A 72,089-nucleotide genomic window follows, 5' to 3' on the forward strand; every position below is an offset into this window, starting at 1 on the left:
AAATACGGGTAACTACTATGAAGGGATAGAATATGACTTTAAAAATGAAAAATAAAAATGTTTTTTTTTAAAAAAGGGATTGATAAGATGTTGGTTGAAAAAGGGAAAAAGAAAAATTCAAAAAAAAAGAAAAAAGGAAAAAAGAAAAAAAGACAGTTAAAAAAAATAATTAACTTTGAAAGACTAAAGAATCATGGTAAAAAAGCCATGAATTCTATGTGCAGTATTCCCCTAGCGCTGGAGTTCTGCCGTTCTCATTGATCGGTAAACTTGGTCTTGGCTGGCTGTTCTCGCTGATCTTCTGGGGGAGGGGCCTGTTGCCGTGGTTCCCAAATGTCTTTGCCGGAGGCAAAATTGCCCCGCCCTTGCCGGTCCGGGCTAAGTAATCTGCTCGGGTTTGCTCTCCGGAGCTTTTGTTCCCTGCAAGCTTTCCATACAGCTTTGGAGGCGGAGAGTGAAAATGGCGGCCTCCCAGTCTCCGCCCCGACGGAGCCGAGAACTCGGGGTCCCGCTCCTCAGCGAGCCCCCAGAGAAAAGCCGTCAGTCACTCCCGTCTCCCCGGTCTCCGGCCACACTCCGGGCTCACCCGGCCTGTGACCAGGCCTTTCTATCCGGCACCCGACCCCGGGGGGAGTCTCCAAACCCAGCAGATCCCCGTGGTGCGCTCCCGCACCTCTCCTCCCGGGGGAAGAAGGTGAGTCTCCCCGGATCTGCCGCTTGTTGGGTCCCTGCTGGAGGAGTAGTGGCCCGACTCTGCCGAGGATCACGGTTTATGACAACCCCGAGCTGAGAGCCCGCGCCTGGGCTCCGTCTCTGCAGCCGGCTTCCCTGCTCCGATACCTGGGAGCTCTGCCGCACTCAGGCACCCCCGGTCTTTCTGTGACCCCGAGGGTCCTGAGACCACACTGTCCCGCGAGGGTTCCACCCCCCACTTCGCCACCAGAGTGACGTCCCTCAGCAGAGCAGACTTCTAAAAGTTCCGATTTTGTGCTCCGTGGCTCTATCACTTGCCAGAAGCGGCCGACGGAGGCCCCTCCCCCGCCGTCTATCCTCCCGAATATCGCCTCGGATTCACTTCTCCGCACGTCCTACCTTCCAGAAAGTGGTCGCTTTTCTGTTCAGAGAGTTGTTGCTATTCTTTTCTTCGATCTCCTGTTGAGTTTGTAGGTGTTCAGAATGGTTTGATCCCTATCCAGCTGAATTCCTGAGAGGAGACGAAATCCAGGTCTCCTACTCCTCCGCCATCTTGCTCCGCCCCCTCAAAATACAATTTAAAAGAAAAGCCATGAATACCCATCTGCTTACCCCTAATTACCTACACATTTAATGTGATTTTTTAAAATATTCATGGGTATGTGTTTGCATGTGTTTGTGCAGAAATTAGAGAAAGTCAGTGCTGACCAAAGAGAAGCACATATTTAGAAGGAAGTAATGAGAAAGCGGTGCATTTACTCTATTATTTCCATTTAGACTCCTGTGAAAATCTTCCCATAGTAACTCTCCGGTTCTCTGGGTGCTCTTTCAAACAGCAAACAATATTCTTTATGGTTTGAGTCTATGTTTGATGAGCATTATGTTGTGTGTCTAATGGAGGCAGGAGGGCAATAAAATCTATAACTAGAAAACATATATATATCTTTTATATAAAATCTAAGATCAGAAAATGTATATTTATAGTCTGAGCAAAGTGCTTTCTTTGGGGAAAAGACTCCCAATGCACACACACATATATGTACAAGTTATCACAAAAGAAAATTAAGATAGACATTCCGGAACTCATCATTGTGATAATCTTACCTTCTATTTTCCAACGTCTTTGCCTTGTCAAATCTAAACAGAAAATATATGTTTTCGGAAGAAATAATTTGTGGAAAAATGGCCGCGCTAGGAAAGGATACGATATAACTTACTTGGTTATGATACCAGTCATAGCAATACTATAAACAAATTAATAATCTTAGAGATTCAATGACACAAAGGGAAAATATATGAAGATAAACTGTAAGCCAATAATTTCACAGCAGAGAATCCTTAGGAAATAAAAATCACTATTAAATTAAAATTATAAATTTTATGAAATTATCAGTTGAATTTTTCCTCTTAGGTAAAAGACTTAGTTTCTTTTTTCTCTTTATTTTAATCCCATATCTAAACTACAACTACACGGGAAAACTACACTGGCAGCTCCTTCTTCCCTCCCACCCTTGTGTCTTTGCACACATTGCTGTTTATCTGGAATCCTATAGGACCGTGATGTGGCTGCCTGGTCTTTGTCATTTGGCTCAATGACATCTCCTCAGAGACAGGCATTTCCTACTTCCTCTGCCGAAGTCATGGAGGCCAATTCTTGACCGTCCGTGCTGAAACAGAATACCACCATCACTAGCGCTTTGCTCTGATTCACTGTCTTCTCTGTGCTCGCTAAAAATTTTTTTAAAGTATTCATTTGTTATCTGTCTGCATCCAATCTCATGTAACCACTATGACAGTCCAGATTCTGTCTGTCTTTTGGGCACAACACAATGCTGATCCTCATTAACTACTTGTTGAAAAGTTCCGTCTAAGATATTCTGTAGCCTCTAAAGGTCTATCTATCATGCCTGCTTGCGGTTGTCTACCCTGTATACAAAAATAAAAAAGCAGAGAAATAACGGAATCAATAGCTTTGAAACCCTCAGTTTCTACGGATTGCAGATGATGCTAAGGTCATGAAGTGATTTTTGAACACAGGTCAGATCCAAGTCACTGCCAGGGATTGATGGCCAAAAGATGAAGCCAAAGATGTAACTGTAAAATTCTTTGATTAGATATCAAGTAGATCAAAGGTGGTGCTTTGGGAGGCTATTGAGTTAGACAAAAGGTTCTCTAAAATATAAAGTGAGTGATCCTCAGAGCCATTCAGCAAACAATAGGGCCTGGATATCATCCCACAGCCTTCCCAACAGAAGCCCGATGTAAAGAACAGAGTATTTTGGAGAGATTAATGGGTCTGCACTTGTTTAATAGAGCAAAGCCCGGTAAGAATCACAGTAAACTCAACAAGTTTTAAAGAAAATCACATACATACAAACTGACAGTTGGGCTTAAAAGAGACAGAGACATTACAAAATGGATCCCCAAATTTCTTCCAGCAGGCAGGAGGCTCAGTAAACCCCGCAGACTCAAGCATGTGCTAACCTTCATGGAGAGAGAGGGGTGGCTCAAAGAATAGGGAAAGAGCCTGGAGAGTAGAACGGAGAGCTGTGGAGGGTTGTCTCTGGGCAGGCGCGGCCTCAAATCCTAGTCAAGGAAACTCTAAGAACTCTCATGGACCCGTGCCATCTGCACGCCCCTCATGCTCCCTGGTTGAGCTGGAGCGCCTATGGGGATTATTCCATGCCTGTCTCATCATTTTATGATGGACGTGGGAGGACGTGGGAGGACATGGGTCTTCAGTCTCCTATGCCTTCAGATTGAAGGAAACTCTACTCAAGAAGCTGTACCCAAAAAGCCCCATATGCAGCTGCACTGATGTCAGGGACAAGATTCTGGGCTCCAGCAGACGCTGGGAAGGGATGAGGTTTTCAGGGACTGGTGATGCCATTAGCGAGGCGTGAAGAGTTGGGGGCCAGGGAGCAGGCAGTGGTGGCTGGCTGCTGACGGGGCTCCCCAGGGTCATGACTTCTTGGCGTTCACACCTGGTGTAGCTCCCTCCCATGGCGCAACAGGGTTGGCCTGTGAGATCAACAGCGTGAGCCTAAGATGAGGTTAGCCTTTGGGGGAACATGGGGTTTGGGATATGAAAATTTAGAAACTGAAATAATTTTACTTTGGTAGCTGTATGCTCTCATTACTGAATCTCTCTCTATGTTTCTGACTGGGCTTTAATAAAGAGCTTCTGATTCTCTCCATACCACTTTCTTTCACATTCTATTTTCAAAATATATTTTTTAGCTACTACAGGAATCGATTATGCATCTAATCTTTCTACACGTATGTATATATGGGTGTGCTTATAGGTTCATAGATTAATACCAAAGCTTCCAAATACACAGTTTAAATTATTCAAAAGGTAAATAATTCATTTTTGGACTATTTTAATCCCTCTTTTCCTATGAAAAGACCCAATGGTCCATATTAATTTCCATACTAATCTATGCTCACACACACTATATTTAATAATCCTTGATTTGTATAGATTTGTTGTATTGTCCTCCTGGTTTTGTGTTTTTAAACTACTTGACTATTAAGTTACTTAACTTAGTTGTGACCCCCTCTAGAATTTCCATATAAGTGCACTGGTTGGCATGAGCATATATATGACAATAATGAGTTCTTACTGCCTTCCAAAGGAGGTAGTTGCATTTAAATTCTCTGCAATATCTGCTACCAATACATTTGCCCAGTGAAGTTTTACATCAAATAAAAGTCTAAATTTTATTTTGCATTTTTATATCAGTTCCTGAATGTGCAGTTATTATGTTGGATTTAGGAGCACAGACCATCATAATCTGTGCTAGAGAGAGAAGATAATTGTTTGTGGTGTCTTAGAGTTCCTCTTGGGAGTAGATTAAAATCCTTGAAGACAGGACTCTTCTTATATCAATTTTCTTTATCCTCTGCAGTTTGGCACATTCAATACATATTTAATGAATTGAGTTAAATCCTCCTATAGTCACAAAAGAAGCAGATTTCTATTTCTTCTGAATCCTTCTAGAACAGCAAAGAAGTTTGCAATATGAAAAGGTAAGAAACAAGCAAGAAGTGATTTCTTGTACTCCAGCATCGGACTCCTTCTCTCCAACACAACACTGTCAGAATTCTCACAGTCACGACGTCTAGCCTTGTGTTTGTGACATCAGGACCTGTGGCTAGGGAAGGGGTCGGAGGAAGGAAAGTCACAGGTAGCAATGCCAGAAGGATACATGAACATCCCTTAAAACCGCGTTTCTTCTACATTTTCCATTTCACAAAAATATTGTCAGGGCTGTCCTTTAATTTAATGGATATATCTGTTGTATATCCTCAGAAGGCCTAACTAATCCAATTAAGACTTTTTTTTCTGTTTCAATACCTTTATACTTGCTTTCTCTTTGGTAATAAAGGAGAAAGACAGAGACACTTGACGTGATCTATCATATGCCTAAATGCTGAGGATGGTCATAAGCCTTCTCCCTAAATAACATCCTTATTAGCAAGGCGTCTCTCCAGAGCTTCCCTGAGTTTTCTAGCTTGCTTCTTACCTCTCCTTGGAGTAATAACCCATTTAAGAAGAACATCATCAAAGAAAAAGTCAAAGTGAGCATTGGAAACCTACTCTAGCTGTAGGATTTGTATCCCAATTTCCTCCAGCATTCACAGTCCCAGGGAAGGAAGATAATCCTTCAACCTAAAGCTCACGATTACCACTGTCATGGCCACTAAGTTAGGATGTGCATTGGGATTGTAAAGAACTTGCCAGTAACCTTCTCCTTCTCACTACTTTTTAAATAATCACAGAGAATTTAGGGGGAGGGTACAATGCTCTTATTCCTTATTCTGATCTGTAATGTGAGTATGACTACTTGCCACTTGGTAGATATTGTCCAAACCCAGTTTGGATGCCAAGCATTTTTACTTTCACATACTTAAAAAAAACAAAAAACAAAAAACAAAAACTAGAGTGCTTGCTTGTTCCGATTATCCTGCACCGTTATAGGTAGCAGGAGGCCTTTCTCTTTTACCACAACGTGGGCAGATTGGAGACCAGCAGAAGGGCAGAAGGGCTTAAGTAAAATAAATAACAAAGCCACCTGCCTAACGGCAAAACCAAAACTGGGAGTCAAGTCCCTGTACTCAGGATTAGTGGCTACAAAATATGCTTTCTCTGAAGCAGCTCAAGGAGATACTAAAATTCACCTCTGTTGTCCTTCCGCTAAAAGGAATAGAGTTCTTGCTGTAATTTTACCCTCGTTACAACAGATGCTATATGAACTCGTGTGGAGTTGAACGACATGTGTCCTGCCATCCATGGAGGCAGGAGAGATGGAAGAGGCGGGGAGAGGCACAAGTTCAAGAGCGTGGGGAAAGGAGAAGCATACACGCTCTGATGTCATTGAAAGAACGGAAAACCTAAGGCTCCTGCACAGGCTAAGGCTGTGGCACATCGGAGCCGATTTGTAAGAAATATTTAGAACAGGCGACTTGCAGTACAAAGCATGACCTTTGTTTTCTTTCCTGCCTCAAACTTGTCAAAACCTTTGACCAATTTTCCTGTGAACATGAATGACTGCTACAATATTTGCTGAATTCACATATTTCTTAAAGCAGCAATACGATGCTGCAGTATATTTTGAATATTAAGTGCATGATTGCTTATATTCACGTAATTTCTGAGGAACCTACACCAACAGGGTCAGGGTACCCATATACGATGCATCTCTAAGGCTAAAAAGCGAAATGCTGTTCATGCCTGTATAAACAGCCAGAAAAACTGCATTGTGTTTTCGCAGAAACCTCTGCTTCTAGAGATTATCATTGCATGAGAACCTCTGCTTTTATGAAGGAAAAAAAATAACTCACTCTGTGTTAGAACGTCTGTGTTTTGTGAAAGAAAAACTTGCTTCTGTACTAAAATAACAAGTCCCTAATTAAATCTTTAAAATTAGCATGTGGATCAGGGAGGAACTTTCCGTTATCTCCTAAGTGTTTTGTTATTTAAGAAGTTAGCTTCTGGGGCATCTGGGTGGCTTAGTAGTTAAGCGTCTGCCTTCGGCTCAGGTCATGATCCCAGGGTCCTGGGACTGAGCCCAGCATCGGGCTCCCCACTTGGCAGGAAGACTGTTCTCCCTCTCCCACTCCCTCCGCTTGTGTTCCCTCTCTCACTATGTCTCTCTCTGTCAAGTAAATAAAAAATCTTAAAAAAAAAAAGTCAGCCTCCGATGGGTGCTAGGACCTTCCAGCAATGGATGAGAAAGGGGGTGCGTCTATACGGGGGGAAGATCTCCCAGAGGCGCTGGGATTGTCCTCGAGGAGCTTGCAAACCGTGAGTCTCCTCTTAGGCTGTCCACAGGTAGATCCTCACCTGCTCCCTCGCTTATTCTCAGGAGGAGACTTTTCCAACCTCTCTACGCGGCTCATGGTAGCCCGTTCCTGCCCTTTGTCCTTCAGTGCGCCACACTGCCGGCCCCTCAGCTCTGGGACCTACTATCTCTCTCCTCCCCATTACCCGGGAAGCTGCTGAGATTTGTGTTTTCCCCTAGAGGAATTGTTTTTTAATTTCTAAGTTCTGGAGATCTGGAGTCAGTTTCTTTACTGCTTTAGTGGCATGTTCTGATCTGCTCCCCAGGACCTGATGGATTAAACCGATGGATCTGTGCTCTAGCTCACGTTCCCAGAATCAGACAAATTAAACAGACTGGACTACTGAAATTATTTCAGAAGATAAACAGCTACAGAATGGAGATAAACTATGGAAAGCCAGGAACGTGAGTAAGTGAATTTCCTAGAAAATATTTACATCAGATGGTAACCAGTCTCGCTGTTATAAATGAATTCCAGAGACACTCGGAGCAGCTTTATGAAGTTTTGCCACAATAACCAACAGCAGCCAACCCGCACAGTGAACACAGAATGCTCAAGCACTGTGTGCACCTTCTTACATTAAGCCCGTTTCTGCTTCTACTGAAACTCTGTCTGTGGCGAGACACGGCTTAGAATATGGAGGCACTCTGCAGAGGAGGAAAACTTTTCCTTCTTGTCTTCCAGGTTCTTTGTCTGGTCTAATAATTAAATTGTCATAAGACAGATTACCAGAAGAAAAACCAATTTAATTTCATACGTCTGGGCGCCCAAAGATAGGAGTCTCAGAGAAGGGACAGAAATGGGCAGATTTTATGCCTTTTTGACAGAGAAACAGTAAACTTGGGACAAAGGGGTTTGGGCTGGGCTGGGTAATTTGTGGAGAAGCAGCAAGGTTCGTTTACATGGCTTTATGCCTCTGGACACAACGGTGTCTCTCTGTCTCCTGGTGCAGGGGGAGGACCTTCCACCAGGGAGACTTATTTCCTCTTTTGGGGGGACAGAGGAGGGTCTGAGTGTCCTTCCTGCGCCTGCTGTTTTGGGGTGTGGCATATTTTGCTCCCGTTCAACACTAATCTGGAAGGCATGGGAAAAATTTGCTTTGGAAAACTTGATAATACTTCCCTTGTGAATTACTGTCTTTATGGTTTTCAGATTATAAGCCTGTGTTTTATTCAGTCCCAGAGCAAGATAAGACTCGAATTGCTGCTGGAACTGTGTCTTGTGTAACCCATGTGTGTGCACTCTCCCACAGGACTCTGGAACCTTACGCACAGAGGAGCTCTGAGCCATCAGACCCCTGAGCTCAAAACCCAGCCCCTCTACTCACTGGCCATGTGACACGGTGTTACTCCAACCCTCTGAGGCTTAGCTGACTCATCGGTTAAATGTACACACATTGACTTACCACATCACCTATTTGAAAAGGCTAGAACACTTCCTGAGTCATAACAAATCATTATTATAAAGACAACATTTATCAGCATGTAACTTTAAAGAAGATGATACGAATCCATGTCATCATCAATACTGAAACACCAGAATTAAAGTATCATGAAGTAAACTTTGCACCAAAATCAACTGCAAAATTTGTCCTATAATTACTTTTTGCATTTTTGACTCAGAGGATAAACAAATGCCCTGTTCTTGAGTTAGACATACATATTTGTTTATGCAGTTAATTGAAAGCTTTCACTCAGACCTAGAACTGAACCTTGGGTGTACCCCTTCAGCTGTGTTTTCAGACAAGTTGCTCAACCTCTCTATCTGCCAGTTTCCTCATCTCTCAAATATGAAGATACTTACCTCAGAGTAAGCAGGTAAGTGTTTTCTGAGAGAATCCACACTCTCCAGCACTCAGCACACATAGCAGGTGCTCAGCAAATCTTAGTTCTGCACATGATTAATGTATTAAACTTCCAAGCTGACTATGATCTCTAAAAATGCGTATCTTCGTACTTATTGCATTTGGCCCAGTGTCGTGAATGTATTAGGCATTTGTACGTATTTCTTAAGTACTCTTTTCCTCCTGTCCATGCCCATAAATTTCTGCCACTTCAATTAACATAGCATCATGCTGGAAAACAACTGAAAGTTTGTTTTTACGCATTACTGGATTTACAAAGCGCTGAGCTGACACTTCCTTGCTCTCCAGATGCTAATGCACACCTGCTCCCTGCATTCCTCTGGAGTCTCTCTGCAACCCGTCTCTACACATGCCTTGCAACACCCTCCCCAAGCCCAGCCCCAGCCATGGACAACACATTTTAAACCTCCAAATATGCCTGAAATTCACTCTATGGGTGCTTCCATTTTACGGAGACTCTGGCCTCAGCTAATTCGATGGAACATACAGGATGATAAACCAGTTCCTACGAAATAACCAGCTTGCTTTGTATTTTCTTACAAGTGAATCTTTTTAAAGGATAAAGCTTTTATCTACAACAAATAAAATCATAATTGCAGAAATTAAAACACTATGACCAGATTATTGATTCTTTCCCCAGGTACTAATAAATAAATTAGTTGGGGGTATAGGAAAGGCCATTGTCATATCTATTTTTCATTTGTATGTATTCTTTCTAAACTGTTGGAATTTAGTAATTTTAGTATCAGTGGAAGATTTAAGGCTATTATAAAATATTTTTCCTATTTCTAGTTTCCTCTCTTATTGATAACTCAGTTAAAGCAAGTTGGTAGCACACGCTATGATATTTCTCTATTTATCAAACATTTAAAAAATGTGTTTTGGATAAAGCGAAGGTGTATTTCACTAACATCACATAAAGTACAATTGCCTGCTATGCATCAACCTCAGGCAAATGCATTGGCTTCTGGGTAGTTGATCTGGTTTATGTTCCTTTCATTCTATGGTATTTTTTTAATTATTTTTAAAAAATATTTTATTTATTTATTTATCAGAGAGAAAGAGAGAGAGAGCACAAGCAGGGGGAGCAGCAGAGGGAGAGGGAGAAAGCAGGCTCTCCGCTGAGCAGGGAGCCCGATGTGGGACTCGATCCCAGGACCCTGGGATCATGACCTGAGCTGAAGACAGACGCTTAACCAACTGAGCCACCCAGGCGTTCCGGTATTTTTTGAATTATTATAATATGTCTTAAGCTGGGAATAAGAAGACTTCTTCTTACACTTTGTTGTTGTTGCTTATTTCTTTAGTTTGCTTGATGGTTTTTAAGGTGAGCTTGAGATATCTGGTGGTGTAATGTTTGCAAGTCAAGTTCTAGAAATAAACAGCATGAAGTTCAAACCCAGAGCCGAGTTCCTTGGCCACTCTCAGCAACAGTTTTCTCACTTGTAAAGCTGGAATAAAGTGGAGAGCCACTTTTTAGGGCTTTCATAAGAATTAACGAGATAAGGCGTGGGCACCCTTTATAACACAGCCTGACCTCGCCTGTGCCAATTCATACCAACTATTATCACTAGGATCGTTCTCCTTTATACCAAGACCATTTTCTGACAATCAGGTTATTATTAATAATTTCCTCCAGGTAAAAATACATTCAAAACTTAAGAACTCCTTTTTAAAATTTAGTGTTCATACCCAATCTAATGCACCTGGGGGGCAGAGGTGACGGCTGACTGAGGATGGGTGTAGAAACCACTAATGCTGTAAGTGTGTGAGAATGTGGACCATGATAGGACATCACTCATGAAAACTGTGGAATAGACGTCAAAATTATATTTATTATGCAATAAAGTAAAATTCAGCATTGTTTTTATAGAGGAGAGATGGAAACCCTCACCGTAGCTACTTAACTCTGGAAAATTTTACAAATTGAGCATGTCATCGCCTTGGTATGAGTTCCTTCCCATCAGCTACTGTGCAGATGTGTGTGATGGGGAGGAAAGAGTGAGCAGGATGATTAGTTCTGGGGTATGGAAGAGTATCCAGGGGTGTCGTCTTGCAAAGAAAAGAGCCAGGTGATGCCACCAAGCAACAGAAGGGCTGGGAGACATTGAACATCCACATGTGACCATCTAATGATTAACATGTAGCGTGTAGGTCCATACAACTGAGGTAGAAATTCTGATCTTCCACAAGATGACCTTGGGTAAGACATTCAGCTTTTCTGTTAAATGATCATTTAAATGGTAAGTAATCATAGAATGGTGATAATTAAACTAATTAATGGTGGCATTTTATTTAATAGGAGGGCATTTAGTCAAAATATTAACCTACTTTTGTTAGCTAGCAACTCACGGTTTTGCCTGACGCTGACCCTGTCCCTAAGGTTAGGTTTTGTAAGAAACTCTTATTCATCAGAAGCATATCTGAACGTTATCAAGGAAAACCTACAGAAATGCAATATGTGTACATGGGGACGTGTGCATCGAGCCCAGGCAGGGGGCACCTGTGCTTTTTGTACATATGAGTCTATTCTTGGCACGTTGCTGCACTTTTTTTCAAAATTTTCAAGGGGGGGCTTTTCTATAATTACAGTCACACTGACAGTCATGTCCACCTACTAGATAGGTGTGAAATTGAGTGCATTTCACTTAAAACTGAGAAGGCTTATAGTGTCCACCTGGTACGGAGGAAAAATCACTGACTTTGTGACCAGGCAGATCCTGTTTGCATTTTGGCTCCAGCACTTACTAGTTTTGTGATGTGGGCAATTTATATCCTTTCTGAGCCTGTTTTTCATCTACAATGTGGAATAATAATTTTTGCTTTGCAGGAGTGTTATGAGGGTTAAGTATAAATTACTTTCTGGTTCATAATGTAGGTACATAGTACTCAATGAATAATAGTCAATATTATGAATCTGATTTTAACAGTAAGCCATAGGAAAAAGTAATGTCACACGGATTCTTATAATCCATCAAAACAGGTTGTAAAAATGACTTACGGAAACATCTACCATGGCAATGACTAACATTTTGAAAAGCTTTATTTTTCCTTTGAGAACCACAGCCCAACAGAATGACTCTGCTTTCTATCCTTCTTGCCAGGAAGGATAATATCTGTGATGCATTGACTAACTCTAATGAAAGTTTTTATTCTTAAGACACCAACTTATTTCCCAACACAGAACATAAGGTCTTTGTGCTCATGTCAGCATCAGAGACACATTTCTGGGAAAGAAATAGAGAAACCTGGGTCACCTGGGTGGCTCAGTCTGTTAAGCGTCTGCCTTCGGCTCAGGTCATGAACCCAGGGTCCTGGGATCGAGTCCTGCATCGGGGTTCCTGCTCCGCAGGAAGCCTGCTTCTCCCTCTCCCACTCCCCCTGCTTGTGTTCCCTCTCTCGCTGTGTCTCTCTCTGTCAAATAAATAAAAAAAATCTTAAAAAAAAAAAAGGAAATAGAGAAACCTGCGCATTCCGTGGACACCAAACACCAAAGTAAAAATGAAAATAGAAGTACACAGCAGAATTAAAAAAAAAAAAAAAAATGCCTGAGCTGAAAAATACACCAATCAGGAAACATCCAGTTCATGAATTAGAAATGTTTAAAACCAGCATTTTTGTTACTGACAGACCCATGCAGCTCACCTGATGCTCCCCTGTGTTTGCTTAACAGTTCAGTGCCATCTACAGAGACATCGGCAAAAATACGGTTTATTCTTCTGTACCAACAAGAGGAAAACAAATGGACTGTTCCTCCCATACACCTTGGAGGTCTTCCATCTGCGGGCTTACCGATCAAGAAATCATATCAAAGAAGGCTTTTTGTGATTTTTGACACTATGTTGTACCTAGCTGGAGGTACTTGGAGATTCCCAAGGACTGGGCTCTTGCATAAATTCAATATACTCTCTTTTATTAAAACAGTCAAGCTGTTTATCCCCAGAAATTATTGACTGAGTCTATGTTTCATTTTACATATATATGTGGACACAACAGCCCTTTCCTTGAACGACTTAAAAAATGGTATTCATTAAAAGTCCCACATTTACATGTTTTATGCATCAAATGAGCAGAATATTCATCAAATGAACCAAATTTGAGATGAGGAGCTGACGTTAGGAGGAGTCGAAAAAGAAATCTGAATTAAATCTTTAAGTAATGAGGGGAAGATTACTTTAAAATTACTTCATCAGAAAAAGGAAACATCACTGTTTTGGCTATGTTTTACAATTTAATAGCTTCAAAATGTATGTAAATATATAATTTAAATATATATAATACAAATACAATCTAATTAGGAATTCTTTTATCTACTAGTAGCTCAAGGACAAGTTTCTTCTCCATTTCTAGGAGGTTTGTGCAGTAGTCACATCTGTGACTTTCCTGATCGTAACTGGCTAGCTGATCTATCTGCACCACTCTTTGTGGACACAACCCTTTTCATTTTCAGATAGTTCTAAACATTTGCACGTTCCTGCTGATTTGAGTCAGAACATGCCTCACTGTAAAATTTACAATCTCAGGGTTTACATTTTAAATGATCCAAGATGAGGCCAAGCCATCCCTCCACACGATAAACTCCCCAAAATGTGATGCAATTTACTTGCCAGAATTGTCCTCCCTAACCATCCCTAAACCATTTGTTTAGAGAAAAACACCTCCATGTTTTTTTTCAGCCACAATTGGCAATATTATTATTACTTTTTTTTTTTACTTATTTGAGAGAGAGAGAGAGCACGCACCCACGAGGGGTGGGGAGGGGCAGGGGGAGAGGGAGAGAGAGAACCTCAAGCAGATTTCATGCCCAACCCAGGAGCCTAACATGGGGCTCGATCTCACAACCCTGAGACTGTGACCTGAGTGAAACCAAGAGTCAGAGCTTAACCCACTGAGCCATCCAGGTGCCCCAGCAATATTATTCTGAACCTCTGTATCATTATGGTATTGTTTTTGGACACTGTCTAGTTTCTTCCTGTTAAAATATGCATGGAAACTATGCTTCCAGTAAGGTCTAGCTAGAGAAATCAGGGCTCTCACTAACTTCATCCAGACACCAAACTTGTAAGAAACAGTGATCATTTTCCTTGCAGCCAAATCACTCTCCTGGGATGATAGACATTCACTATAAAGGGCCAGAGAATAAATATTTTAGGTTTTGTGGACCAGATAGTCTCTGCTGAAATTATCCAACTCTGCGTGTTGCAGTGAGAAAGCCCCTGTAGATAATATATAAACAAAAGGATATGCCAATAGTCAATAAAATTTTATTTATAAAGTTGGCTGTTGGCTGGATTTGGCTTGTGGGCCATGGTTTGCTGACCCTTGGTTTCAGTCTAGCTAGGTAAACGGGGCTTGTTAAAGTAACATCGGGCTTTTGAAATGCATCCTATAATTGTTCATTGTGCGTGTATCGGTTTGAGTACATGATAGTTATGGGTCTTCCCAATTCAGTTTCATTTAGTAAAAGCTGATTGATAATTGTGATCCACTCATGTTTATTTTGTGCTTTATCTTATTATTCATCCCGTTAGCTGGTCCACAAAGTTCTGTGCGGTTCCTCATACCTGTTTGGCAATTAAATCACAGATAAACTATTATCAGAACATGGGCAAGAATGAGTTTTTCAGGTTAAAATTTTTTTATTTGTTAGTGTTTTATTAGTGTCTCTGCCAACCATTTCATAACTTACGAACTTACTCCATGACCTGTCCATACTGGTCCTTCTCACCCAGAAGAATCTTGTCAGGTACATTTCTAAAGAGTAAACTGTGACGTTAGTGGGTATTTCATGTGTCACTAGAGGATCCTGATGTCAGTGGTCCTTAGAGAACTTAGATGGATCCCTAGTGCTTACTGCTTCATCTAGCACCATAATTTGAATAAAGCCCAAGCTTAACTACTCAAAGATATGAAATGATATCATTCTGGTCCCAAGCACTGAGGAAAACATATATATGTTCTTTATGAAAAGTCCTAGGAGAATTTCTATCAGTTGAGAAGATGGTTCCATACATGTTGCTATTCCTGGCACATCCTTTGCCATCTCACACCTCGATAAGACACCTTGCAGCAGGTGCTTGCTTTGTTTTTGAGCATAATGGTTAATGGCTTTTTCTGCTCCCAGAGTTTTTAAGCCATTAATTTTATCTCAGCCCTTTTTGCCTTCCACAGCCTGCTGCATACTAATCAAGTGTGTACAGTTCACTTTCAAGCACGTCTCCTTACCTGCCTGAACTGATCTGTCCCTTCCCCATCATGCATCTTCAAGCTCAGGGTCTTCTTCTATTACCTCAGTGACAAGTTGACAAAATACAAGGCTTTACTCATGCCATTTATTTCTCGTGGCAAGGTAGTGATGCGATGGATTTAGATCCTCATTTTAGCCATCACTCAATCGTGGGCATGGAGGCTCCGCGAGGGCTTGGAGGGTATTTGGTGTCCAGCTCTGTTGTGTGCCTAGATTCCATTAGCAGAACAAATCCACAAGCACTCAGGTAAGCCAGAGCAAGCACAAACTGAGTTCTTTTCTATTAAGTTACATTCTACGTTAACTGTAAAAGCGGATTAGGATTAAGTCAGTGGTTTCATAATGTAGCTGCCTCTATAAAAGATGCAGTTTGATGACTAGGGATGAGACAAGAAGCTATTATAATAAAACCACTCTGTACTGCTCTCAAAGCCTTCTCCATCCCAATCCTATATTCCCTCAGTTAACTCAGGACTTTATCTAATCTCCAGTGCCCGGATTGTACAAAGCTGCAGCTGGAGGCTGCTCCTTTCCCAGTTTTTCCCAAGGGATCTCAGGGCCTCAGTCAAAAACTGCTCTGAAGTTCCCAGGATAGAAGCTACGCTTCTCAACCAAGATTCCACTAAATGGGAGTAAAGATGTAAAAACAGGATAAATCTTCAGTTAAGAGGAGAATGGAGGGAAAACATCAATGCAGCAAAAATGTCAATGTTTCTAATGGGCAGAGAGAAAAATCTGGTCATTGATAGAGTAGATCAGAAAAATGTTTAGCCTGGAGTATGTGAAGAATAGGATATGATCTAGAAAGAGCAGTCGGCGTAGCAAAAACTTGGGAGGGTCTTGGTGCTCAGAACATACATGAAAGATATGAAAGAATTTATACATCTATCTGACCTCTGGAATCTCTGCATGCTTGGGTGGGTAGGAAGTACAAAGGCTTCTAATTTCTGGTGTTTGGTATCCCTCATCATCAGTGAAGCTCACTCAGTGAGAAGCCCCATGCTGAACTCAGCATTGTCGAACAACTTTTTCTTTTTTTCTTTACCCCTTGAAATGCAGAAAAAATGTGGTAGAAAAAGCTAAATTGTATGCATGGAAACATCTGAATACTATGTTCAATCCACAAAGCAAGAATTGGGTATTTTGAAAAAAACAAACAGAAAACATTAAGAAATCCTCTAGAAATTTTTTAAAAATGGCTGAAAAGATATTTAATTAGATGTTATGAAAAGTAATTTTCACAATCCATTGAAAATCATGAGAGAGGGTGCCTGGGTGGCTCAGTTGGTTAAGCAATGGCCTTAGGCTCAGGTCCTGATCCTGGAGCCCCGGGATTGAGTCGCTGAATCAGGCTCCCTGCTCAGTGGGGAGTCTGCTTCTCCCTCTGACCCTCCCCCCTCTCATGCTCTCTCTCTCTCAAATAAATAAATAAAATCTTAAAAAAAAAAAAAAGAAAATCATGAGAGAGAGAGAGAGAAATATGAGTGAAAGATCAACCCAGGGTGTTTGATACAGTGCTAATAAATGTTTCATTAAAATGGAGAACATAGAAAAAACAATTAAAACAAAAATACAAGAGAATTACAAAAACTTAAGTTCTTCAGAATGAATGTATTCATCAAATGCCCGTGACAAAAAATTATCCCCAAAGATTCATGAAATTACAGAATATTAGGTATAAAAAGATTCTAAATGCTTCCAAGGAATACAATAGGAACTTTTACTTCAAGTAACGGTTGACTAAATATACATGGAACAAACTTGTTATGAAAATAACTAGTCGGGATAAAGAGATTAAAGTATACATACATCATTAAAGTAAATGGACAGTAAGGAGTTAGATTAAATTTTCACATAAAACCAAACAAATCAGTAGCAAAATGACAGACAATTCACAAAAACGGGTAAAACTTGAATAGAAATTTCACCAAAGGGAAAATCCAAACAGCAGTGAACATCTGAAAAAGCACCTCACTCTTTAAATAATCAGGGAATTCAGTATTGTGTGTCTGGTGATTACAAAATACGCCTGCAAAGTCTTTATGATTCTGACACTGAATCTAGGGATCTCTTTCCCTCCTCTTCAGTCTGGCCTGGTGTGTGAACGCTGTGTTCAGAGTATGGCAGAAATGATGCCATGTGTTTTTGCAAGGCGAGGTAATGAAATGCCAGTGAGTTTTCTCTTAGTTCACTGGAACGTTGGTTCTCAGAGCCTTTAGCTTTCCATGTGAGAATTCTGACTACCCCGGGACCACCATGCTGTGAGGAATCCCAAGCCACATCTAGGAGAGACTATGTGCAGGTGCTTTGGTCAAATCCCGACTGAGCCAAACATCTGCATCATTTCAGCACAGATACCTTATGTGTAAGTGAAGAAGCATTTGTATGATTCCAGTCTTCAGCTGACCAACTTCCATAATATCATATCTGGTTTTATCTACCATTTTTAAGAATTCTTATGTTGCTTTTATAGAATGCTGAAAACTATTATGCTTATTTTCTTTTTGATTTTAAGATGTTCTAACATTTGTTTGTAAATCCATGTGGAATTAATTTTGGAGTAAACTCCTTGATTTGAAATACATTGTCTTCCAGTTGGTACATTTTATTTTCTTGCATCTTTGAATATAGCTCTTGTTTCATTTTCATCTAAGACGGACTCTTTGGAGATTGGCTCTCTTTTCTCCATTCTGTGTCCCTGACTTTCAGTCTCTTCATTTTTACATCTTCATTATCTCCTGCTAACAGAACTTCTTAAGATTTTCCTCGACTCTTTCAAATTTGTTTCGGTACTGATCATTATTAATTTTTCTTCCTAACGAAGTTGCCCAAACAGGCCATGTGAATGAGTTTACATTCCTTCCCCTTCTTACTCAGTTCTGTCTCATCTCTTCTCTTTAACCTATTCTGAAACCACAATAAAATACTTTCTAAATTTTACTTCTTCTTCTTATATTAGATCATTTCTAAACTGTGAATTCTGTCTTTATTTTGAATGCAGCACTAGATGGTTCAACAAACACAGATTGTAACCAAGGTGCGTTAAAGACCCCAGACAAGCAAGGAGCCAGGATCATCAGTGCTATTAGCTGTGGAATTATTGAGTAATGACCAAAAAAAAAAGGAAAATAATATCTTCTTGCACTTTTGTTTGTTGATCATAGAGCAAAGCAGACAGTAGGGTGTACAAGCTTTCAGTAATTTTGATGTGAAACTACTTTCTGATTGAGAAAAGAGCTGTCAGTGGATCACCATCATCTTGGAATGAGGACAATAGGAATAGGAATTACGCTGATAATTCGGGCTATCTAGACAAAGGGGGCAGGATTGTGAACAAGGTGTGCTCCTTGACCTTACGGGACATGCCCTCTCACTTGGAGGAAACAGTCAATTAAATCGGCAAGTATGATGCAGAATAAGGACTAATAGTAAAAGCTGCTAATAACATGGTGCTGGGGACCATATGGATGGACAGTTTGTGTCCTCGTAGCTCCACCAGGACAGGCTGGAACTGAAAATGACAGGAGTAGCACTGGGATAGTCAACACTTTTATGACCACGAGGAGTGAAAATGAAAAGGCATGCAGGGCAAATCTGTGAGTAACTCAAAACTGAAATAGATACATTTTGTTAAATATAATTAGAACTCAAAATAACATCATTGGCCTAAAATAGATGGGGAACCATGAAATGAATTTGAACAGACAAAAATCAAAGAGCTACATTCATATTTAAGAAAATGAAAATAAATTTAAAATTGGATACTAAAAAATTTGGTTTAACAAGTAGAAAGAAGAAGAAGAGGAGGAAGAGGATCAACTTTGGCTGACAAACAAGAACATGCAAAGCACCTCAATCAAAGTACTATTTTAGGTGATTTTACACATGCTACCTTTAGTCTTCCTATTAACCCAAGTGATGCATATTCTTTTTATTTTAAGATTATTTATTTATCTAAGGGGGGAGGGGCAGAGGGAGAGATTGAAGGAGAGAAGCAGACTCTGCTGAGTGTGGAACCTGACACGGGGCTCGATCCCACGACCTTGAGATCACAACCCGAGCTGAAATCAAGAGTGGGACACTCAACTAACTGAGCCACCCAGGCGCCCCTGATACATATTCTTAATCAACATTTTATAGAATTAATTTCTCCATGGCCATCCTGCTGATGGTGGTGTAACCAGTATTTGAATCCAAAACCAACAGTGAGGGATCTAAGTGGTCAATACTGGTTTAAATATAATTTATTGTAATAAAAGAGGCAAATCATTTGGTTACCTTTTAAATGTATAAATTGGTGAAAGATACTGTAGAGAAAATGCTGATGTATCTTAATGCAATGTGTTTAATTAGTTGTTTCTATTTTAAAATATTATGATGTGCATTAAGTAATATTTGTCTCAGTCCAAAAGTATTAAGAAAGCTGTCAAAATACAGAGAACAAGGCTGTCTATTACCATCAGATGCATGATCCAATGAACTCACCGAACTCACAGCATCTCAGGAAAAGGGCTCACAGGTGACCACGAGCCCCCACACATGGGAGAAAGGGAGGGATCAAAGGGGAAAGTTTCGACATGTCTATAAAAGGGACCGTGCAGGACCCTTGGTGTGGGTCATTTCTTAAGTACCTCAGGGATGTTTCTCGTTTAAGAACGGCTTCAATAAATCAAGTGCACACGAATCCATACCTGACTGATTGGATTCACCGCATGAAAGTGACCCTTGCTTAGAAATAGCACTCGGGGTGCCTGGGTGGCTCAGTCGGTTACGCGGCTGCCTTTGGCTCAGGTCATGATCCCAAGGTCCTGGGATCGAGCCCCATGTCGGGCTCCCTGCTCAGTGGAGAGTCTGCTTCTCCCTCTCCCTCTGCCTGCCTCTCTGCCTACTTGTGCTCTCTCTCTATCTCTCTGTCAAATAAATAAAAAATCTTTAAAAAAAATTACATTAGAAATAGCGCTCGTTGTTCTGATGGCTTTTATGCTTTGATGCTACGAATTTGGCAGCCTATAAACTTCATTCTTTTCTCTATCCTTGCTGGGACAAGCAAGCTGGGGCCTCCTGACGGGGTGTGGAATGGGTTAACTGGGTGCTCGAAAGGACGAAGAGGAAGAAGCCCTGAGAAAATGAGCCTCTGGGGTGAAAACTGGTTTGGAACATGCAGGATTGGATGTACTGCATAAATACATTTCTCTTCCTCTAGAAGGCTGAACCAGACACAATGTGTAAGATTTCTACTAAAATGGGAAGTAAGTTTTGAATAATTGCAGGAGTTCAATGATAGAAATGGCTGCATTGACTTCTTCTTTGCCGATTCAGATGCCTTTTATTTCTTTTTGTTGTCTGATTGCTGTGGCTAGGACTTCTAATACTATGTTGAATAGCAGTGGTGATAGTGGACATCCCTGCCATGTTCCTGACCTTAGGGGGAAAGCTCTCAGTTTTTCCCCATTGAGAATGATATTTGCTGTGGGTTTTTCATAGATGGCTTTTATGATATTGAGGTATGTACCCTCTATCCCTACACTGTGAAGAGTTTTAATCAAGAAAGGATGCTGTACTTTGTCAAATGCTTTTTCTGCATCTATTGAGAGGATCATATGGTTCTTGTTCTTTCTTTAATTAATGTAGTGTATCACATTGATTGATTTACAGATGTTGAACCAACCTTGCAGCCCAGGAATACAGACACATGAAAAAGTGCTCAACATCGCTCAGCATCAGGGAAATCCAAATCAAAACCTCAATGAGATACCACCTCACACCAGAAAGAATGGCTAAAATCAACAAGTCAGGAAATGACAGATGTTGGCAGGGATGCGGAGAAAGGGGAACCCTCCTACACTGTTGGTGGGAATACAAGTTGGTGCAACCTCTCTGGAAAACAGTATGGAGGTTCCTCAGAAAGTTGAAAACAGAGCTACCCTATGACCCAGCAATTGCACTACTGGGTATTTACCTCAAGGATACAAATGTAGTGATCCAAAAGGGTACGTGCACCCCGATATTTATAGCAGCAATGTCCACAATAGCCAAACTATGGAAAAAGCCAAGATGTCCATCAAGAGATGAATGGATAAAGAAGATGTGAGATATATATGTGTATATATGTGTGTGTGTGTGTGTGTGTGTGTGTGTGTGTGTGTGTGTGTGTATGAATATTATGCAGCCATCAAAAGGAATGAAATCTTGCCATTTGCAATGACATGGATGGAACTAGAGGGTATTATGCTGAGTGAAATAAGTCAATCAGGGAAAGACATGTATCATATGATCTCACTAATATGAGGAATTCTTAATCTCAGGAAACAAACTGAGGGTTGCTGGAGTGGTAGGGGGGTGGGAGGGATGGGGTGGCTGGGTGATAGACATTGGGGAAGGTATGTGCTATGGTGAACACTGTGAATTGTGTAAGACTGATGAATCAAATTTGTTTCCTCTGAAACAAATAATACATTATATGTTAAAAAAAAAGAAGAAGAAGAAGAAGATAGCAGGAGGGGAAGAATGAAGGGGGGGAAATCGGAGGGGGAGATGAACCATGAGAGACTATGGACTCTGAGAAACAAACTGAGGGTTCTAGAGGGGAGGGATGGGTTAGCCTGGTGATGGGTATTAAAGAGGGCACGTATTGAATGGAGCACTGGGTGTTATATGCAAACAATGAATCATGGAACACTACATCAAAAACTAATGATGTAATGTATGGTGATTAACATAACATAATAAAATAAAATTAAAAAAAGGAAGTGGAGGGGAATATTATTTTTAAAATATGCTGAAATGAGTTAGTTATCAGAATTCTGTGTAAATTCTCAAAAGTTGTTCTTGCCTAAATGAGCCTTCTGCTTCTGGGCTAATTAAGTATGGCCACCCAGTCTGATGAAACATTGAAAAATAAATTAATATATAATTGAGAAAAAAAAAGAAATGGCTGCATTGAGTACTCTGTTTTATCCATCACTGATGGAATTAAATGAAATAGAACGGTGTTTGGTCAGGAATGCTTTGCAGGTAACTTTACCCTGGGGAGAAGCTCATATCAAATGATGTAGAAATCCCTGTCAGCATTAAATTCTTTGAGACTAATCATTACGAAAAAAAGCAATAAGCAATTCAACAAATAATAATTAGATATTGAACAAGGTGGATAAATGGAAAAATTGCCGTTTGGTTAAATATGCTCTCTGATGAAATCCTTTAGCTTTATCTAAGTGTATTGCCAAGGGACAATATTTGTAATAAAGAAACAATTTCTCCTTTAGTTATAATTCAGTCGAGAACTATTAAGTAGAAAGAATTGAAGAGTGTATAATGTATCTGTAACTGAGAAGATAATTGGGGGAAGGAAAAGACCTATGTACAAGATGAATCAAATCACCAATCACTCAGGAAAACGTGCACATGAGCAGCAAAGCTAATGGTTACTTATTAATAACTGTACGCAACCATTATTCTAGAGGTGTATTCCAACTTTAATATATAAAATCAATTTAATGTGGTTCTAACTCCCACCTCATGAAACAGCTTTAATTTATATGTGGATCGTGTGGTGTGTGTTAAAGCTGTGTCTCCTGTGGTTTGTCATTCCAATAAATTGGGGCTTGGGATAGGAATGTGAGTGGGCAGGAAATCTGAAGTAACTTGAGACAAACTTTTTCATGATTATCAATAGTATTAAACAAGTTCAAAACCTGAAGTACATAATTTGTTTAAAATATACTTTGAATTATAGGCTATCTCTCTCTGGGAGCTCTGAAGCTATTTCAAATCTGCCTAATAAGCAGTTTATATAACCCCATTTACAAAACTTTAATAGGATCTATGTTCATGTGTAGAAGGGTATATAGTAAAAAAAAAATTCCTTCAAAGTTATTGGATCATAGTGAAAATGTTTTGTGTACATGTATGCATAGAATATACAAAATCAATTTGATTTTTTTTCAATTAAAATGTGTCTGTGATAAGCAGAATTCTAAAATGACCCCCAATGGCTCAGGTGCTCGTATATTCCCTTTCTCTCGAGTGTGGGCAGAATATGTAAATATGATAGAATATCATTCCTAGGATAGTTTTACATTATATGTCAAAGATTTGCAGATGTAATTAAGATTTCTGATCAGTCTGAATTTGAGTTAATTCAAAGGGACAATATCCTAGGTGGCCTGGTAGGTGACCACTTAGAAGGGACAAGAAACACCAGCAGACACTCTCCAGCTGCCCTGTGGTGAGCTCTCTGGAAGCCTCACACCGAGGTGACTCTGGGTGGAAACTGGGAGCTGCCAACCAGAGAGAAAATGGAGCCCTCCCTCATGCCCCTCAAGGGAGCGAATTCTGCCAGCCCCTCGAAGGAGGACCTTGAGCCTCAGACAAAATTATCACCCCAACCAATACGATGATTTCAGCCTGGGGAGACCCTGTGCAGTGCATTACTATAATTTAAATTCTTTATCCTCTCCATACTTGTATTTTTTAGAGAGTATCTCTTTATGTTTATTGCTCTATGACTCATCAGGTTATCAATGAAATCTTTGGATTCTTAGCCACTAGAGATGAGAAAATCAGCTTTGCCACACAGTCTTCCAACTTTCCCTTTTGACTTTTTAGCATAGGTGGCAGTATTTTTTTGATAGTAAGAGTTTATGTCCATAACATAAGTCTCACATTGGTTTTGGTCTTGATTCTACCATCAGACATGCTCACTGCTCACTTGCGCAGTCCTTGGATGGGAGTTCTGCTAGTCGTCCTCTAGTTCAGTGAATCCCTTCCAGCGGGTTATTCAAGAAGGACATGTGACAATAACATTCTCTGGGTTCTTGTATATAACAAAACACCACTGACTTTATATGTGAAAACAGAGTTTGGTGTGTATAAAATTGTTGGCCTCAGTTTCTTTCCTTGAGCATTTGATAGGTATCGAATGTTGCTTCGTTTAAGTCTGAGACCCTGTGTAAATAACCTGGTGTTTTTACAGGTGCAGAAAGAATTCTTTATCTTTTGAAGTTTAGTAACTTCACTAGCTTATGTCCTTCTGTTGTTGTTGTTGTTGTTGTTGTTGTTTTAAGAAATCTCTACACTCAACATGGGGCTCAAACTCAGGACCCTGAGATCAAGAGTCACACGCTCTCCCGATGGAGTCAACCTGGCACCCCGTATCCTTTTTTCCTGATTCCTGAGGTATGTTGTGCTCCTGCAAAATGCACATTCCAGTGTTCTTTTAATTCAGAAGCATATTTCTTGACTTAGATCTCTGTGTTAATTGTTTTATTTTTCTTTCATTGTTTTAGTTATCTTAAGGACTCTACTATTCATATAGTGCTTTTTCATTGCCTCATTTATGTCGGTCATTTCTTCTATAGTAATTTCAATCTTTATTACATTTGATTTCCTTTTGTTCACTTTTCTCTCATGTACATATTTTCCTACATTTTTGTTCCCCACACCCCCTGCCATTTGTGCAGCCCATCTCCTCTGGGATCATTCCATATCTGTCTTCATTTTCCTAATTCTTTGGTGTTGTCCATTTGTTTCCTGCTGACCACTGTTTCACCTTTTTGTATTTTCTCCTCATCTCTGCTCAGAGATGTTAAGTGTCTAACTTGCAGGTCGAGGGGATTAATATACCCTCAAGTCGTGGATTTTTTTTCACTGATTCTGTTTTGGTGGACAGGGGAGATTTGATTACAAATTATATCCGTGGAAACACTAGTTTTTCCTCTGCAGACCATGTGCATGTTACGTGTGTTGATGAACTGCAGAATAGAAACCCCAGGTACCTGTGGAGCTGGGCATTGCAGGAGGAGGCTCAGTCTCCCCACAGATGCCTGGGGAGGCAGACAAAGAGAATTCAAAATGGCACAGCAAATCCGTCAGCCTTTCTCATCAACACACAAAGACACCATTTGTTGCTGACTGCCTCCCTTAATTTGGTATGACTGGGTCCTTAATGATCTCACTCTGTTCCAAGTGACTGATTAGTTTTCTTAGAAAACTCTCTGACCTTGTTAAATGTGAAGTTTTAAAAAGGTGCAAAAGGGTCTGTGGTTTAGGCAAAGACCGTTCTCTAATCCTCCCAAACCAGGAGACAGACTCTGGATTGGATTCAGAGAGCGCTATGTGGGGGCTAGACATGGGGCTTGAACTCAGGACCCTGAGATCATGACCCTAAGATCATTACATGAGCCAAAACCCAGGCACCCCTTGTACATGAGGCTCTTTCTACGAAGAATAAAGATGTAGCTGCATAAAAACCTAGAAGCAGTTTTGTAAACTTGTTATTTAAAATTTTGTAGATTATTCTATAACTTTATCTTTGATGGCCTAATATAAATCCCTGTACTTATTTACTTAAGTAAGTGAAACGTCAGTATTTTTACACATTCAGAAAAAAAATCCTCCAAATTTTCTTCACTTCAATAACTCTGAGTGAAAACATGCATAAAAAGTAGTCCCATATATCTATAATAGAATCCTTGGTTTGACGAAGTGTTTGATAATTATGGAATCTAGCATATTGCTGTCTAAGAATTAAAAATTAAGAATTAAGAATTAAAAAGTATAACATAATAGCTAAAAGTTAACACAATAGACAATATGTTACCTAGCATCAGAATATTATCTTGTCCACTGCCCAATGCTGGTTTAACACAAGCAAAATCTGAGGCAAAGTTTAATACAATTAACTAAAATGATATAAATGTTTACCTTCTTAGAGTTACAAATTTTCTTCAAGTGTACTGAGATTTGTATATTTCACAGGTCACCATTTACTAATAATATTCTCCTAGAATGGGTTAACAAGAGTGACAGAACATGCAGTAGGAAGGAACGTGATCTTTGCAAGCAGGCTGACAGGTTCTGTCATTAATTGGTGGCGTGACCTTGAGCAAGTAGGCTGATCTCTTCGAGCATCAGATTGGGATGATTACAGCTCTGAGGATGAGGGTCTGATGCAGTAGATGGAGCAGGTAAGTGTTCAAATATGGTGTCAGACTCCATTCCAGGCATAACTCAATGCAAGCAGCCATACCATAGCTCCCGACTCTCTCTCGAAAGTTAGCATCTCTTTTTCCATACTGCTTTAGGACTTTTCAAGATAGGCATTTTTGGATAATTTTTAAAAAATGTTAGATTGAAACACTTGAATACACTCCCAAGATGAACCACTGAGGGGTCATTATCCCAAATTTGTGACTTTTGTAGCAATGAATTGTAGCAATAGTAGTTAGGAGTTATGCTATCTGGATTCCAATTTTACACAAATACTTATGAGCTATGAGACCTCAGGCACATTTCTCAATATGTGCCTCAGATTTTCTATAAATTGAGGGTAATTAATGATAGATAGGGTTGTTGTGGACTAAATGAATTCAAGCAAGTTGAAATGTTCAGCCCTATATTTCACATACTGCTAGAAATCCACATTATTGTTATTTATGGGTAGTTTCCCAGGCTAGAATCATTTTATCAGTTCAGGTCCCTTATAGCCTGATGGGTCTTTTGAGAAGATGCAACATCTATTTTCACTTTCATTTCTAATTCGAATGCAGGCTTGCTCCCTAGAATTGGCACTCAGCAGATCAATTTAATTTCTGCATAATGACTCTTTTTGTGATTATATCCAGCTCATTAGATTTCCATCAATATTTTCTTCTTTCCATCATTTTAGCCTTAAAATGCCATGGTAGGTAGGCCACACTTAAGTTATGCTGTTTGATTTGATCTCCTGGGAAAACCCCACCTCGTGGAAATGAGCATCGTATTTATAAATGTGACAATGAATTGGCAGCCAAGGTCTTCACACTGCTTGCCAGCAGCAGTTTGCCCAATGGGGTTCAGATTAGCTTCAATTCTAGCCCCAAAGCCACATTTCTCAGTGCAACTATGACCTCAAATCCTACTTGCCTCCTCAAAGTTTACTTGAGCATTTTTCCCACTGAACCCTATATTTCCATAGGAATCCATTTCTAACACATGAGGTTTTAAGGCTTGTTCACTCTTAATTGGTATTCTTTTCTGTTTCCTATTTTATTATTTTATTCTCTATTAATATTTTATTGCCTTTTCCCCTTCTGATTTTGTCAGAATTCACTGCACTCTAGCAGCCCATCTCTGCAAGCTGCTGAAGAGCTGCTTATTTGGAAAGATGAGTTCTAAACCTTCCCTTTGGCAATCTGAGTAGCTACACAGAAATGCAATGCATACATACATACATAATAAAGGTACCACATTTCTGAAGGTATAACCGAAGATCTAGATGTGTTTTCCCTTTGTTAAGTGGAAAGGAAAATCACTATTTGTACCTATTTTCTCAACTAATTCAAATCTACGTTAGTGTTTGGGCTTTTGGAGAGAGCCTCTGACCACAATGCCCTGAAAGGCACCAGCTCTCCAGCCTGCAGCGTCCTAACTGGGCTTCACGTGGCTCCTGCTCTTCATTCGGCACAAACCCTCTTTCTGGGCTGGTATTCTCCGTGCACAATGGCCGTCGTGTAGTTGCAAAGCTGAGGTAGGCAGTGGTCCCACATTCAAGGACTTGAACAATATGATCCCAACCTATCAGTTGTGTCTATAACCTCCTCCTTGCAGTTACGTGTATATTCCCAGGACCAGGACGTCTTGCCCTTTCTTGCCTTCAGCCATGTTCCTCTGCCTGGTGCATCCTTCCCCCATCCCATGTTGACCTGTGCAATCCTACCGCCTCTGGGAGCTCAGTACCGGTGTTCTTCAAGAGGCCTGTCCCAACCCTACAAGCAAGAGGTGAGTCTCTCTATATATTTCAGGCTATAAATGTGATGTGAGCACACGAAATGACCTCTGTCACTGCTTTATTGGGCATTTATTTTCTAATTCTGATCATCAAGCCCAAATGTAGGCACCTCCCTGCACTTCTTAAATTAGGTCAGTTGGTTTGCTTGAAAAGAGAGGTGAGCAGCAGGTAGATGGCTTCGTAAACTCAGTCCATTTTGTTAAACTTGCAACGTCCCGTTTCTCTCTGAACAACCACACTTCCTATCCCTAGCAGGAGGAAATCAGAATCACCGCTGGATTATGAAGAAGGTAACTCCAGGGAAGTCTTCAGGGACCTATTATCAATGACGCTCTGTGTCTTAGTCAGAAAGTATTTTTCAAAAAGCAAATCAACTATGGTTAAAAATACATATGATATCTATCACTATGTTTGCAGCTTTCACATGAAAAGAGAGCTACTACTATATCTTTAAAACTGTTAGACATCTGTTGAAACGTAAAAGGCATCAGTATTTTTGTCTAGTGAAAACATTTTTTTTGTCAAGAATGGGCTGCTGACTTCTGAAGAAAAATTCTTTGAGCTGTGTTAACATCACTGAAGCATCAGATACAAAGTAAAAAACTAAATTAATCCAGGCATTTTATATACAGCTTACATACTAACACCTTTGGCTAGGTTTCTGATGAATACATTCTCCGAGGAATTTTCCCTTAGCATTACATTTATTTTAATTTGTAGCCATTCATACCTCTATACTATTGCAGGTCTTTTCAGGGAACTACTTTAGATGTTTTATGTGCTAAGTGGGTGTGAGCAACATTTCTCAATTTATTGTTGTTATAACTGCATAGGCAGCCACAAAAATAATGTTCGAGATGTTGTTACTCTGCTGTCAACTTCTAAGATGAATATTTTAGACCCACTCAAAAATGAAAATGCATGTACGTAAACCATTTTGCATACATTTCAGGTGATTCATCTGGTTCAAGAAGCTCATGGGGCTCCCAACTATGACAGTTTTGAAATAAATAGTCACAGGTTTCTTGATATCCTTCCTTTCAGAGATAGGGGTCCAAACTGCCTGCTTGATGCTGAGTGGGCTGTGATTTGCTTGTAACCAACAGAACGTGCAGGGGTGACAGTGCATGGCTGGGTCACGAAACCTGATACACCGTGAAAAAGACAAATACCATTTGATTTCACTTATATGCATAAACAGACACACACAAAAAACAGAAACAGACTCATAGATATAGAGGGATAGACTGGTGGTTGCCAGAGGGGAAGGGCCTGGGGGCCTGGGTGAAATAGGTAATAGGATTAAAAGGTACAACTCTTTCAGTTATAAAATGAATAAATCATGGGGATGAAAAGTAGAGCATGGGGAATATAGTCAATAATATTGTGAGAACTTTGTATGCTGACAGACGGTAACTACAGTTATCATGGTGAGCATTTCCTATTTATATAATTGTTGAGTCCCTAGGTTGTATACCTGAAACAAATATATTGTAAGTTGGCTATACTTCAATTACAAAAGAAAGTCTCAATACGTCTTCCCCCTTGTTTGCTTGAGACTCTGAGCTGCTGTGTAAGAAGTCTGTCTAACCCAAGGTCATCATACCGTAAGAAGGCCAATCCACACAGAGCGGCTATGTGTCATAGGATCTGTGTTTGGAGTCCCAGTCTTTGGGCTCTTACAGTCCTGATACCAGATGTAAGAACAAACATGACCTTATAGGACTTCAGTCTTGAATACTAAGTCACCTCCAGGCTCTGAAACTTCAGAGCAGAGGAATGAATCTTGGGCAGAAACAAGGTGCTTCCTCTCTGCCCTTTCTAAATTTTGAATCCACAGAACCTATGATCAAATGCCTTTTTTCTCCTTTATACAACTAAGTTTGGGTGTACTTATTATGCAAAAATGCAATTCAGAATGGCAACCCAGGTTAAAAAGCTTAAGTCTGTAGAGAACAGAAATCCAGAAGCAATGAGTTTGACTGAACTCAGTTAGTCATAAGGGACTTATGGAATATGGGCATTTTGATATTCTGTCTATTCCTGGAAATGCAGATTCATGAAAACGGGACTGAAATTAGCAAATCCAATCCACTAAGTTAGCCTTTGCTAAGTAACAGCCCTCAACTGTAATCTTTTTAAAGATAAGATTTCAAAAGAAAAAGACATGATGTAATAATTAAAAGCAACAGAGTTGGTTAAATTAATCTTCAGAGGGCACAGTCCCAAATTAGGCATATTGCCACCATATTTCTCCTGTACTGCTTAGGATTCATTAGGCTCAGGTGTGAAAACAAATTAGCCATAAGTCTTTGTGGCTTCCCATAAAAAGGTTTATGTCTTGTTCATGCTAGATCTGGAGTTCATGGCTGGTGGTTTGAGGAGTGCGAAATTGCGTCATCCTGTCACTCTATAGCCAGGCTGAAAGGATTCTTCCATCTGATAGTCGCCCCATCTTTAGGGACACAAATCTCCACATTTCAGTGAGAAATCTAAAGAAAGAACTTAAGAATCATATGGGACGCTTGAAGGGCTGAGTTTGAAAAAAGATAGGAGATTTCTGGCCGTGTCTTTTGCAAAACCCAGATACAATCTCAAACTTAACTACAAAAGAAGCTGGAAATAATAGCCTGTGTTCTCAGAAAAAGAAAAATGTAATGGAACCACAATGTCTTGTGAAACCTTGTTGAGAGCTAAATTCTAACAATTTTAGTTACTTTATTTTTTTTTTTGTATTACTTATATCCTCCTTTGAGTATCTGATACATCTAACTTTAACCACAATATTTGTTTTTAGGCCTTTCATGATATGAATGGCCTATTATATTGAGGATTAGTGACAACCTAATGTAGAGAAAAAAACAGAATTTATTGGAAATTATAGAAACTATATTTCAAAATACTAAAGTGACACGCTTTAGTTCAAATTCAAAAAATATCACTCCATTTTGTACTTTTTTTTGACCAAGGAAGGATATAAAGGAAAAAAATGAAGACTAATTTATTGTATCAAAAATGTGATAGATTTGGCAAACGCTAAGTGAAACAATTAGCACAAAAGCAGCTTATTGTCCCCTATAATACATAAATTCTGTGCTCTAAGACAGTATGACTCATAATGTTTTAATGTCTTCTTATTTGCAGTATGGGAAGTGATAATGCAAATTTATCTTCTGGTTCCAAGTGCATTTAATTATTTTTAGTAGTGTTATTTCCCCAGTGAATCCAAGTGATTATTGACTGGTCTGTTTGAAATGATTGAGCAAGCAAACACTCTGGGTGATTCTGCATGTATGCGTCCATCCCTTCGTCAAACTTATTAACGTCTGCCTTCCCTACAGAAATATTATTGGCAAAGTCGGGGTATTGTTTCTTCTTAGCACTGTTCTCTTAACAAGAGCGTAATATCACCTGGAATTTTAAGATTTTATTTATTTATTTGACGGAGAGAGAGAGAGCACACACAAGCAGGGGGAGTGGCAGAAACAGGCTCACCACTGAGCAGGGAGCCCAACGAGGGACTCGATCCCAGGACCCTGAGATCATGACCTGAGTCGAAGGCAGATGCTTAACCGACTGAGCCACCCAGGCACCCCACCTGGAATTTATATGATATCGAAACACATGACTGAAAACAGAAATTAGTCACTCAGCCACCACAAAATCAGCTTTTCCCAATCATAGCCCCTATTGAAATAATTGTCATTCAGATAACAACGTAATCTGGGCGAAATGTTCAGGAAGCAACAATTCCAGGGAGAGACAAAGCGGACAGCAGCTGGGGGGCAGGGGTGAGCCTGAAGGAGGGGGATTTCACCTGTCTGTCTTGTGGTTTTAACTCTTAGACTGAAGACACTCCCCAGGCAAGGGGTGGGATAGGGTAGGAGAGACGAGCTGCCCTCAAAAGAAACAGCTCTAAGAATCATAGGATGCAGGGGCGCTGCTTGAGTCTTTGGAAACTAATGAAAGAAGTAAGATTTGTGGTTATACGACTTTTGCCTAAAGAAACATCACAGGCTGGGTTGGGTGGTTGGGTGCGAGGTTCGGGGGAGGGGGGGAGCAGCTCTACCAGCTACATATAACAATCAACAGATAGAAGGGATGATTGTTATTATTAATTTTATGTTATGGGCTCTATTTGTCCATTACAAAGTATCAACCAGGCGCTTACAGACACTGAAGAGAGAAAAGATGTGCACATAAGTATTTACAACACAACAGGTTGAATGGAATGCCCATTTTTATTTTTAAAAACTTGATTACAACACAAAACAGAGATCCAGAAAATCACAAAACACAAATGGACAGCTCAATGAGTACTCCACCATGTGAATGCTCTTGCATCTCTTCCCCATAAAGACCCAGCCCCACCAGGCACCACTGAGCCCCCTCTCGTGGCTGCTTCCCTTTCCTCCTCCCCAAATAACCATTGCCCGACTGTTAGGGCCACTATGGCCTCATGTTTTTTCAAAGTTTATTTTTATGTCTTTTAAAATATCTCTTTTATTTGACACATTCCCTGTTCAACCATTTTTCCTCCTTCAATTTGCTCTGTTGACGAATCCAGAGCATTTGACCTATAGAATTTGACACAGAAACAGGCTCTGTATCCTCTACAAACTGGAAGCTGGACCCACAAGTTTGGTCAGACTCATATTTGATCCCTTTTGCCAAATCGTTGAGTTCTTTTATCAGGAGGCCTGAAATGTCTGGTTGTCCTTTTTTGTGCTTAGCGGCTGTTGAAGTGCAATGCCTAGATCCATCATTCCATTCGAGGTTGCTAAGTGGTGATATTCTCTTTTTCACTTATTAGTAAATGTAAAGAGAAAATTCTACTAATCTATTATTTGATCACCCAGCAGTAGTGAGCTCATGTAGGAAAGAGAAAATAAATGCTTGATTCTTCCACTTTATTCATCAGTTTTCACGAGAAATAATTGGTTCTTAATATTATTTCAAATGAGTTTTTAAAAATGTTATTATGAATTTATGCATTTAAACCTATTGGACGGGCTTCAGTAAATTTTAATTATTATCCTTTTTGAAGATTAAGCTGTTCCAACTTTGCCAGTGGGTTCTTCAAGGTAGAAATTCTTTAATGCGAATTGACCCATGAATCACATACAGATGAGTAAAATTGGCATTGGAATTTCTTTTTGAAAAAGAAACGAGTTTCATGTTAATCATTGAAACACCCTGTCAACTGTTTCTACTGTGTGTGATGTGTTTACGTGTGTGCACGCATGCATTTTGCGTGTCCGTGTCTGCACATACATGTGTGTGCCCATGTTTGTATGATAGAGAAACTCTGGGCACTCTTGCCAGAATTATTCAACATGTGACCTTGGAGTGGCTTTATTACAATTCCTTCCCTTGGGTGCTTTAAAAATTCATTTAATTTTCCTCTGACCTAAACCATCACGCTAAAAGAGAGTGATAATTTAATTTTTTCTCTTATCTAACTAGCTATGTCAGCAGTGATCTAAAAACAATTATTTGACATGCCAGCAGTTTGTATGTAGTTAGTAGTGATTTTCTGTGTTACTGTTGTCAAGCACATGATGTGCTCACTCTATATATATTTTCAATTTTTATAAAAAAAACCTTAAAATGTTTTGTTTAGTTCTAGTTTGTTTTGTTTTATGTTGTTTTTCTTCTTCAGGGACTCCCATTATCCGTATGTTGGATATATTTTTCCAAACTTTATTTTTATCAATTTCTCTCCAATCATTTTTCTAAAATCTTTTTCTTGATTTCATTTAAGTTTGGGTCCCTCTTGTCTCCTATTTTTCTGAAGGCATTATGAGCTATGCTTATGTTTTCTATTAGTTGTAATGTGTCTTTGATTTGTTTTGAAATAAGAATTGCAGTTTGGATGTGTTCCCTGGGTATATCTCTTTGGTATGCTTCTCTATTCTGTCTTCTTTTTTTTCTTGTAATAATCTGATATTGTATGTAATTTTCATGTTGCCATTTTCATTTGCAATTCATTTTTCTGAACGTTTAGAAAAAGTTTGATTTGGAGTAACTGTCCTACAGAGTACAGAGCTCCCTCTCTGCTTTCTTGTAATGTAAAAAGACACGGTCGCGGCTTGGAGACTCTGTGATTGCTCTGTCCCTGCTTTTTTCTGAGCTTCTGTTTCCATCATTGCCTTCCCACTCGTGCGATCCGTTTCCATCCCCCAACGTCTCCTCAGTCTCTCAGACCCCGGGCCCCGGACTGGGAAAGAGCCAGGTGGGGCTGTGTACCTCCTTGGGGTCGCTCGTGTTGGAGGAACAGCACTCCCACCTCCCTGTTCTGGCCGGCAGAACCTTCTAGAGCTGGCCTGAAGGAATCCTGGGGGTTCTCAGCACCTCAGGACCTCCAGATGCCCTGTGGTTTCTGCAGGCTTCTGTCCAGCAGATGCAGATACTGTGCTACCTCTGTAGCCATTTGTGTTTGTATTTTGGAGCTTGTGGCCTGTTCCATTGTAACTGTTTTCCATTTGCTTTATTTCCGATGCCCAGATGTCTCTGTCTCATCCTGGCATTCAGCGAGATGTAAAACCACCCTGTCACCATCTTCTCTCGAGTAAGTGTATTACTCATAATTAGCAAACGCCTGGCATAGTGTTTGGCTTATAGAGACTTAATGAAATATTTATTAAATCCACAATTTAATTGATATATGAATTATTTCATATACAAAGAAATGTTTAAGTATTTGGTTTCAGTACAACTTTACCCTTTACAGTACCTAAATAGATGGGGATTCGCACCTTCTTCTCAGATTGATGTATCTAGGATGACTATGCAATTTGTCCTCCAAACCAAGCATATTTAGGTGTGAAAGGAAATATTTTTTATAATCATGCTGGAATAACAGATGGAAATAAAAAAATAGGGGTCCATGGTCCCCATTTATACATTATACTATTTATAATGGTCCCTTATTTGCACATAAATAAGTTTTTTGTGCTTCACCTGTTCAAAGAAGGTGATATAGCTTTCCAAAAGCACAAAAATCACCTTCCCACATTTGCTGCTTTGAAAGTTTCTTGTCTAAAAACTGTAACAAAATTGTTCAAAATATGCACATTAAATTCAGAAGCACAGGAAATAGTGAATTTCCAAGTGTGATCATAAGATATATTAATAGGAACAAATGATATTAAATTTCAAGATTTAAATTAAATTTCAAGTTCTGTAACATTGAAGAGTAAATGTTGAAAGAAATACTATCAGAAAGAAATATATCAGGGGCGCCTGGGTGGCTCAGTTGGTCGAGCAACTGCCTTCGGCTCAGGTCATGATCCTGGAGTCCCTGGATTGAGTCCCGCATTGGGCTCCCTGCTCGGCAGGGAGTCTGCTTCGCCCTCTGACCCTATCCCCTCTCATGTGTTCTCTCTCTCTCATTCTCTCTCTCTCAAATAAATAAATAAAATCTTTAAAAAAAAAAAGAAAGAAAGAAAGAAATATATCAGCCTGAAAAAGAATAAGAAATGGCTCATATGAATAGTGTCTATTGACCTGTCACCAAGATACACTTCGGTGATGCGGAGTTAAGACAAGACTGGCGAAGATTGACTATATACTTACAGTTCTGCCAAAGGACTAATTGTGTTCCACTGTCTGTTTTATCGACAAGGAAATGCCTAGCAGAGGTATAGTACAAATGTCTGTTACTCAATTCATTAGTATAAATGTTTTAGAAGTCGTCAGCTATGCAAAAATATACAGCATCAAAAATCAATATGGCGTTGGGAGTGCCTGTCTCCTGATAGGAACATTTATGTTCTTCTAAACATGTTTCTATACTTTTTAACTCAGAAAAGTTACTCTTATATGTTTAAGTTTTAGCTCTGAGGAAATATTTAATACTTGGTAACAATACATTTTAATGATTAGTTTTTAGCAAATATAATTTAAATTTGCCTGAATATTTTAATGGTAAAAATCCTACCTTTATTAAGTCCTAGGATCCTGAGTGTTAATTTGTAGCAAGAAACTTATAATTTACATGGAATGGAAAATTCCCTCTAGAATTTATAATATAAGCTACTGCCTCCACATTTAGATTTTCTTGGAGTTAAAATCTAGACAACAATTAGAATAGTAGGTTGCTCCTCATTTTTATCTTAGATTGCTTAGATACTATTCCATAATACATTTTTATTTTTTATCTTAGACTACTTAGGTATTCTTCCAGAGTATATTTTTTGGAAAATAGGCCATAATATCTTTCTTATAGGGAAAAGAGAAGAACATGCCCTACAAAATCTCCATGATTACAAGTAATTAAAAAAATATATAGGGATTTCAGGACCCTGAAACTTTTTTTGTTTGTTTTTCCTTTTGGTAAATATAGTTACACTCGATCTGATTCTCTTCCTCAAGCGACCCTGCTGCACAGTTTGCTGCTACGCCTTAGCTCTGCCCTTTCATGTGTCACCAGACCAAAACTCAGGACTTTGCTTTCGATGCATTCTATTGACATAGTCAAATGCTCCCCCAATGTGCTCCTGTGTGTCATGAATGCTGTGGAGCTCAGCCAGGACATGCTGCCTTTGTAACCCACCCACACGCCGGCACATTGCTGCTCTCATGCCCACAAACAGCTAATGACCGTTCGGAGATGGCCTTCATGAGAGTGCACAGCTCGATTTCTGACCATGTGTACGAGTCACTCATGTAATATCGGTTGGGGGTATCTACTAGGGGACGTCTAATGGAAAACAACATGTGAGAACTCACTAATGATTCTCCCAAAAACCCTTCAAGGAATACTCAGCATCAATAGGACTGAGTACCTTAAAGTGGATTTCTTAATATTGCCTCTACAGACGGAGGTCTGTTGCTCACCATGTGGTCAAATGCTGAAAGGACTTTATTTGATCTCATGATTTCAGGAAGTGACTTGGGTAAGAAAGTGGGTTAGGGAGATGGTCTTGGCGAACAGTGGCCATGTAAGTTCCTAGTTACCCACGGCCACTCTCAGAATGTAAACTCTCCACAGGTCAAAAGCAAAGCAATTTCTTTGAACCAAATGTTTAGAATCTTAACTTAAAAGCCATATTCATATATCTTTTTCTCTTTGATGAAAGAAAAATACTGTTCTATTCAAGTTGCATTTTTACTAGAAAATCTTTGAAATCAAAAGGTGCTAAATTAAAATCATAAGGAAACTATACTATGTAGGAAGATTATTGTGGTATTAGCCTGCAAGAGCAATCCCAAACAATCACAATTAAGAAGTACGAAATTCAGAGGTGCCCTTTTAAGCTCAGTGTAACTGAGAAAGAGTTCTGTCTAAGCCATGTAGACCTACCGGAGATCAAAAAAAAAAAAAGGTCCCCAAAACATCCATTTCAGCCAGACAGCAATCAGAGGTAGGAAACAGTCATATCCAGGAGATACTTGGAAAAATTGCCGAGTGTCTGCATTGAGAAAAGAAAGAACTTCCTAGATTTTTGTTGTAATGCTACAGTGCAATGTGCACACAAGCTTATAAAACATCCTATAAAGAAGGTAAATCTTCATTATGAAAATTATTTTCTCCTTTTCAGTTCAATGATGACATACACTTCAGAAATGTACACTAAATTATCTTTCAAAATATCTCAGCTACATTTCCCTACAATAATAGATTTATTAAAGTTTGCCTAAAACTGGAGACCGAATTTTGAAAACTTAAGGCACATGTGAAATAAGTTATTTGCCTAACACTATTATCTACTATCTTCTGCTTTTGTTTTCCTCTAGAGATAAGTATAAAATGATATTTGATAGCCTATTGTGTGCTTATTCATTATAAAAGCATTAAAAACAGAAAGTGGAAAACCAGGGAGCAGTCCCTGATCCCCTGTCCCTGGTGTGCCTACCACATGGTAGGCTCCTCAGAACTCAGCAATTCTCAAAAGATCGCACCTGTTTCTGTTTTTATGTTTGCCTAAAAAACCCAACAACAAAACTCTGAAATTGAGGGCACCTGGGTGGCTCAGTTGGTTAAGCGACTGCCTTCGGCTCAGGTCATGATCCTGGAGTCCCTGGATCGAGTCCCGCATCGGGCTCCCTGCTTGGCGGGAAGCCTGCTTCTCCCTCTGACCCTCCCCCCTCTCATGTGCTTGCTCTCTCTCATTCTCTCTCAAATAAATAAATAAAATCTTAAAAAAAAAAAAAAAACCTCTGAAATTGAAATCCATTCTAAGGTCTACTTGACCTTGGCTCTCTTTCTAATAGAGCAGTCTTAAATATGAGGAAACTTTTTCAATACGCTAAGTTTTCCTACTGATAGCCATACTTAGAAAATATGCTGTGGAGGATAAAAAGTAGAGATTCGGTGCTATTATCTGCTCTTCATTGCCTTCAGTGAACATTTGTCTGCTTAAGTGCATCCCATTAAATGACATTTCAACACAGTTATTCACAATAAAATGTGCTGATGTCCATTCAACATCATAACCAAATCCACATCCTTAAAATTAACCTAATGAGCCTGCTACCTGTCCATCTGCTGGCAAAAGTAAAGGGAATTGACCACAGTTGAAAAACTCACTCACACAGAAGGTCCTGCTGCTGCCTTTCCTTTACCACTCTCTCTACACCAGCATGCATTAATTGATTTAGTTCAATTAGACCAAATATTTGATGTGTGCATTATAGCCACTGCACAGTGTGTTAGACACCGAAGGGGATTCAAAGATGAGTGGGTCTCATGACCTCACCTCATCAATTGATGAGGATGAGAGAAAAACAGAAATATCAGAATATTAGCATAAGAAAATTACCATACAAGAAGTTTATAGAGCAGTCAATCAGGATTCGGAAGGAGAGAAGCCGACTGTTGTAAGAATGAGACAATTCTTGTGGAGAAGACGGAATTTGGATGGACTTTGAACCATAGGGAGAGTTTCAATCCCTGGCAAAGAGGGGATAGGAAAGTTTAGCCAGAAAAAAGGTAGTAAGCAAAATCCTGAAACTGTGTGGTTTGGATGGTTTGCTGAGGATGATTATGCCGCCCACAGGTGAGAGTCATGGGAAACGGGACCAGGGAGGAGTGTGGGGAGACAGGGGAGTGTTGTCAAGGACCTTTGTCAGCATGATGGAAAACAAGAATAAAAAATTCCATCTCAGAAAAATAAGGGAGCCTCTTCAAGTTCTGTTTGTAGGGGAGCTGATAGTGACCGCCAGCCCCCACAAGAGCCTGCAGTGATCCCAACTCACCAGTATCCGCACATTTTTTGTAGCACCACTCCGTACCATCCCACTTTGTGTGAGCAACAGAATACGGCAGATGGATGCACACCACGTCCAAGGGTAGGCGGTAAAAAATACTCCATCTTGTTCTCTCTGTCCCTCTGTCTCCCTTTCTTGTCACTTATTCTTGGGGAAGCCATGCCATGAGCAGCCCTATAGCAGCACACACGGTGAAGTACTGAAATCTCCCGCCAGTAACTACAGGAGTGGTTTGGAAGCAGCTCTGATATGACAGTTCCACCCGGAAGCACGACTGCAACCACAGGAACACCCTGAGCAGAACCCTGCATCAAACTTCCTGACAGCTCTCTGACCCTCAGAAACTGTGTGAATAGTAAGTCTGTTGTGTTTAAGGTAGCAAGTTTGGGGACTATTTGTATGCAGCAATAGATAACTCTTACAATCACAGATGGACTTTGTGACATAGTCTTATTCACATGGCAGTAAAATTCTGGGTATATTAGAAAAGAAAGATATGAGATGAGAAGAATTTAGTGACTTACTATATACCAAACCTCCTGCCATGTGCTTTTTACGCATTTCCTCATTAAATGACCCAGGTATTCCTTGGAGAGTGGTACCATTTGTATTTTTATTTTATAGGAACTGAAACCATCAAACAGCTTGTTCCAGATCACAGAGCTAGTAAGTGATGAACCAAAATTCAAACCCTTATTTGTTTATATAAGTAAATGTTGGCTGAATGACTGTATGAGCACATGGGTACACATTTCATGTGTTACTATAAAGTCCTACTAATATGTTTCCCTTGCCTTTAGGAAAATATACAAAGATTCTGAATTAATCCTACGAACATTTTTTTGTAGTTCCCCAATAAATGGAATCAAAGAAAGATTTTCAAGAAAATTCATGGTTTGGCATACTTCACTGGCTCAGATGTAGTTAAAGATTTCACAGTGCAAATCTTTGCAAAAACTGTCTTTAAACTACCGTCTCTGGCCTTTTATGTATGAGTAATTTCTGGGAAGTGCTTGCTTATGACCTCTTTTGAGGTTTCAAGTGATAAAAAAACATAGAAAAAGCACTCCAGGAGAAAGTTTGAACTCCTGAAAAAGGATTCACTTTGACACACTTAAAAAGTTTTCACGTGAGATCCAAGCAAGGGGGGGATAAACACTCAAATGGAGGAAAAGGGAGAAAAAATGGGAGGAGCAGCAAGCAAGTTAGCAACATTTACAGAACTCAATTTAACAAAGAAACATGCAGCTAAAAATACTGAGATCAACCTTAATACCTAGCATAAAACCCAACAGATTGTCTTGCAGTTGTATTTGAAGAGGAAATGTAGCACGGGTGCTACAGGTGGCCTTCTGCTGGGTTTCTATAACTCTACCCTTTATGGAACATGTGACCTTGGGAAGTTAGTGGCCCTGTGTGCCTCATCTCGAAAAGGGGATAATAATTGTGCTTCACTCATAGAGTTGTTGTGAAAATGAAATCAGGTAATATGCACATTGTGTTCTCAAGAGTGACTAGCATGGATTAACTGTTATGTATCTATCCTGGTGGGTACATGGAGTTGGGGGTGGCATTTTTTGGGCAACCCTATTGGTTCTTAGCTCTGGTAACAAATGTAACCAATACATGTCTGTGAAGCTTGATAATACTTGCAGGTACATTCTGGTCACATATATGTAACCAAAGCTTGAAAGAGTTACAATTTTTTTAAGTGTCAAAGATTTTATGTAATTCATTAATTAGTGCAGGAACCAATGATTTATCACCAGATTGAAGGGAACATCAAATCACCACACATAGGGAGTCAAATAAGGAATGCCGAAATGAATTATAAATTGATCAAAAGTGGGTCAATACCCACAGGGCAATAATCAATTACATTCCTCTTCACAGAATTTATATTTCTCTGGACAAGAATAATTTGTGTTACTCATAGTTTTCTATGATTTACACAGTCATAAAATAACTCAAAGACAATGAAACACCTGTGCTCTGAAAAGTATCAGACACTGGTGGAAGAAACTGAAAATAAATGGAAAGAGATGCCAATATGATTTTCCCTTTGATCTGTTCTAAGCAGAGTTCTCCCACTCTCCTACAGTTTTCCATCAGCAATTCTCTGCAGATTTTTGCTAATATCCATTAGCAAATCCATTCATGACTTGAAAATAAATGTTTATCTTTTAAAAACATCATAGATCATTGGACTGGAATGTCTATTTTAATTAATATAAATAGCATTTTGTTCATAGTTAAAGCAAACTATACAGTGATGCTCAAAGATTTTTATTAGGAAACACTTTTTGAAGAACTGTCCACTGTAAAGGAACATAAAAAACCCAATTGTACTCCAGTGCATAACTAGAAATGCAAGAGTGTATATGTGGAAGGTAGGCAACCTTTGAAGACCAATGAGGAGAAACTTCCTGAAATGGAGCTGTTTAGCAAGAAGAATACAATTAGCTAGCTTTTACCAAACAGACACTACATGCCAAGTATTGTGTTAAGAGCTTTATTGTCTCTTTCTGACTGTACAGAAACCTACAGGGTAGGTATTCATGTTATTTTTCTTCTACATATGAATGAATTGAAGCATAGAGAGAGTAATGGCTAAGTTCTGCTGTAGTTACTACTTGAACACAAATGATACCAAGGCCACTGAAACAACGCACAACTCTGCCTCCAAGAGCTTGGACTATGGCATTAGACTCACGGAGGTGAGGGGTGGGGAGGCCATCAAAGAGTAAGTGCGACTCTGAAAGACCAGTGTGTAGGAATGATAGAGAGAAAGCAACCTTGGGATCTGGCTGACCATTCCTAAGGCTGCTGAATGATGAAAGAAGGAAAAGATATAGTGTTCAATGATTCATTAGTTGTATATAACACCCAATGCTCATCACAATATGTGCCCTCCTTAAATACATTAAAAACTAATGATGTGGGGAGGAGCAAGATGGTGGAGGAGTAGGAGACCTAACTTTTGTCTGGTCCCAGGAATTCAGCTAGATAGTTATCAAACCATTCAGAACACCTAGAAACTCAACAGGAGATCGAAGAAAAGAATAGCAGCAATTCTATGAACAGAAGAGCGACCACCTTCTGGAAGGTAGGACGTAGAAAGTGAATCCGAGGTGATGTTCGGGAAGATAGACCTCAGGGGGAGGGAGCCTCCATCAGCCGGCTACCCCACATGTAATAGAGCAGCGGAGCACAAAATCAGAACTTTTAGAAGTCTGCTCCACTGAGGGATGTTGCTCCAGTGGCTAAGCAGGCGATGGAACCCTTGCTGGGATAGTGTGGTCTCAGGACCCTAGGGGGTCACAGGAAGACTGGGGTGACTGAGTGGGGCAGAGCTCCCAGGTATCGGGGCGGGGAAGCTGGCTGCAAAGACAGAGCTGAGGAGGGGGCTCTCAGCTTGGGGTTGCCATAAACTGATCTGCAGGACAGTCGGGCCACTGCTCTTTGAGCACGGACCCAGTAAGCGGCAGATTCAGGGAGACTCCCCTTCCTCCCTTGGGAGGAGCAGTGTGGGAGGGCACTGCAGGAATCTGCTGAGTTTGGAGACTCCAAACGGGGTCGTGTGCCAGAGATAGAAATGCTCGGTCACAGCCCAAGTGAGCATGGAGGGCAGCCAGAGACTAGGGAGACAGAAGTGATTGACTGCTTTTGTCTGAAGGCTCACTGAAGAGTGGCAACCTGAGCTCTCGGCTCCTCTGGGACCAGATATTGGGAGGCCGCCATTTTCATTCTCATTCCCTAAAGATGTGCGGAAAGCCTTCAGGGAACAAAAGCTACAGAGAGCAACCCGGAGCAGATTACTTAGCCTGGCCCCTGGCAAAGGTGGTGCAATTCTGCCTCAGGCAAAGACATTTGAAAATCACTGCAACAGGCCCCTCCCCCAGAAGATCAGCAAGAACAACCAACCAAGACCAAGTTTACCGATCAATGAGAATGGCAAAACCCAAGCCCTAGGGGAATACAGCACATAGAATTCATGGCTTTTTTCCCACGATGCTTTAGTCTTTCAAAGTTAATTTTTTAAATTTTCTTTATATTTTTCTTTTTCTATTTTTTAGTTGAATTTTTCTTCTTTCCTTTTTCAACCAAAATCTTATCAATTCCATTTTTAAAATCTTTTTTATTTTTTAATTTTTAGTCATATTCTATCTCTTCATTGTATTTAACCTTATTTTTTGTATATATATTATATATATGTAAATATATATATATAATATAATATATATATATATGTAAGCTTTTCTTTCTTTAAAATTTTGGGAGGCAATTTCTTCTAAGAGCCCAAAATACATCCAAAATCTAGTGTGTGGTTCTGTTATATTCACCAGCCTGATCATATTCTTTTTTTTTTTTCTTTCCCTTTCTTTTCCCCCAGTTTCAGGTCTCTTCTGATTTGTTTAGTGTGTATTTCTTTGGGGTCGTTGTTACCCTTTTAGCACTTTTCTTAGCATACTGTTCTCTCATTCATCTATTCTCCTCTGGACAAAATGACAAGACCGAAAAACTCACTTCAAAAAAAACCACAAAAAATGAGAGGCAATATTGACTGCCATGGACCTAATCAATACAGACATTAGTAAGATTAGTAAGAGTTCAGAATGACGATTATAAAGATACTAGCTGGGCTTGAAAAAAGTACAGAATATACTAGAAAATCCCTTTCTCGAGAAATAAAAGAACTAAAATCTAACCAAGTCGAAATCCAAAAGGCTATTAATGAGGTGCAATAAAAAATGGAGGCTCTAATTGCTAGGATAAATGAGGCAGAAGAGAGAATCAGTGAGATAGAAGCCCAAATGATAGAAAATAAAGAAGCTGAGAAAAAGAGAGATAAACAACTACTGGATCATGAGGGGAGAATTTGAGAGATAAGTGATACTATAAAGTGAAACAACATTAGAATAATTGGGATCCCAGAAGAAGAAGAAAGACAGAGAGGGGTAGAAGGTATAGTGGAGCAACTTATAGCAGAGAATTTCCATAATTTGGGGAAGGAAACAGGCATCAAAATCCAGGAGGCACAGAGAACCCCCTCAAAATCAATAAAAATAGGTCAACACTCTGACATCCAAGAGTAAAACTCACAAGTCTCAAAGACAAAGAGAAAATCCTGAAAGCAGCTCGGGACAAGAGGTCTGTAACGTACAATGGTAGAAACATTAGATTGGCAGCAGAACTATCCACAGAGACCTGGCCCGCCAGAAAGGACTGGCATGATATATTCAGAGCACAAAATGAGAAAAATATGCAGCCAAGAATATTATATCCACCTAGGATGTCATTGAAAATAGAAAGAGAGAAAAAAGCTTCCAGGAAAAACAAAAACTAAAGGAATTCACAAACACCAAACCAGCCCTATAAGAAATATTGAAAGGGGTCCTCTAAGCAAAGAGAGAGCCTAAAAGTAACATAGACCAGAAAGGAACACAGACAATATACAGTAACAGTCACCTTACAGGCAATACAATGGCACTAAATTCATATCTTTCAATATTTACCCTGAATGTAAATGGGCTAAATGCCCCAATCAAAAGATGCAGGCTATCAGATTGGATTAAAAAACAAGACTCATCGATATGCTGTCTGCAAGAGACTCATTTTAGACCCAAAGACACCTCCAGATTGAAAGTGAGGGGGTGGAAAACCATTTACCATGCTAATGGACACCAAAAGAAAGCTGGGGTGGCAATCCTTATATTAGACAAATTAGATTTTAAACCAAAGACTGTAATAAGAGATGAGGAAGGACACTACATCATATTTAAAGGGTCTATCCAACAAGAAGATCTAACAATTTTAAATATCTATGCCCCTAACATGGGAGCAGCCAATTATATAAGCCAATTAATAACAAAATCAAAGAAACACATCGACAATAATACAATAACGGTAGGGGACTTTAACATACCCCTCACTGAAATGGACAGATCATCTAAGCAAAAAGTCAACAAGGAAATAAAGGCTTTAAATGACACACTGGACCAAATGGACTTCACAGACATATTCAGAACATTCCATCCCAAAGCAACAGAATACACATTCTTCTCTAGTGCCCATGGAACATTCTCCAGAATAGGTCACATCCTGGGTCACAAATCAGGTCTCAACCAGTACCAAAAGATTGGGATCATTCCCTGCATATTTTCGGACCACAATGCTTTGAAACTGGACCTCAATCACAAGAGGAAAGTTGGAAAGAACTCAAATACATGGAGGCTAAAGAGCTTCCTACTAAAGAATGAATGGGTCAACCAGAAAATTGAAGAAGAATTAAAAAAATTCATGGAAACAAATGAAAATCAAAACACAACTGTTCAAAATCTTTGGGATGCAGCAAAAGTGGTCCTAAGATGAAAGTATACAGCAATACAAGCCTTTCTCAAGAAACAAGAAAGGTCTCAAATAAACAACCTAACCTTACACCTAAAGGAGCTGGAGAAAGAACAGCAAATAAAGCCTAAACCCAGCAGAAGAGAAATAATAAAGATCAGAGCAGAAATCAATGAAATAGAAACCAAAAGAACAGTAGAACAGATCAACGAAACTAGGAACTGGTTCTTTGAAAGAATTAATAAGATTGATAAACCCCTGGCCAGACTTATCAAAAAGAAAAGAGAAAGGACCCAAATAAATAAAATCATGAATGAAAGAGGAGAGATCACAACCAATACCAAAGAGATACAAACAATTTTAAGAACATATTATAAGCAACTATATGCCAGCAAATATGATAACCTGGAAGAAATGGATGCATTCTTAGAGATGTATCAACTACCAAAACTGAACCAGGAAGAAATAGAAAACCTGAACAGACCCATAACCACTAAAGAAATTGAAGCAGTAATCAAAAATCTCCCAACAAACAAGAGCCCAAGGCCAGATGGCTTCCCAGGGGAATTCTACCAAACATTTAAAGAAAAATTAATACCTATTCTTCTGAAGCTGTTTCAAAGAATAGAAATGGAAGGAAAACTTCCAAACTCATTTTATGAGGTCAGCATTACCTTCATCCCAAAACCAGACAAAGACCCCATCAAAAAAGGAGAATTACAGACCAATATCCCTGATGAACATGGATGCAAAAATTCTCACCAAAATACTAGCCAATAGGATCCAACAGTACATTAAAAGGATTATTCACCACGACCCAGTGGGATTGATTCCTGGGCTGCCAGGTTGGTTCAACATCTGCAAATCAATCAACGTGGTACGATGAATTAATAAAAGAAAAAACAAGAACCATATGATCCCCTCAATAGATGCAGAAAAAGCATTTGACAAAGTACAGCATCCTTTCTTGATTAAAACTCTTCACAGTGTAGGGATGGAGGGTACATACCTCAATATCATAAAAGCCATCTATGAAAAACCCACAGGGAATATCATTCTCAATGGGGAAAAACTGAGAGCTTTACCCCTCAGGTCAGGAACATGGCAGGGATGTCCACTATCACCACTGCTGTTCAACATAGTACTAGAAGTCAACAAAAAGAAATAAAAGGTATTCAAATTGGCAAAGAAGAAGTAAAACTCTCACTTTTTGCAGATGATATGATATTTTATGTGGAAAACCCAAAAGACTCCACCCCAAAACTGTTAGAACTCATACCGGAATTCAGTAAAGTGGGAGGATATAAAATCAATGCACAGAAATCAGTTGCATTTCTATACACCAACAAGACAGAAGAAAAAGAAATTAAGGAGTTGATCCCATTTACAATTGCACCCAAAACCATAAGATGCCTAGGAATAAATCTAACCAAAGAAGCAAAGGATCTGTACTCAGAAAACTATAGAATACTCATGAAAGAAATTGAGGAAGACACAAAGAAATGGAAAAATGTTCCATGCTCATGGATTGGAAGAATAAATATTGAGAAAATGTCTATGCTACCTAGAGCAATCTACACATTTAATGCAATCCCTATCAAAATACCATCAACTTTTTTCAAAGAAATGGAACAAATAATCCTAAAATTTGTATGGAACCAGAAAAGACCCCAAAAAGCCAGAGGAATGTTGAAAAAGATAAAGCAAATCTGGTGGCATCACAATTCCGGACTTCCAGCTCTATTACAAAGCTGTCATCATCAAGACAGTATGGTACTGGCACAAAAACAGACACATAGATCAATGGAACAGAATAGAGAGCCCAGAAATGGACCCTCAACTCTATGGTCAACTAATCTTTGACAAAGCAGGAAAGAATGTCCAATGGAAAAAGACAGTCTCTTCAACAAATGGTGTTGGGAAAATTGGACAGGCACATGCAGAAGAATGAAACTGGACCATTTCCTTACACCACACACAAAAATAGACTCAAAAATGGATGAAAGACCTCAATGTGAGACAGGAGTCCATCAAAATCCAACCTCTTCGACCTCAGCCACAGCAACTTCTTCCTAGATACATCGCTAAAGGCAAGGGAAGCAAGGGCAAAAATGAACTATTGGGACTTCATCAAGATAAAAAGCTTTTGCACAGCAAAGGAAACAGTCATCAAAACCAGAAGACAACTGACAGAATGGGAGAAGGTATTTGCAAATGACATATCAGATAAAGGGCTAGTATCCAAAATCTATAAAGAACTTATCAAACTCAACACCCAAAGAACAAAGAATCCAACCAAGAAATGGGCAGAAGACATGAACAGACATTTTTCCAAAGAAGACATCCAAATGGCCAACAGACACATGAAAAAGTGCTCAACATCGCTCGACATCAGGGAAATCCAAATCAAAACCTCGATGAGATACCACCTCACACCAGTCAGAATGGCTAAAATTAACAAACCAGGAAACAACAGATGTTGGCGAGGATGCCGAGAAAGGGGAACCCTCCTACACTGTTGGTGGGTATGCAAGCTGGTGCAGCCACTCTGGAAAACTATGGAGGTTCCTCAGAAAGTTGAAAATAGAGCTATCCTACAACGCAGCAATTGCACTACCTGGTATTTACCCCAAACATACAATTGTAGTGATCCGAAGGGGCACGTGCACCCCGATGTTAAATAGCAGCAACATCCACAATAGCCAAACTATGGAAAGAGCCAAGTCCATCAACAGATGAATGGATAAAGAAGATGTGGTATACACACACAATGGAATATTATGAAGCCATCAAAAAATGAAATCTTACCATTTGCAACAATGTGGATGGAACTAGAGAGTATTATGCTAAGCGAAATAAGTCAATCAGAGAAAGACAAGTATTATATGCTCGCGCTGATATGAGGAATTTGAGAAACAAGACAGAGGATCATAGGGGAAGGGGGAAAAATGAAACAAGATGAAACCAGAGGGGGAGACAAACCATAAGAGACTTTTAATCTCAGGAAACAAACCGAGGGTTGCTGGAGTGGAGGGGCGTGGGAGGGATGGGGTGGGTGGGTGATGGACTTTGGGGAGGGTATGTACTATGGTGAGTGCTGTGAATTGTGTAAGACTGATGAATCATAGACCTGTACCCCTGAAACAAATAATACATTATATGTTAATTTAAAAAATTAAAAACAAAAACAACTAATGATGTACTACTATATGTTGGCTAACTGAACACAGTAAAAAAAGTAAAATCTTAAAAATTTAAAAAATAAAAAAAGAAAGACGGAAAAGATGAATGAGAAATAATACAACATCTCTCATGCTCTGATTTCTACAACTGAAGAGTTAACAGTGAGCCTTGACTAAGGGTCTCTATGCACATGGCACCACGTTAAGTAATTTACAGGCGTTATCTCCGAACATCCTACCCTACCCTGTGGGGAGGTACTACAGGTAACCTCACCTTGTAAGTGAAGGAACTAAGGTTTAGAGACTTTAGGTACCACCCCCAGCTGAACAGCTAGTGAGGAAGTCTGGGCTAAAGCTGGGTCTATCTGAATGTAGGTCCCAGGTAGTCAACCACGCAGCTGTGTCCATCCCATTTTTTTATATTCATGCTTTCTTTTGAGTCTCATGACACCTTTATACTAGTGACTAAAATAAAAACTGAAACTTAGAGATGTTATGGGACAACCCCAGGTCATATAGCTAATATTCAAACCCATGTTTGATTTTATGTATGGATGGCTAAAGGCATATGAAACATGAAACTAAAAATTAAGTACTTTCAGAGCAAATAATTTCCCAGAGAAATGTCTAAGCCCTGCTTTGCTGAAAGATTATTCCTAATCACAGACCAAATAAAATATTCTTTTGGAATGTCTTCTTGTTTGTTTCTCACTAAAATCATTTTGTATTTATCATTTGAGAGTTTGCAGGTACTTCTCATTGTTCATTGAAGAAGAGTATCTGGGAAATTATAGACTTCATCAGCATTTTGTTGTTTGTTATTCCAAAAGAAAAAAAAACAATAATTAAAAAGCATGCATATCAAATTATAATGCCTTTCTCAAACTGATTAAATATTAATTGCACTAATGATTTCCATCTAAGGGCCTACAAAAGGCTATATTGGCTTTGCATGGGTTTATACTGCCTATCACACATTGATTGATGCAACATGAATACATAATTCCATAGCAAGACCTAGCATTTGTGCTAACAAGAGTGTTCAGGGAGAATGAAAATAAGGAAATGAAAAACACTCCCCAAAGATGATAAGATTTGGTAGAACAACAGTGGAAGAAGGAAAATGGCACTCACTTCTCACTCATAGCTGGCAAGGATTTTCCTTGCACCCATCGAATGGACTTTTCTTTCTTTTTCTGGGCTTGGAAGAACCAGGGAAGTCTGTAGGGTACACTCAGCTGACTGACGGATAAGTCAGGAATCACTTCCTTCACTAGGATGATGATTGTCGCGGACACTCTGCTAACAGCAGTGAGCGTGACCACAGACTGATACGGACATGACCTAATGTTTCCTTGATTCCAATTGTTCTAGAAGAGCAAGGTGTTTTTCTTTAATTGTTGAATTCACATGTTAAAGCACAAGACAAGATGAGCATATATATTATATCATTTTAAAGTCTGTTAAACAATATAAAGGTATTGTATACAACAAACATGAAGACAAATGGGTTTTCTTTATAAGTTAATATTATCACATTCCAAATGTCTTTGAGAAATGGTAATGTATTCAAGTTATCTTTCCCCTCCTACAACCATGACAGACATAATAGATCTTTTTTTAAACTTATTTTCTTTTTAGCCTGCGTTAGGTAGTCACTCCCAAATGTCTAATGTTGGCTTAGTAAATGAACACCATTTGCTGTCCCAGCTTCAGGCCACGCGAACACATGATTGGCAAAGAGGTAATTAGCTTGACATCATTGCAAAGCAAAACTTTGGGTTGTGAAATCATGGGATAAAAACCAGATTATCTGTGAAGTTTGGGAATTGCAGAGACTTGATAACTTTTTATGTCCACGCAGCAGTTCTTTTCTTTATACCAAATGAAGGAAGTCTTCCTACTGCTGAATCACAGAGTTAAACAGACAGACAAACATGGAGTCCTCGCTGGCTACAGCAAACATTCTGCAAAGCGTGGATATTGCACAGACTAGAGGCTTTACTGAGTAGGTTTCCAGTACTTATGCTGCTGGGGCTGGGGGGATATTTGGGAAGCAGTATCGTCCACGGAAATCAATTTTATAATGATCAATATTAAAAACAAGTACATTTACAAAGTGTAAAGCTCTGTAATAATTGCCTGAAGCAACACAAACTTTCAGGAACCACCAGGCAAGCATTCAAACTATTACTCCTGCTAGACTAGTTGAGGAAAATTAAGCCTAATGGCAATAAAAATAGGTACCGATATCAGAAATACTAAATTAAAAAATACATTATTTAAGAATAAAGAGGTGAAATATGCATACTTTTCCTTAAAAGAATAAGTTCAGCCTCTTAAGCAATTATTATTTTTTCTTTCTAATTTCCTGTGTTATAAAAGCTCCCGAAATGTGACGGTCCTCATCTCACTCTTTGAGAGTCAAGATTCTGGGGTTCAGGCAGAGCCAGTGTGAGCCAACAATTCCCTATGAATAATTCTGTGCCAGTAGAGTTAGAATTGGTATAAGCAGCTGGTAGGAACGAAATCAGAAAGAGAAACATGAAAAGGGAGATCTCAGGTTTGAGCAAATGCACAGACTGATGTCTCTCCACAGTTCCTAATAAAAGAAAGTGCACGGGCTTCTTCCTTGCCATTTTAATTGATGAAGTACAACACTGGTGGTTAGGAGTACTGACTTTGGACACACCCTGAAAGGATCTGAGTCCTAGTTTCTCTTAATAACTACAGTTATTAGGGAAATTATCGACCTTTTCTGATCTTCAGTGCACTCATTTTTAAAGTGGCAGAAATAATGGTACCGACCTTATAAGGCTGTTATGGGGGTTAAACGAGGTTAAGTAGAGGGAGTACTTAGCAAACCATCTGGCACACAGTGAATGTCAGCTGGTATCTGCTAGGAGTAATGCTGTCAGGTAAGATGAGCACCAGGCTCCCTACTTTCTCTGGACCCTCATCCTCCACGAGTCCTGAGTCTCTCCCACAGTTGTGGGACGATAACAAAACTGTAAACCAATATAATAGACTATGAACTGACAGCATAAAATGTATTTCATGAATCTTTATATTCACCTCATCAAACAAAAAACTTGCCATGGTAACTGTACAGTAAATGCATTTGTAAAGAGTAAGTAAATGATTTCATATATCGTATTATAAAACTGGATCCCAATGTTGATTATGCTAATAGATGCAATATATAATGCTAATAGAACTAACAGTCCTTGAAGAAGTTATTTACCTAGAAAGTTTATTCACACGGTCCTTTTGTTTTTAAAAATTTTTTTATTTAAAATTCTTCAACTCCAACCTTGAGATTATTGAAGTTCTCTCTGATGTCTTTCACCATGCGAAGTAATATAAAATCCTCTTGAGACTTTGCCAGTGCTTGTGGTGGAGATCTTCTGAAATTACTCTAGATTTACATTGCTGATCTTGGTCTAGGAGAACGCTGACATTCAAAGCTGTTAATCATGTGCACTGTAGGATTATGAAGACATTTAATGTTTTTCCCCATGGGATATTAGCTGTCATGTTAGCACATCGTGATCATTACTTTGAGTGCATGTTTTAATTCTCCTCTCTCCCCACCAATGCACACCTCCTTCAAGGCTTGTAACACAACCTCCGCGTGCCTGTTTCCATTTCTGGGGGAAATTACTGTATAGTAGAAATATTGAATTTCTAGTATGGCTTCATTCTAGTGTGTTTCAGACTCAGATGCTTGACCTAATTGAATGAGTCATGAATGGATGGGCACATGTTGAAAGGGCCATGAGTGGATGCTGCAGCTATTAAGACTAAGTATTGATGAGCAATTACTGTGCCATGACAAGAAGTTTCTTGATTTAGGGATCCTGAATATTTCTAAGTTATGAGAAAATAAGGAATATAATGAAAGAGAAAGAAAATCAAAACATTTTTCTTAAATATTATACTAACAAAGCCAGTTTTACAATAGAAAATTTTTAAATGAACACTTTCATAAATGTAGACTTTTCTGTGATAGTCTATGTTCCAACACTATTTCATTGACTTAATAGCTATGTCACCTAATTTCTTATCCTCTCTTCTGAGTAATCAGACCTCAAACAAAGTGAGCTAAGGCTTGCAGAATAGTTTTCTCTTTATAAGTCTAGCGGTAAGGAACAAACAATTTAGCACAGGGCAAGATGGAAAATAAAATGTGTCCCTTTTCCTTACCGAGTCCTCTTGACCATTTATCAAATACCAGATCCGTTCTTTTTATGTACATTGGAGTCCTGCACTATTCTCACCTCCATGAAAAATGACAGTCTCCTCATTAAAACTTTCATGATTTTTCTTTTCCCTCTCCCTGCAGATTCTATTTCCCAAATGTGTCTGAAAATTTAAATCACGACACATTGATGAATAGTAGTGTCTTTTGTTATTCTTTCCATACGTAAATTTTACTAGGAACACTTGGCATTATAGTCTAACTATGACAGGGATAAAAAGACACTCAACTGTGAATGTTTGTAATTCTATGATTTCTAAGGAGGAGGCTTCTTGCTTTCAGGTTAAGGCCCCCAAGTTTTTGTGATTCTGAGATACCTGGGAATAGGAGGAAAGGAATACTGAAGAAGGCAGAAGCTGCCTGGATCTGTATAATAAAGAGCTAAACCAGGGAGGACAGAGACAATAGACAGGAGACTCTGTAAAGGCTTAGAGTAGAGCAGTTACTGAAAAATACTGGAGGAGAGATAGAAAGAGAGAGACAGAGGAAGAAGAAGAAGACAAAGGAGGAGGAGGAGGAGAAGAAGAAGGAGAAGAAGAAGGAGAAGAAGGAAAAGAGGAAGAAGAAGGAGGAGGAGGAGGAGAAGAAGGAGGAGGAAGAGGAGGAGGAGGGGGAGGAGGAGGAGGAGAGGGGAAGGGGGATGGGGAAGGAGGAGAAGGAGAGGGAGGAAGGGAGCAGGGGGAGGATTAGGAGGGAGGGGAGGAGGAGCAGGAAGGAGGGGAGGAGGAGGAAGAGGAAGGAGCAGCAGGAGGAACAGCAGGAGGAAGAGGAGGAGGAGGAAGAACAAGAGGAGGGGGGAGGGGGGAGGAAGGGGAAACCATCAGGAATCAAAGAGGGGACATCACAACAGATCCTTATGACATTACAAAATAATGATGAAAAACTGAACAACTTCATGGCGATAATTGTGGCATCTGCAAATCTGTGGAAACATACATAGTGGTAGAAAGCTGAGTCGTGTTTTTAGCTTTTTTCAGGAGCCACATATAATTTTCCTAAGTCCACACATTAAGAAGTGCACCTCCCCCAGCGGCATGTGAACATTCCCCTAGCTACAAAGCCTTGCCCAAACTGAGTGTCGTCAGTGCACCTGAGTTCACCCACTCTGACAGGTGTAGGTGTAGGTGTGTGTGTAGGTGTAGGACTGTTGCAGGTGTAGGACTGAGACTTCACTCTGCCTCCCAGGTTTTAATGAGGTTGAGCAGCTGTGCATGCATTTACCGCTGATTTAGACCACCTTTTCTATGAGGGGCTCATCCTCGGCTCGTGTCCATTGTCTATCAGGTTGTCTGTCTTCTCACTGATTTCTAGAAGTCTTTTTCATATAATTGATACAAGTCCTTTGTGAATTATACTCAGTATTACAAGTATCTTTTCAAGCTCTGTAGATTGTTTCTTTCAGACCCTAAATTGTGTCTTCTGATGAATGAATATACTAATTTTAATGCACTTTATCAGTGGTTTTATTTACAGTTATTGCCATTTTGTACCTTGTTTGGGAAATCTTGGCCTATTCTCAAGGTCATGAAACTTTGTAGATTTAAAAAAAAATTTAAATCTAAAAACTACATAGAATTGGTTTTTGCTTATGATATAAAGAAGGGGTTAGTGTTCATATTTTATACAGGACATTGATTAGACTGTCCTTTTCTAACTGTGTTCTTCAGAACGACCATCATAACAAATCACATGTCCACATATATACAACATCAATTCTGGACTTTATTCTGTCCCTCTGGTCTATGTTTCCATCCTAGTGCAATTACCATAGCACTTTTATTACCATAGGTTTATCATAAAACTTTATATTGGGTATTTTAAGTGCTACAACTGTTTTTTCTTCTTCAAAATTACCTTAACTATTATTTCTATATTTTATATAAATCTAAGAATTAGCCTTTCAATTTTTCTGGGGAAAAAAAAAAAGACATGAGATTTTGCTTGGAATTCCATCTAGTTAACAGATCAAATTTGGGAAAGCAAAATTTTTTTGGTGATACTAAATCTTCCACTCCTGTAACATTACATTTGCCTCCATGTATTCAGTTTTCTCTCTTTAAATGTTTCATACAGTGACCTGACATCTCTTTTGGTGAAATCATTCCAGGCAGTGAATTGGGATTCCTGTGACCCCTTACAGGGGCTTAATTGTTGCTGAGGCTAAAAGCTTGAATAGAGTCATCCAGTCAGTGAGTTAGTGGGACAATGTGGGGGGAGGGGACCTGGGAAAAGGGCTAGAGCCCCTGGGGGGGGGCTTGAAGAGGATGAGGTGGGGCCTATTCAGAAACAGGAGGTGCTTTAGTGTGACTCAAAAGTGATGCTGTAGGATATACTAATTTTCATTATTTGCATATAATTATTCAGATTTTCGTGATGATTGCTTAACATGAAACTGTTATAATAGGCAGCATAATAATAATCTCTATTTTTCTCAATGTCCAAGTTATTCTGTGTAAGATCTTTGTTGCTAGGAATATATTTAGCCATTTTCTTGTTTTATAAAAAAAGGAAAGGATATATTGCCATTTTGCTGAGTTAAATAGAAACTTCATGAGCCCTGATATGCTTAATGTATTTTTCTAAGTACTTAATTTACTAAGAGAGATTTTGGGCCTCGTGATAACAGACTCTAACTTAATATCATACAATTTGTAGATACATGGCACTTGCAAAATATATATAAAGTTAAGATGCATTAATTAAAACCGAATTTTATCTTTAAAAGCCATAGATCATAAAATATCCTTGAGAATATATTTAAAAAAAAACAGAACCTGCTAAGAAGTTTGAACCAGGTTGAGAAATTGGATTAAGTGCCATGATGAGAACAACGCTAACTTTTGCTCTGGGTTTAAGCTCTAAATTTCTGTCCTGTAACTGCTCACTTCTTCATTACTCGGAAAGAGAAGAAACAATGGTTTTCTGCAAAACAAGAAGAGTTGATAACGAAAGTAGATGTGGGTCCAGGAGGCTAAGAACGATGCTCTGAAGGATTGGACACCCTAGCAAATTGAAAACCCACCAGCCAGCCCTGCGTCTGTCTGCAGTGTGAGCACAGACAGTTGCAGGCACCAAAATCACAGCAAGGACAAGCGCCCACAATAGCTATTCGGCCTTAGGCAAGATATGTGGATTCTCTAGACTCTTCTGAAGTGTGACACGAGGAAGTGTCTCATGAATTTTTAAGTGCATAATTAAAATACTGGAAATTGTATTTATTTGTCCAGGTAATGCACATACCATTAGCAGTGCCCAGGTGTTAGTGAGGATCTCGGGCTGCTCTCCTTACAGCGTGTGTTCAGGCTCTTTCCCTGCCAAGGGGATTGCAGAGGGGGGACAATGACAAAACCACACGTCGGAGCAATGAGCTGCCTTGCTGAGAACAATTTGTCGCCTGTTACCCGGTAAGTCTCAGTGGAAGACTGATGGCCTTCTGGGTTCCAAATCCTGTCTCATCGTCAGAAAGCTGGTGTTTTCAGCATGCTGTCCTTGGAGCCCAGCTCGGATTTGTAATTCCTAAAGGCTGCAAACGGACGGTCCATCCAGGACCACCTTCTCTGCGTAGAGCAGCCACGCACACGGCTGTAGATGAGGCTCAAGCCAGCTGGAGCCTGAAGCCCTTCCCAGGAGATGAAGGGAGACTCGTCAATCTAGCCTATCTTGCACAAGAGACACGTGCCGATTTAACATTTATCCCCATTTCACTTTTACTCGTTTCTCACCCTGATGGTTGTATTTTCCAGTCAAACCAACTTCACTGCCTAGAAATTGTCCATTAAATGAGTTCTTCCAGAGTGACTTTTAGTCTAGTCCTGGGTAGGATGGGCAGCCTCCCCTCAATGTAGAGTCACCGGTTCACTAGTCAATCCCTTGTCAGAGAAGCACTGAAACAGCTTGTAAAGGTCTTCAGAAACCAAACCATTGAGGGGCGCCTGGGTGGCTCAGTCGTTAAGCGTCTGCCTTCGGCTCAGGTCATGATCCCGGGGTCCTGGGATCGAGCCCCGCATCGGGCTCCCTGCTCGGCGGGGAGCCTGCTTCTCCCTCTCCCACTCCCCCTGCTTGTGTTCCCTCTCTCGCTGTGTCTCTCTCTGTCAAATAAATAAATAAAATCTTAAAAAAAAAAAAAAAGAAACCAAACCATTGAGAGAATAAAATAAATAAAAACCGCATTTACAAAAATTAAGAAAGACAGCCGGTCTCAAGCTTATTTCAGAAGTACTAACTCAAGGTTGTCTGTTCGATATTCAGAAATGGTTTCCCTTTCTATATAAAAGATACAGATCAAATATTTTCAATTATGCACCTGAATTTATCAAATATACTGCTGGAGTTACTGAAATAACCTGTCTCAGAAAAACATAATCAAATACACTTCAAACTAGCATTTACCAAACATTAGCCTTTCTTAACCGAGCATTCAACAAATTTCTGAGAATGCCCGTCCGTGTGCAAAGAACCGGTGAGGGGAAGGGAGAAAGAAAGATATTTTACACAGTTCCTCTTTTCCTCACTGTGACATTTTTACCCATGGAGTACAGCCCTGCTGAGGACTCGCACCTTCTCGTCGTGTTCTGTCTAAAGGAGAATCTAGGATGCTATCAGCTGTGCTCACATACCTCCCGACACGACCTTGTCCTTTCCCTCAGACCTTCTAGACTCAGGGCAGGGTCTGGCTGCCGTCCACATCCACATGGTTCTCGGCTGCAGTGTGAGTCTTTAACTTCCTACTCCAGGAAATGAGGAAAATGTGGCCCAACATCGATGGACAGAAGTATTTGTCACAGTCCTTTACATAATTACAAAAATCTAAAATGAGAAGACAAATTGTACTTAGCACATAAATTCTGTATTATGAAAACTGTCACCATTGCAAAATATTTTCAAAGAATTTGTAATGGCATGAGAAAATGCTACCATATCTTAAAACAACAGCATAATATATGAACTTATTTTTATGATATGCATATCATATATTCTTTATGTAATAGGGCATTTTTAGAAATAAAACATTGATAAAAATATTAATAGTTATATTATGCTTTGATGCTATGAATGATTTGGGATTTTTTCTTAACATATTTTGTAACTTTTCTGTATTTCTAGAACTTCATATATTAATTTTAGAATTAATTTTTTTTAAAAAAGCATCACTGAGGCATAGGATAGACCACATATTTCAGGCCTCTGTCAAGTTAAGTTTTGTTCTGTTTTGTTTTTTTAAATCTATGTTGGCTTCTGGAAAGGTTTTTTAAAAAATTCAGATTCCAAGGCCCCACTACAGACCCATTTTTAGTAACGGATCTTGGCAACTAATAATGTAGCAAAAGCATCATGGAGATTCTGGGGATCAGCCAGAGGCAGGGAGCTGCGTTTAGGTAGCAAAGGCAGATGCTTAATGCGTCCATCACTGAACAGTGCTGCTGACGTGGGCTTTGGACGTTCTCTATCAGAAATGCCTTACTCTGTAGGAGCCCCAGAGACGCACAGCTGTTGACGCCCAACAACAGCAGGCCGGGAACCTGACTCGGGGCACAGTCTGGCCCCCACGACTCTGCTTCCAAATCCCAAGACCTCAGTGCTCAGGGCCTCTTACAGATCCTGTAAAATTTGGCTTTTTTCTTGCCAACATCGGCATCTACTCCCCAGCAGGGGATGGATAAAGTCATCAACTCCCAGCATTTTAAGCAGCCACCAGCCATCAGACAGTGACAGCTCTTAGAATTGCTGCCTACTTAAGTCAAATCCATTCACCCAGGAGTGCAAAGACTGGAATTTTTTTTCTTACATTAAAGACTATTTCACAGACTTCAAGACCCTGTTAAAAGTAGAATGTAAAATGGATGAAAATTCACTTGTTTTTAATGTATCATTAATGCATGAGAATGCACACTTTGAGAGGTGAAAAGTGAACTGAAAGCCTGAAATTAAATAGGCAAGTCTTTGTTTAATTTTTAAAATAATAGTTTCCATTTTTAATCAATATTAAGTAGAGCAACATGAACATAATGAATTGACAGGCCGAAGGAAAGACAAAAATTTTGAAAGAGGAGACACCTACAATGAATTTTAAATTAAATTTCTTTTAACAAACAGAGTTTCTTTTTTGTCGTTTCTATTTGAGCTTTATTTTACTGGTGCTAAAAGTAAGGCATGCCCTGTGCTCTCTGCTGTAAGCAGGGGCTCTGTTTTGATTATTACCTTTCCTTAGGCTGGGGTGGGGGCAGTGTGTGGAGCTGAGCGGTCCCCTTACATATGGCCGGCTCTGTTCTTTGGCTTTAGGCAAATACGTATATTACTAATTCTGCAGATGAGAACACTGGAATTTAGAAAGAGAGGGAATCTCTTAACTAAATTAAGGAGTGCATCGAAATGACCTTGAACTCAGGCATCCCAGCTTCCCCCACACGATGCTGGTAGATAAAGCTTTAAAGAACAAGAACAAACCCAGAATCATAGAGATGGATAGTATTGGGTATATTTTGCCAGGAAACAGAGTATATAGATAAGATCTTAAACGATTCAAATTCCCATTTCTCCCAACAGTGCACCTTGCACAGGTGATGTATCGAGCAGTGCGGTCCGTGTTCTGCTCCAAACTCTGGATCGTTGGCGGTTCTGTAGGGAAGGTGACAGATAAGAACTTCGCTAGAAACACGTGAGCGGCAGCAAACAAACATGCTCTCTAGGCTCCCAATTATGGCCAGGCTGATGGAGGAAGGAATCCAATTGAGACAGGACGTGAAAGGTGAGCAAGAATTATCCTCGCACAAACAGTAGGCTATAAAAGAGAATCTCTGCATCAGAGTTTTAATCAAAATTATTTTACCTGTTCTAACATTATGCAAGACTTTAAAAGGCACTGTACTAAAACCCTTATATTTGTCTTCTGAAATATGACAAATTATCAATGTCTGTGAACAACCAGCCAAATTCTGTGATGCAACAGTTATATTCTGCCTCCAATTGGAACCTAGAAAAAAGAATCAGATGCATAGGATGGTATTGAATACCGTGACGTGGGATGCACAAGAGGGGTCTATGATACCAGATCAGATCAGAACTGTTGTCTCAGTCAAGAGGTTAAGGATTACCACAAAACCCTTGGACAGGAGGAATGGAAGGCTGATGCCAAAATTTGGTACATATCCTTTGGGTCAGTGTAAACTAGGTTATGTTTTTAATGATATATTATTATTAGCACACTCTCCACAAATTATTTTCATATAATCTCAAAATCCCAAATTAAGGAATCATTTCAAGAATTGTCATGTGAAGATGAGAGCACCATGTCATCATGGAGTCGTGTCCAGATAAGGCAAAATTAGATAAACAACTTTTCCTGTGAATCCTCTTAAGATTTGATTCTCCGTGCTTTGCTGTATTTTAAAGCCTGTCTGTGCTGTGTGTTCAGTGTTATACATGGTGGACATTTCCTTTTGTTCATGCTGTCTTTACCATACAAAATTGCTGGGTATTAAGACATCCAAAACATTTTCAATTTTTCTACAAATATATATTATGTAGAAACACACACAAACACATATGTAATTGTAATGTGTGTGAAAGTCTTTGATTTACAGAAATGTGCACTAATTTTCTTCTGCCAATTAAAAGTATGATATTATTTACTGTCAACCAGCCTTCAAACATACCACCAAACCAAGTTTCTGGAATTAGAACCCTACATTAAATAGAACAACAACAACAAAAAAATCAAGAATTAACAATGACAAAAACAAAGCAGGAAAGATATTCCACATAATGAATGGATGTCTCCAAAGGATTTAGACATAAGTGTTTTCATTTTTTGAGAGAAATGGGTTTTATATAAAGTCAAAGTGATTTTAATGGTCTTGTATTTAAAGTAACGTTCCTCCGAATGTTATCTCTTTCAAAAAATTATTCCCCTTACTCTGTCTCAAAAAAAAAAAAAAAAAAAAAAGAAAGAAAGAAATCCCTTGTATTTGCATTGTGGCCTATTATGGCTGGACTGATGTGTGCGGCAGCTGTAGGATCTCAGCTCCCTGTAGCAAGAAAGGCCACGAGTGAAAATCCAGGCATCTTCGGTGAGGTCATCAAGATGTATTCCTGTTGTGGTTTTCACACATTCCCAGGTGCACCGTTATTCCAACAGACTCTAATATGTGGGGGGAAAAACCTCACATTTTGTACCAATACATTAGCGGATAGTCAAAAGCAAAAACATCAGTTTGTAGGCTTCTTAAAAATTCAATTAAAGTTATTTCCTGGCTAAGCTTCTTACTACCGAAGATGACACAGTAACTTCCGTTAGCTAACATCACTTGGTCACTTTTCCTATTATCCGACTCTGACTTACTTTTGATTTTTATTCTTTTAAATTTAAAATAAAAGCTGTGCCCTTCTGTACAATGGTTGATCAGTCCACTCCGTATTCTACATTTTATAAGCAGATGGGTTAAGCAGTCCAACTAACTCCATTCTTCTGTTGCTACATAAATGGTTTCTTTGCAGATTGAATTTAACAACAGTCGAACAGTAATGAGAATGATCATAATTGCAGTAAGACAGCAGATACAATAGTTAATACATATTGATACTACATGCCGGGCACCATTCTAAGCACTGCGCCAATGCAGTTCATTACTAATGTAATTCTCACAACAATTCTGTAACAGAACCATAGCATTACTATTGTACAGGTGAGGAAACTGAGGGACAAAGAGACAAAATGATTTGCCCCAAGGAAAATAGCTCCTAAAAAGCAGAAGCGGGAATTAACCTCAGGCATTCTAATCCTATTCTGGAATAAGACCTGTTTGTTCAGGTCCTTCATTCAATGAGAGTTAAGTTACATATTGTTCTGGTAAAACAATGCTATTCCACTGGGATTTGAGCCATTATAGCCATAAGAAGTTTTCAAGAAGAAATAGTAAGAGAAATAAGCTAGCACATCTCCTTTGATTGCAAGCCTGAAACTCAACTTTAGTTCAAAGATTTTTAGAATATTTTTTAAATAACGACTAGAAAGGCGAGGTCACGTTTGCGTGTCATGTCCAGGAGTGGAAAATGTGACGCAACTGTGTTCTACTTGCTATGTGAGGAAGGGTAAGTTTGTTTGCACGTACGGAAGAGGGGAGATTTCAAGATGCAGGAGGAAGAGAAGGGACAATGAAGGAAGCTTCCCGTGGGCAGGGGCTTTCGGTTCAGGGATGGGACAGCCAGAGCTGGGCTGCATGATGCTGACGTTACTGCCCCATCTCCGGTCAGAAACCAGCACCGAACACTGCATCATCTGGGGCTACGTTGGCGACAAATGGAAAACTGTAATAAAAACAAACCCCTTGGATATACCCTTAATACGACTAAATGAAGTATTTGATTTCTATATTTTATTTTAGTGTCCGTAAGATCTTCTCTTAAAAATAAAATTAAGCCAATATTTTTCTGTGAGTTCTGTAGGCTTTCTGATATACCACCCCCGAGAACGAAGTTCTTGCTGAGGAATTCTCACTTCTGGGTCTGAGCATCAATGAGAAGCACATTCTTAGTTGGGACAGTCAGTGCTCAGAATGTGCACCGTGGATTTGTGGATTCAGTACACTCAGCGCCTGTCTTCTCCTTCTGTTAGGAGCAACTCCTAACTCACAGACACACACAGACATACACCCACACGAGCAGAGCCTGTTCTCCTTTCTGACGCCTGCTTGGGAAAGAAGACTGTCTCTTCTCTGAGATTGGTCCACTGCCATAATGCAAACTTGAAGTTGACCGTAGCCATTGTCCCCCTCCTCCCCCTTCATATACAGTTCAGGAGACAGGGAGAGACAGCACATTATTGGTTCCCCTGACCCTGGTTGTACTGAGTTACATGTGTTAATAAATTCCCATTCTGTCTCAATTGGGTTTCTGCCACTTTTCAATCAAAAGGAGAAAAAGGAGAAGGAGGAGGTCTGAATTCCAATTACAGGTATTTCTAACTCCCCTGGACAATGGTGGCATTTTAGTGACTTTTCACTATGGTCTCCTGCCTCGCATACAAACAACCGTAACAGTAATAATGTTTGGGAAATAAGTAGATCTAAATGTAAAACTGCAACAAAAGCAAACTCCATGAGTTAGCCCTCAACATAACCAACAGAAGAGCTAACTACCACTCTTATTTATCTGCACGATTTCCTGTATTTCATCCCCACAAAGTCAATACTGTGAAAATACTGAGGAATCCTGATGTTTGCATCATTCCTTCAAGGAGTGATGTTTGAAGGGAACAGCTCACTACTTACTCACATATGTGGAGTTGGAAAGGGCTCAAGGGATCTTGGAGCCATTCTGGCTAGAACACCTTCAAAAACAGTATCCAGACTTAATGAGGCATGTCTTCCAAAAATCACTTGAAAACAACCTTTTTTTTTTTTTTTTAAATATTTTATTTATTTATTTGAGAGAGAGAATGAGACAGAGAGAGCATGAAAGGGTCAGAGGGAGAAGCAGACTCCCTGTCGAGCAGGGAGCCCGATGTGGGACTCGATCCCGGGACTCCAGGATCATGACCTGAGCCGAAGGCAGTTGCTTACCCAACTGAGCCACCCAGGCGCCCACTTGAAAACAACCTTATAAGTCAGCGGTACTCAGGACTCACGCCAGACCTCCTCAGCTTGGGGGCACCACACCCAGGTATGTACATTTCGAAAAGTTCCCTGTATAATTCTGATATTCACACCTGATTAAGAACATCTGCCAACTCATGGTTTTCTCTTTGTGCCTCAGTCAACAGACTATCCTCTGAGACGAGGAACCCTTTGCAATTCACTCTAGATAAAATGGATCCAGCGCAATGGAGGCACTAAATCAAGCCAGTTTGAATTGTTTATTTCTCTTGCAGAAAAAAAATCTGAATTCCTGATGGCGTCATTTTTTTCCTGTAAAATGAAGCACTGTTCCTAAGAAAATGCATCTTCTTTTCAATTGTTTCTTTTATTAAGAGAGCATACTAAAGTCTAAGAATAGATACGTGCTGTTCAAAAGGCTTATGATATTCACTATTTGCCTACAACAGGGAGGCATATTGTACGAGAAGCTGGTAGGAGGTACAGGGTGAGACCAAGATGAGCAGTCCCAGGCATTAGTAAACATGACACCTTGACTCTGCCATCGTTCCTGGTGTCCTGCAGAAGCAGACATACACAGCCTGGTCTCTACAAACCCCATAAGGCAAAGTAGAAAAGGAGTATCTCTTAACCATAGCCTCAGCGCTTAGAGGCAGAGACTGAGGGGGAATCATATCCAAAAAAAGAAAGTCAAGTGTGTGCCAAGCTGGAGAGACATGTGCTAGGTATTTAGAACAAGTGGGACAGAAAAGCTAGAGCCATAAATCTGCAAAAGCATGGAAATACCTATTTTTTCCTAAAATATAACTGACTACTATGGGTGTCAATTTGTTTCATTTGTGGAAAAATAACACCTCTCTAATTACACAAACTCCACCCCACTTAGTTGTATGGTTTTTAACTTGAGCAACGAAGCAGAACATGCATGACCAGTGTTTAACTTCCCAGCACCCATCCTCTTCCCCATTCTTAACTTCTGGAGAGGAACTGTTCTCCCACTCCTTGGCTATGTCTTTGGGTTAGAAATACTATGCGTTTATAGACCCAAGGATGAACACACGATGATAAGCCTGGCAAATCAGAATGTTCTCTATTCCTGACCACAAAGTTTGGTTCAGAAATGAGCATGTGACCCACATCATCTCCGTAAGAATCGGGCCCCAGAGCTTTTGCTGGTACTAGCAGTAAAGAGAGATACTATAGTTGGTATAAGCTAAGCCTGGAGTTGCTTGTTGGTCACTGCAGTAAATGAGACTACTTGAGAAGAATAACAGACGCCATACAGGAAAAAGAGCAAGCACATACTGGAGAAAGAGAGGGAGAGAGATAAGGACGGAGAGAGGTGGAGGGGAGGGAGGGAGGGAATCAAATGAACTAAGGACATTGTTGGAGGCTCTGGTTCCAAAGTGGCCCCAGCAGACCACTTCCTTTGAGCTTCCCAGTTATGTGATGTTAAATTCCTCTGCTGGTTTAAATTGGTTTAAGAGAGACCAATTTTGGGGGGCAGAGGAAGATGGCGGAGGAGTAGGAGACCTGGATTTCGTCTGGTCTCAGGAATTCAGCTGGATAGGGATCAAACCATTCTGAACACCTACAAACTCAACAGGAGATCGAAGAAAAGAATAGCAACAACTCTCTGAACAGAAAAGCGACCACTTTCTGGAAGGTAGGACGTGCGGAGAAGTGAATCCGAGGCGATATTCGGGAGGATAGATGGTGGGGGAGGGGCCTCCGACGGCCGCTTCTGGCAAGTGATAGAGCCCCGGAGCACAAAATCGGAACTTTTAGAAGTCGGCTCCGCTGAGGGACGTCACTCCAGTGGCTAAGCCGGGGGTGGAACCCTCGCGGGACAGTGTGGTCTCAGGACCCTCGGGGTCACAGAAAGACCGGGGGTGCCTGAGTGCGGCAGAGCTCCCAGGTATCGGAGCGGGGAAGCTGGCAACAGAGACGGAGCCGGGGCGCAGGCTCTCAGCTTGGGGTTGTCATAAACCGTGATTCGCAGCACAGTTGGGCCACTGCTCCTCCAGCAGGGAACCAACAAGCGGAAGATCTGGGAGACTCACCTTCCTCCCCCGGGAGGAGCGGCACGGGAGTGCACCGCAGGGATCTGCTGGGTTTGGAGACCCCACACGGGGTCGGGTGCCAGAGATAGAAACACTCGGTCACAGGCTGGGTGAGCATGGAGTGCGGCCAGAGACCAGGGAGACGGGAGTGACTGACTGCTTTTCTCTGGGGGTCACTGAGGAGCGGAGCTCCGAGTTCTTGGCTCCTCTGGGGCAGAGATTGGGAGGCGGCCATTTTCACTCTCCGCCTCCAAAGCTGTACGGAAAGCTTGCAGGGAACAAAAGCTCTGGAGAGCAAACCGGAGCAGATTACTTAGCCGGGACCGGCAAGGGCGGGGTGATTCCGCCTCCGGCAAAGACATTTGGGAACCATGGCAACAGGCCCCTCCCCCAGAAGATCAGCGAGAACAGCCAGCCAAGACCAAGTTTACCCATCAATGAGAATGGCAGAAGACCAGTGCTACAGGAATACTACACATAGAATCCATGGCTTTCTTACCATGATTCTTTAGTCATTCAAAGTTAATTTTTTTTTAACTGACTTTTATTTTTTTTTTCTTGAATTTTTCTTTTTCCCTTTTTCAACCAACATCTTATCAATCCCTTTTTTAAAAAAACATTTTTATTTTTCATTTTTAGATTCATATTCTATCCCTTCATAGTAGTTACCCATATTTTTGGCATATATATGTAAGTTGTTCTCTCTTTAAAATTTTGAGATAGTTTCTTCTAACAGATCAAAATATACCCTAAATCTCTAGTGTATGTTTTTTTTCTACTCCCCTGCCTAATCACATTCTCTCCCCTTTTTCTTCTCTTTTTTTAAATCCCCTTCTTTCTTTTTTCAAACAACTTCTTATCAATTCCTTTTATAAAATTTTTTATAATTTTCATCTTTACAGTCATGTTCCATCCCTTCATCATATCAACCCTTATTTTTGTACATATATAAGTTTTTCTTTCTTTAAAATTTTGGGAGGCACTTTCATCTAACAGACCAAAATACACCCAAAACCTGGTGTGTGGCACTGATCTATGTACCAGCCTGATCATATTTGATCATAATCTTTTTTTGTTTTGTTTTGTTCTGTTTTTGTTTGTTTTTATCTTTATCTTTTTCTTTTTCTTTTTTTTCTTTTTCTTTTTTCTCTTTTGCTTTCTTTTCCCCCTGCTTCAGGTCTTTTCTGATTTGTTTAGAGTATATTTTCTGGGGACGTTGTTACCCTGTTAGCATTTTGTTCTCTCATTAATCTATTCTCCTCTGGACAAAATGACAAGACGGAAAAAATCACCTCAACAAAAAGAACAAGAGGTAGTACCGACTGCCAGGGACCTACTCAATACGGACATTAGTACGATGTCAGATCTAGAGTTCAGAATCGTCACTTTAAAGATACTAGCTGGGATTGAAAAAAGCATGGAAGTTATTAGAGAAACCCCTTCTGGAGAAGTAAAAACTAAAATCTAACCAAGTTGAAATCAAAAAGGGTATTAATGAGGTGCAATCAAATATGGGGGCGCTAATTGTTAGGATAAATGAGGCAGAAGAGAGAATCAGTGAGATAGAAGACCAAATGATGGAAAATAAAGAAGCTGAGAAAAAGAGAGATAAACAACTACTGGATCACGAGGGCAGAATTCGAGAGATAAGCGATACCATAAGATGAAACAACATTAGAATAATTGGGATCCCAGAAGAAGAAGAAAGAGAGAGAGGGGCAGAAGGTATACTGGAGCAAATTATAGCAGAGAACTTCCCTAATTTGGGGAAGGAAACAGGCATCAAAATCCAGGAAGCACAAAGAACCCCTCTCAAAATCAATAAAAATAGGTCAACACCCCAACATCTAATAGTAAAACTTACGAGTCTCAGAGACAAAGAGAAAATCCTGAAAGCAGCTCGGGAGAAGAGATATGTAACCTACAATGGTAGAAACATTAGATTGGCAACAGACCTATCCACAGAGACCTGGCAGGCCAGAAAGGACTGGCAGGATATATTCAGAGCACAAAATGAGAAAAATATGCAGCCAAGAATACTACATCCAGCTAGGCTGTCATTGAAAATAGAAGGAGAGATAAAAAGCTTCCAGGACAAACAAAAACTAAAGGAATTTGCAAACACGAAACCAGCCCTACAAGAAATATTGAAAGGGGTCCTCTAAGCAAAGAGAGAGCCTAAAAGTAACATAGACCAGAAAGGAACACAGACAATATACAGTAACAGTCACCTGACAGGCAATACAATGGCACTAAATTCCTATCTTTCAGTAGTTACCCTGAATGTAAATGGGCTAAATGCCCCAATCAAAAGACACAGGCTATCAGATTAGATAAAAAAACAAGACCCATCGATATGCTGTCTGCAAGAGACTCATTTTAGACCCAAAGACACCCCCAGATTGAAAGTGGGGGGGGGGAAACCATTTACCATGCTAATGGACACCAAAAGAAAGCTGGGGTGGCAATCCTTATATCAGACAAATTAGATTTTAAACCAAAGACTGTAATAAGAGATGAGGAAGGACACTATATCCTACTTAAAGGGTCTATCCAACAAGAAGATCTAACAATTGTAAATATCTATGCCCCTAACATGGGAGCAGCCAATTATATAAGGCAATTAATAACAAAAGCAAAGAAACACATTGACAACAATACAATAATAGTGGGGGACTTTAACACCCCCCTCACGGAAATGGACAGATCATCTAAGCAAAAGATCAACAAGGAAATAAAGACTTTAAATGACACACTGGACCAAATGGACTTCACAGACATATTCAGAACATTCCATCCCAAAGCAACGGAATACACATTCTTCTCTAGTGCCCATGGAACATTCTCCAAAATAGATCACATCCTAGGTCACAAATCAGGTCTCAACCAGTACCAAAAGATTGGCATCATTCCCTGCCTATTTTCAGACCACAATGCTTTGAAACTAGAACTCAATCACAAGAGGAAAGTCAGAAAGAACTCAAATACATGGAGGCTAAAGAGCATCCTACTAAAGAATGAATGGGTCAACCAGGAAATTAAAGAAGAATTAAAAAAATTCATAGAAACCAATGAAAATGAAAACACAACTATTCAAAACCTTTGGGATGCAGCAAAAGCAGTCCTAAGAGGAAAGTATATAGCAATACAAGCCTTTCTCAAGAAACAAGAAAGGTCTCAAGTACACAACCTAATCCTACACCTAAAGGAGCTGGAGAAAGAACAGCAAATAAAGCCTAAACCCAACAGGAGAAGAGAAATAATAAAGATCAGAGCAGAAATCAATGAAATAGAAACCAAAAGAACAGTAGAACAGATCAACGAAACTAGGAGCTGGTTCTTTGAAAGAATTAACAAGATTGATAGCCCCTGGCCAGACTTATCAAAAAGAAAAGAGAAATGACCCAAATCAACAAAATCATGAATGAAAGAGGAGAGATCACAACCAACACCAAAGAAATACAAACAATTATAAGAACATATTATGAGCAACTCTATGCCAGCAAATTAGATAACCTGGAAGAAATGGATGCATTCCTAGAGATGTATCAACTACCAAAACTGAACCAGGGAGAAATAGAAAACCTGAACAGACCTATAACCACTAAGGAAATTGAAGCAGTCATCAAAAATCTCCCAACAAACAAAAGCCCAGGGCCAGATGGCTTCCAGGAGAATTCTACCAAACATTTCAAGAAGAATTAATACCTATTCTTCTGAAACTGTTCCAAAAAATAGAAATGGAAGGAAACCTTCCAAACTCATTTTTTGAGGCCAGCATTACCTTGATCCCAAAACCAGACAAAGACCCCATCAAAAAGGAGAATTACAGACCAATATCCCTGATGAACATGGATGCAAAAATTCTCACCAAAATACTAGCCAATAGGATCCAACAGTACATTAAAAGGATTATTCACCACGACCAAGTGGGATTTATCCCTGGGCTGCAAGGTTGGTTCAACATCCGCAAATCAATCAATGTGATACAATACATTAACAAAAGAAAGAACAAGAACCATATGATCGTCTCAATAGATGCAGAAAAAGCATTTGACAAAGTACAGCAACCTTTCTTGATCAAAACTCTTCAGAGTATAGGCATAGAAGGAACATACCTCAATATCATAAAAGCCATCTATGAAAAACCTACAGTGAATATCATTCTCAATGGGGAAAAACTGAGAGCTTTCCCCCTAAGGTCAGGAACGTGGCAGGGATGTCCACTATCACCACTGCTATTCAGCATAGTATTAGAAGTCCTAGCCACAGCAATCAGACAACGAAAAGAAATCAAAGGCATCCAAATCGGCAAAGAAGAAGTCAAACTCTCACTCTTTGCAGATGATATGATACTTTACGTGGAAAACCCAAAAGACTCACCCCAAAACTGCTAGAACTCATACAGGAATTCAGTAAAGTGGCAGGATATAAAATCAATGCACAGAAGTCCGTGGCATTCCTATACGCCAACAAGAAGACAGAAGAAAGAGAAATTAAGGAGTCGATCCCATTTACAATTGCACCCAAAACCATATGATGCCTAGGAATAAATCTAACCAAAGAGGCAAAGGATCTGTACTCAGAAAACTATAAAATACTCATGAAAGAAATTGAGGAAGATACAAAGAAATGGAAAAACGCTCCATGCTCATGGACTGGAAGAACAAATATTGTGAAGGTGTCAATGCTACCTAGAGCAATCTACACATTCAATGCAATCCCCATCAAAATACCATCCACTTTTTTCAAAGAAATGGAACAAATAATCCTAAAATTTGTATGGAACCAGAAAAGACCCTGAATAGCCAGAGGAATGTTGAAAAAGAAAAGTAAAGCTGGCGGCATCACAATTCCGGACTTCCAGCTCTATTACAAAGCTGTCATCATCAAGACAGTATGGTATTGGCACAAAAACAGACACATAGATCAATGGACCAGAAGAGAGAGCCCAGAAATGGACCCTCAACTCTATGGTCAACTAATCTTCGACAAAGCAGGAAAGAATGTCCAGTGGAAAAAAGACAGTCTCTTCAACAAATGGTGTTGGGAAAATTGGACAGCCACATGCAGAAGAATGAAACTGGACCATTTCCTTACACCACACACAAAAATAGACTCCAAATGGTTGAAAGACCTCAATGTGAGACAGGAGTCCATCAAAATCCTAGAGGAGAACACAGGCAGCAACCTCTTCGACCTCGGCCGCAGCAACTTCTTCCTAGAAACATCGCCAAAGGCAAGGGAAGCAAGGGCAAAAATGAACTATTGGGACTTCATCAAGATAAAAAGCTTTTGCAAAGCAAAGGAAACAGTCAACAAAACCAAAAGACAACCGACAGAATGGGAGAAGATATTTGCAAATGACATATCAGATAAAGGGCTAGTATCCAAAATCTATAAAGAACTTATCAAACTCAACACCCAAAGAACAAAGAATCCAATCAAGAAATGGGCAGAAGACATGAACAGACATTTTTCCAAAGAAGACATCCAAATGGCCAACAGACACATGAAAAATTGCTCAACATTGCTCGGTGTCAGGGAAATCCAAATCAAAACCTCAATGAGATACCATCTCACACCAGTCAGAATGGCTAAAATTAACAAGTCAGGAAATGGCAGATGTTGGCGGGGATGCAGAGAAAGGGGAACCCTCCTACACTGTTGGTGGGAATGCAAGCTGGTGCAGCCCCTCTGGAAAACAGTATGGAGGTTCCTCAAAAAGTTGAAAATAGAGCTACCATATGATCCAGCAATTGCACTACTGGGTATTTACCCCAAAGATACAAAAGTAGGGACCCGAAAGACTACGTGCACCCCGATGTTTATAGCAGCAATGTCCACAATAGCCAAACTGTGGAAAGAGCCAAGATGTCCATCGACAGATGAATGGATAAAGAAGAAGTGGTATATATATACAATGGAATATTATGCAGCCATCAAAAGGAATGAGATCTTGCCATTTGCAACGATGTGGATGGAACTGGAGGGTATTATGCTGAGCGAAATAAGTCAAACAGAGAAAGACATGTATCATATGACCTCACTGATATGAGGAATTCTTAATCTCAGGAAACAAACTAAGGGTTGCTGGAGTGGGGGGTGGGGTGGGAGGGATGGGGTGACTGGATGACAGACACTGGGGAGGGTATGTGCTCTGGTAAGTGCTGTGAATTGTGCAAGACTGTTGAATCTCAGATCTGTACCTCTGAAACAAATAATGCAATATATGTTAAGAAAAAAAAAAAGAAGAAGAAGATAGCAGGAGGGGAAGAATGAGGGGGGAGAAATCGGAGGGGGAGACGAACCATGAGAGACGATGGACTCTGAAAAACAAACTGAGGGTTCTAGAGGGGAGGGGGTTGGAAGGATGGGTTAGCCTGGTGATGGGTATTAAAGAGGGCACGTTCTGCATGGAGCACTGGGTGTTATGCACAAACAATGAATCATGGAACACTACATCTAAAACTAATGATGTAATGTATGGTGATTAACATAACAATAAAAA

The sequence above is a fragment of the Halichoerus grypus genome, chromosome 7 (assembly GCF_964656455.1).
Source record: "Halichoerus grypus chromosome 7, mHalGry1.hap1.1, whole genome shotgun sequence".
Lineage (NCBI taxonomy): Eukaryota > Metazoa > Chordata > Mammalia > Carnivora > Phocidae > Halichoerus > Halichoerus grypus.